The 72089-nt window shown below is 36.1% G+C and overlaps 3 protein-coding genes, 1 long non-coding RNA gene and 1 pseudogene across 4 annotated transcripts; 2 read left to right on the plus strand and 3 right to left on the minus strand.

The window, feature by feature from the left end:
* Window positions 1–3755: 3755 nt before the first annotated feature.
* Window positions 3756–6193, minus strand: LOC136812956 (uncharacterized; annotated as a pseudogene).
* Window positions 6194–12479: 6286 nt separating this feature from the next.
* On the plus strand, window positions 12480–19100 carry LOC136813040 (beta-1,4-galactosyltransferase 4-like). The gene is made up of 2 exons (XM_067069552.1): window positions 12480–12628; window positions 17400–19100. Exon 2 carries the CDS (start codon window positions 17451–17453, stop codon window positions 18882–18884), a length of 1434 nt encoding a protein of 477 aa, XP_066925653.1. The 5' UTR covers window positions 12480–12628; window positions 17400–17450; the 3' UTR covers window positions 18885–19100.
* An 11396-nt stretch (window positions 19101–30496) lies between these two features.
* Window positions 30497–41972, plus strand: LOC136812957 (beta-1,4-N-acetylgalactosaminyltransferase bre-4-like). The gene is made up of 3 exons (XM_067069464.1): window positions 30497–30541; window positions 41289–41476; window positions 41672–41972. The coding sequence occupies exons 1-3, from the start codon at window positions 30497–30499 to the stop codon at window positions 41970–41972; spliced, it is 534 nt and encodes a 177-aa protein (XP_066925565.1).
* A 9642-nt stretch (window positions 41973–51614) lies between these two features.
* LOC136812960 (uncharacterized) lies at window positions 51615–54228 on the minus strand. Its single transcript, XM_067069465.1, has 6 exons — window positions 53957–54228; window positions 53302–53460; window positions 53045–53191; window positions 52637–52894; window positions 52090–52522; window positions 51615–51846 (listed from the first exon to the last, which is right to left on the minus strand). Exons 1-6 carry the CDS (start codon window positions 54048–54050, stop codon window positions 51615–51617), a joined length of 1323 nt encoding a protein of 440 aa, XP_066925566.1. The 5' UTR covers window positions 54051–54228.
* Window positions 54229–55211: 983 nt separating this feature from the next.
* LOC136812907 (uncharacterized) lies at window positions 55212–56003 on the minus strand. Its single transcript, XR_010847414.1, has 3 exons — window positions 55911–56003; window positions 55530–55655; window positions 55212–55324 (listed from the first exon to the last, which is right to left on the minus strand). It is a non-coding gene; the product is annotated as an uncharacterized lncRNA (long non-coding RNA).
* Window positions 56004–72089: the final 16086 nt, after the last annotated feature.

Below are 72089 nucleotides of genomic sequence, written 5' to 3' on the forward strand. Positions count from 1 at the left end.
TTCCAGACAATTATTTCAATAGAGTTTTTACGACTGGAATATTATTAGGTATATTGAAAATTTTTCACTTTTTTTCTTGCAAAACACTTCTTTCACATTCTCTTTCATTTTTGAAATTTCCATTCAATTTTATGTAATCTCAAGCTCTTCTTTTTTGCCAATATTTTTCTTTTCAGGTAAGGATCTCTGCGGCATAAATTTAGTTTACAGCTCAAACGACTTTCATAGAGTACAACAAAAAGTAAATTGCTTTTTGGAAATTATTCAAAAAATCTGCTTTTGTAATAATTTCAATTTTAAGGGGGTACAGGTATCTTTGTCACGTGATAGTATGTTGGATTGATTGAATATTGGGGTCGAGGATATAACATTTTTGGAAATTTATCCCCCGAATATTGTGACTTTTGACCCCCGGGCGCAGGTCTAACCTCCTGAACAAGCATCAGTTTACTCCCAGGATATTCAAAATTACCTAAAACAGAGTAAGTTTATTCCCCTCCCGGACAAGGAAAATTTTGTAGATCTTTTATTACCCCTGGGACCAAATATCCTACACCCCAATGTACGAATATTTTATAGAAGAGCCCATTAGGCCATTTGCTGGAAACTAAATTTTACTAATGGTGTATACCGTAGGTTATTGAAAAATTTAAAATTACTGCATAGTACCCATACATGGCGCTCTATTTTACACTGACACCCTCTGGACATCTTGCTCCTGACATGGATCTTTGAATTCGTAAGCAATTAGGTTAATTAAGTGGAGCCACGGCAGAGTAATGAATGGGCTAAATAACTGGGATGAAATTTCACGGCTGTTAAATTTGTCGATGATTTCCATGTCGTCCGTAAAATTAAAGTCCCTTGTGAGCTTAAGGGAAGAAATTTTGGTGGGAATCTAATTTGGCGAATGGTCGAAAAGTTTTTTCAGAGGGAATTTAATTTGGTGGATGAAGAACATTTTTGGTTAAAAAACCCTTATTAAATAAAAAAACTCTTTGTTTTAAGGCCTAAAATAGCACACATTTTGGGAATGAATGCAAGAATTAAATTTGGTGGGGAATTTGATTTTGCGGAAAGCGGGAGAACATATTTTTTTTCTGTTAAGTAAAGCCTGCACTTATTCGTGAAATATTTTTAAACAAAAACATTTTAAGGCTTTGCGGACTCGAAAACACTCGATTTTTTAAAGAAGGTCACAAAATGGAGAAAATAGGAACATTTTAAGAACATTTTCAGGCTTAAAACCCAAAAAGTTAAGAACATGCGAAGGCTTCAAAATTTTCGATGTTCTTATGAAAAAAAAACGTTGAAGTATTTAATATGATGGAGAATAATTTGGTAGTACTTGTATCTTTATTTATTTCTACCCTTGAAAAAGTAAGTCGACTTAATTCTTCCAGGAAAATGGAAAGAAGAAAATCTCTGCTTATCTATTGTTCTCTATTTAGATTGATAAATGTTCCATAATATATTTGTACCTGATATTTTTCATTGTTGTATACTACAATACTACAGGGTTAGAGACCAAAAACCTAAAGCAATATTTTTGTGAAAAATGTTATCGTTTCTCTTTTCATGAATTGAAGAAGTTTTAGCGGAAATTTAATGTGTTATTTTTCGAGTATTTTCAAACATTATGAGAGTAAATTTGAGAAGAAAAATCATTTTGTTCTTTGGTAATTTTTGAAATAAGAAATTCTTATAGGGATAGTTGCAGTTGTTCCTATTACTGTCTTTTCATCAGACAAGCCGGGTAGATGGGTGGTGGCAGGGGGGCGAGCCAAGCTATTTCAGGGGGCGCAAAAAAGGAAAATCGTTATAATTTTGTATACACTTTAGGCAGCGCGCTCATTTATAACTTATTTTTTACGAAAATTGCTCTTTTTTTACATGTATCTTACATTGTGTTTGGGGGAAATATTTATTTTTTCTTTTCTTGGCACCCCTGGCCGGTTCTTTATTCGTGATTTAGCTTAAGCTTAAAAGCATATGTTCGCAGATTTTTCTTCTTTTTTTAATCTTTGAATAGCTTGGGGTCTTAACACTGACTGGAAGCAAAACAAGTGAATTTTCTTTCACTTTAAAGATTGATGGAACTCTTCGCTTTCATTTTGTTTTTCGAGCTTCCTGTGTATTGAATCGATCTCTTTGGGAGGTGCTCACCAGCAAGCCAATAATTCATCTCAATAATTATTTTTTTTAGAAATTAAAACATTCAATTCTAAATTGTTACTGTGTGGACGGACTTAAGATTTTTAAGATATAAAGCAAAGATTCTGAGATTCTGATGACATCAACACTCAACAAAATACCAAGGTGTACCTAAACTTTTTGAAGCCTTCAGATATTCTTAACTTTTTGATTTTGAGTGGGGGGGGGGGGGTTTTCAGGGGTCTTAAATACCGTCATACCGACAAAAATTTGGGTCAAATACCGTAATACCGTCGATAAAAGAAGCCTAATTACCTAAATACCGATACCGGTAGAAAACGAAATACCGTAATCCCGTCGTTTTTTTCTGGTAATACCGATTTACTGGGGAAAAAAAGGCCCAATACCGTCGTACCGTAAAAGTGAAAACCCCCCCTTTGAGTTTTAAACCTAAAAATGTTCATAACATGTTATCGGCGATCCAAAAAATATCTGCAATCTGATTGGTTAAAAAGAGTACAATATATCTTGTATTTTACATGTAAAAATGTAAATTGACGAAAAGATGTTGTTGCATTGTAGCGGTAGCAGCAATCTAACGTCACTTTGCTACAAATAGTCCCGCTGCTGAGGTCGAAAAAAGTGGCTAGAAAGTGATTTTCGTGACACATCTCTTAGAACTAACTTTTTTTTTGTGGAAACTCGCGAATTACTATGTCCTGATTGCAAAATCGAAAAGTTTCCGCGATTTTAGCGTGCAAGCGTCGAGAAAATCGGCTTAAAAGTTGACTTTTATCGATTTAATCGATTTTAATCGATTTTCATGAATTTAACAGTTTCTAGGTCATGAATTTTCACTTTTATGATGCATTTTGCTTGTAAATACTAATAGCCATCAAATTATTACACTAACAATAAATTTAAGCGATGAAAATGTAGGAAAAACGGCTAAAATCGATAAAATCATCGATAAAACATCGAATGTCAACTGAAAAACTTCGAATGAGTCTTTAGACTTCAAAAATTGTCTGATTTGCCTGAAATTTTGCACACTTGGCCCTTGGATGAATATCTGAAGATCTAAGTTTTCATTTTTTTGAAAATTTGGATTTTTGGGGTCTGGGGAGGAGTGTTTTGTCAAAACGAGGCTGAAACTTAGGGGCAGCCTGTAGACTTCAACAATGGTCAAATTTTGCTGAAATTTTGCACACTTGGCCCTTGGGTGAATATCTACAGATATAATTTTTCATTTTTTGAAGATTTGGACTTTGGGGTCGAGAAAATCGACCTAGAAAATCATATTATCGATTTTATCGGTCAATGTCGATTTTTACGTATAAAAGGTACTCCAGGTCATCAAAATACATTATAACAGCTTATTTTTCTTCAACACTACATCAATGTATAAACAAGTAATAATATAATAAAAATCCTAGATCAGATTCTAGATCGAAAAAAATCGAAAATCGATAATTTATTTATTAATTAATTTACCTATTATTTCACGAATAAAGCTCTTTTTATGATTAAAATGCATTCCAAATTGCTCAAACCTTAATTGGGTCGTAGAAAGGAGTTAATTTTAAGCTTTTTCGAGCCTTCTAAGTACTTATTTCTATATGTAGAGTCAAATATTTAAAAGACGTTTCCCACTCTGAAACTGGTGCATCATCATTGTCACTGTCAGATTTTATTTCAGTATTACTATCATTTGAATCATCACCACTATCACACATTTCTAGATTGTAATCTACTTCCTCTGTCTCATCTTCCACGGTAGTCTTGCCATTACCATTTTCACAACCCTCACATTTGCATAAATCACTACATTTAAGAGAGGCTTTTTTGCAAGAACAGCGATTTGTGGAACAACCTGATTTGTATCCACAGCTGATGAAGGATAAGATGCTATCGGGGGCGATGGGTGACGATATCCATTTGATTTCCAGCCCACCATTTCTCACCTCCCATCCGTGGAAGTGACCAGAAGGTATATCAAGATTGGAGTGACAGCGTTCCTTCGTATGTATGTTTGATAATTAGCACTTCGAGTATGCAACAAGAGAGAATTGTCAGTAAGTGGGAGCGATTCCTCGGAAAATTTTTCACTTTTGAAAATTATAAAACGAACCTGATTCACGTCGTCTGTTTCTTTGTTACCGTACAATTAACAAACAAAATGATCGAGAGAAGGCAAATCCTCTGACAGCGAGGTACCAAGTAATGAAAACGTTTCCAAGTGATTCTAGTCGTCTTCAATTGCTCGAAATGTCTTGCTTTTCCATTTGCCGTAGAAAGAGCTTGTTGAATCACAGCCTAAATAAGTAAAAAATAAGTTTAAACCCAAAACAGTCTTATACTTCAGTATTTACTCACTCCCCCTAATTGCTTTGCCTGCCGGAAAGAAGTGAAGTGGTGCTTGTGAGGGTTAATTGTGAAGCCAAACATTTTCTTAATTTTTGTGGGAATGTTATAAGATTGATACCAAAAGACATACCTGTGAATGGGCTCTTCCAGAAAAAATTTGTTCATGGGGGGTGGAGGATGAATTTTCCAGGGGTATTGAAAAAATAACAAAAAATTGCAATGTCCAGGGGGTAAATTCCAATGTCCAGGGGTAATTTTTTGTGTCCACAGGGTTGATTTGATGTTTGTCCAGGGGTATAACCCGTGTCCAGGGGGTTAAAAATCAAAATGTCCAGGGGTAATTCATGAAAAAAATAATATATCCTCCACCCCCCATGAACTGATTTTTTCTGGAAGAGCCCAATGCATGGTATCCAATGAGTGCTCCGCATAGCCCTGGACCAAGCTTGCAAGCTTGCTTTGGAAGCATGCATTGCATGGACTGCCATTCTGGTGTCTGCTTCTTCATGATTACACGTAAGCTAAACAATATTTTCAACAACTACATCATCGTTGATGACTTTGAAGCGGTCACATTTATCTTTGTGGCATAGATAGATTTCTTTACCGGCAAAGGCTTGACTAGGAATATCACGCCAGGTCTTGAAAAAATACTCCATTATATTCTCCTTGTTATTGCCGGACTTTAAAAACTTTTTCCATATGACGTGGAGTTTTTTTGCGAACCACCATATATATTGATAACAGCTGCATCAGCACTGCCCCTTTTGACACGCTCAGCTCCTTTGAACTCTCGAAGGGCGCTGCCCCGACCCACGACGACTTTCAAAGGGCGCAGCCCCAACCTACGACAACCTTCGAAAGTCGGCGACCCGACCCACGACGACTAGTCTAGACCGGCATTATGAGCCGAAACCCCCTTCATACTTTCATTAGGATATCTGTCACAAACTACATCGACTCGAATACAGCGAAACTTTGATGACGGTTTTAAAGATGGTTGTAGCAAGATTTTCGAAGGTATCTGGTACATTTTTCAGCACTTGCAGCATGGCCATTGCGTCGATGACCAAACAACTTTTTTCAGGAATGGATACAATGCAATCAACTTTTGACTTTGTCTCGATGATTTCGAGTAACTTTGATTTCTGAGTTTTGACCATGCTCCCGTCTTACAATGACAACCCGGGGGGGCACTGGGTTTGCGGACTGACGGTATGTGCGGGCCAAAAATTGGCTTTTAAAATTGCACCCTTACAGTGCAGCAAAAATCAGTGAAAATCATACCCTTAGAGTGCATTTTCCCCCAAATTTTCGATCCCTTTCGTGCAAAAAATGGTCAAAATTCTAGCATTTTTGGTCAAAATATCTAGATTTTTCAAGAATTTTCTGAAATTTCTACCCTTACAGTGCATCTCTAGTTTTTCCGACCCTTACAGTGCATTTTAAACATATTGGAAAAGGTACCCTTAGGACCCGCACATACCCGTCGGTCCTTTTGCCCAGCTGCCCCCCCCGGGAATGACAATGGTGAAGGGAAGGGCCGTAGAGTATATTTCAGCACTTCTTGCATATCAATATCCCGACTTTTGGCAAGTAGGACAAGTTCTGCAAAAAGATCTTTGGTCGATTTGATTGCAACAATTTCGTTTTTTGTTTTCTTCACGTTCATTGTTTGGGACTGAGTACCAAATGTTTTCAATTAGGTTTTCTTCATCGTTCGGTAAACGTCAGCATCCTCACTTAGCAAATTGTCTAAATAGTCTTTGACTTCAGCCTCGCCGATTTCCCACATGTTAAGAGCAATTGAACACGACGAGAATCACTTGGAAACGTTTTCATTACTTGGTACCTCGCTATCAGAGGATTTGCCTTCTCTCAATCATTTTGTTTGTTAATTGTACGGTAACAAAGAAACAGACGAAGTGAATCGGGTTCGTTTTACCATTTTCAAAAGTGAAAAATTTTCCGAGGAATCGCTCCCACTTACTGACAATTCTCTCTTGTTGCATACTCGAAGTGCTAATTATCAAACATACATATGAAGGAACGCTGTCACTCCAATCTTGATATACCTTCTGCAAGTGACCACGGATGGGAGGTGAGAAATGGTGGGCTGGAAATCAAATGGATATCGTTACCCATCGCCCCTGATAGCATCTTATCCTTCATCAGCTGTGGATGCAAATCAGGTTGTTCCACAAATCGCTGTTCTTGCAAAAAAGCCTCTCTTAAATGTAGTGATTTATGCAAATGTGAGGGTTGTGAAAATGGTAATGGCAAGACTACCGTGAAAGATGAGGCAGAGGAAGTAGATTACAATCTAGAAATGCGTGATAGTGGTGATGATTCAAATGATAGTGATACTGAAATAGAATCTGACAGTGACAATGATGATGCACCAGTTTCAGAGTGGGAAACGTCTTTTAAATATTTGACTCTGCATATAGAAATAAGTACTTAGAAGGCTCGAAAAAGCTTAAAATTAACTCCTTTCTACGACCCAATCAAGGTTTGAGCAATTTGGAATGCATTTTAATCATAAAAAGAGCTTTATTCGTGAAATAATAGGTAAATTAATTAATAAATAAATTATCGATAAATTAACGATATTTCGATTTTTTTCGATCTAGAATCTGATCTAGGATTTTTATTATATTATTACTTGTTTATACATTGATGTAGTGTTGAAGAAAAATAAGCTGTTATAATGTATTTTGATGACCTGGAGTACCTTTTATACGTAAAAATCGACATTGACCGATAAAATCGATAATATGATTTTCTAGGTCGATTTTCTCGACCCCAAAGCCCAAATCTTCAAAAAATGAAAAATTATATCTGTAGATATTCACCCAAGGGCCAAGTGTGCAAAATTTCAGCAAAATTTGACCATTGTTGAAGTCTACAGGCTGCCCCTAAGTTTCAGCCTCGTTTTGACAAAACACTCCTCCCCAGACCCCAAAAATCCAAATTTTCAAAAAAATAAAAACTTAGATCTTCAGATATTCACCCAAGGGCCAAGTGTGCAAAATTTCAGGCAAATCAGACAATTTTTGAAGTCTAAAGACTCATTCGAAGTTTTTATCGATTTTAGCCGTTTTTCCTACATTTTCATCGCTTAAATTTATTGTTAGTGTAATAATTTGATGGCTATTAGTATTTACAAGCAAAATGCATCATAAAAGTGAAAATTCATGACCTTTTTTTAAGCCTTTGACCTGCTCTTAGCATTTTGACCATCGAAGCCTTATGTTATTATATAGTTTGTTTTTACAAAAAAACATGTTCTAATGATTAATCTGCAATTTTTGCAAGGAAATCGATTTTTTTTTGTAGATTTCAACAAAAATTGATGATATCACTTTAAAACTTTTCACTGACGCTACAGATGGAGGCAACAAACCAGATCTGGTCTGTAAAATATACAAATTCTACCCAATGAGTCTACGAATAACATAACCAAATAACCAATCAAATTTGGTCTGTAAAACATACACTTAGTTTATCCACCGACACCCCAAGATAGAATCAATCGACCTGGTCTGTAAAATAGTCATCCAGTATGGCAGATTTGACGACGTTGGTTCGAGATATATTTATCAACGGTATACCATTTATAATGCATTGCATTGGGTTGTACTTCTTGGTTCAAGTCCGGCACGTCGCCTCCAATACAAACGCTATACAATACATTTATTTTGTTGTTATAAGTATCAATAATGTTTTATCAAACGGACTTATTATCACATTAAATGTTTTAACCAATACAAATCCGCAATCTAAAGCTCGAGTTTTTCTTATGATTCTGGCTAACGGTGGACTATTTGTATCATATGCCTTAGTAATGACACTACTAACTATTGATCGTTTCTTAGAGATTTACTTTAATATTGAATATCCAGTTGTATGGTCAAAACTGAAGACTGAATTCTGTATTTTTACTTGCTATATTATTGCGTTCTTGTTGAGTGCTTTTCTAGCGGTCACGCGTGCCACAGTACAGGAGGTGATGACCGTTTTACCGTATTACGTATGGCCGACATGTGAAATGATTTTCATAATACCTGCGTTCATTACATACGGATATGTTCTTCATAAGATTCACATGAATCGGAAACGCTTTGCAGGGACAGTTGTTATCGCAATGAACCGTGAAACGATAACAGTAGATGGTGAATCGCAAGCAGGCTCTCACACAAGTCATCATGCTTCACGCCGGAACTTTATACGAATATTACGTGGATTTTTTATACCAACACTATTTGTATCGACTTTTCTTCTTTTCTGGGTTTTGCCAGATATGATTTACCTTGGTTTTGCATTAGCAGGAAAACAAGCAGAAATCAGTGAGGCCATCAACACATCTTGTGCTGTACTATATGCATTAGCTCCCGTCTCGGATGCACTTATATACACATTTGCGTTCCAACCTGTAAGACAAAGAATGTTGAAAGTTTCAAGAGATACATATCATAAAATTTTAAAAGTTTTTCGCTGTGGTAGCAAGAATTAATAAAGACTAGCTGTTCCGGCGTCTTACGAGACACGGTGTTAATCCTCTCTGTACTTGCTGTTTTTATTTTTATAAAATTTCAAAAAGTGAAATTATTTTCTCAATACTGACAGTTTTATGTTTTATTCAAACAATCTTAATACACCTTTTCGACCGTAGTCGCGTCAGGTCAGGCACGTGCCACTTATATCCCACTAAACTCGATCCAATCCTTTTTTGACACATTTTTCTATTGTCTATAGGTGCGAAAAAAGGACTGGGACGGTTTAGTGGGATAAAGCAGTCAAAAAAATGCCCGCGCGGCATTTGGCGGCTACGGTTGAAAAGATCTATTTGAAATTTGAATCTAAGTATGTTTTGTCAAATCGAACCCATTCTCATTCTTTTACAGCCCTGTCTCACATCCCTGGAGGAACTTTTTTCCTCAGTGGGGATAAAAACTCCTATCGAAATCCCAATGGGGATAGAAATTCTATTGTTCCAAGGTTAAAAAATCCAGTGAGGATGATTTTGGAGTGCAATTGTTAAACTTGGAATTTCTAATGGGGATGAAATCAAAATCAATATTCCAATGGGGCTAAAATTTTAGGGTATTTCCCACTGGGACGAAATTTCGGCCAAATTTTCCAGTAGGGCTGGGGTCCCCGTGGGTCTGTGACACAGGGGTGTTCTCGTATAGCTATAATATACTATGACAATAGTAGTTCATTCCCAGAAACATTATTGTCAAATGATTGCACCTGTGATGATGAGTCTGTGATGATATACCACTCGCTCTAAAAACGGCTGATGATTGACGTCAATGAATTTTGTAAAACTCATATAGTAGCTCGATTTCTAAACAACGGCATGTGCCACCAAAAAATTGGCTTCCAAAATCGGACCCTTATAGTGCAGCCCTTGAGCAGTGAAAAGAAATACCCTTACAGTTCATTTACCGAACGTTTCTGACCCTTACAGTGCAATTTGATTTGATATCTTTTTTTGTTTCAGGCACTTAAAAATGAGTCAGAGACGTCAGCACAATGCAAAAAACAAATCAAAATAGGTGCGAGTCAAAATTATAAAGACACTCAGATTTTTACTGTCAGACTTTCAATTCAATAGTCCCCAAACTCACCCTTACAGTGTATTAAGCTAAAAGAGGACCCTGGTAGTGCGCTCTATCAAAAGTACACCCTTACAGTGCATTTCGAGGGTCTCGAAAAACCTTTAGAATACGGTTAGACCGTATGACTGCCCCCTCCCGGAAAAAACCTCGGTCGGGAAGCCTTTTGTTTCTTTACATTGTTTCAAATTTGAACTTGCGTTGAGAAATTAGTTTGTTTTGCTCACTTTTTAATCATGTCCTCCAACTTGCTAACGTGATCAAAAACTGAGCAAAGCGATTTTTATCTTTTTAACAAAGTAAAAAGCTAATGAAAATTTAAAACAATAAGCTTCCAGACCAGGATTTGTTATACGAAATATGATTGCAGATGTAGAAAGATAAATTCAGATAAATGCAGAATTAAATACGATCGAGTAACATATCAACCTAGAGTCTAATTTCATCATTTCCATTGAGTTTAAAGCCCCTAAAGGGCTATAATAAAAACTTTTGGATGGGAAATGAACCTACTTAATTTCCCATCCAAAACGGCTGCGCGTGGATTGAAAGTAAAATCTATCCGTATATTTAAAAAATGCAGTCTTACTGAGGAACCACTAGATAAAATCTGTCGTCATGATAACGTCGCGTTCTAGGCGCTTTGGATGGGAAATAAGTGGCTTCACTTGTTCTTGCCTGGGAAAGTTTAGAGATTTTACTCTAGCCCTTCGGGATTTAAACTCAATGATCATTCCCACTCTACTTCATCTCATTGTCGTCATCTTGAATGACACTTACTAACTCTGAAAAAACCGTCACCTTTTCCCCGTAAAGGTGTTTTTTGACCATAAAAACTTTTACCGGGCTTAATTCGCGGGTCCCCTCTACAAAGGTTTCAAAATCCTATTACTTTCGTGGGCGCCTTCTACTATGTTGGGTGAAGGAAACATGATAAGAATAGAAATCTTTTAGGAGGGAGATTCGGGAAATCTTTCATAAAATGAGTAGTAGTTATAATCTCCTCAAATCTTCGATTCCGCAATTTGTCATGTCCGATGTCCATGTATTACCATTCCCTATGATAGTTAAAGATTGTAGTAAAAAAAATGATTTTAATTACTTTTCATTTGGCCAAGACATTGTTTAGCAAAGCAGGGAGCTTTTGACATATCCCAGCTAGCACACAGCTCTCTTTAACCGTTTATTAACCGCTGACCCTGTTACATAGTTGCTTTGTGCCAAATAGGGAGAATAGGAATCGAGGACGATCAAGTGCGACTTTTTTTTGTTTGCTAAAAATCGATCTTTAAAAAATCTATTTACAAAAAATGAGTAATTTTTTTTTAGTTAATCTCTTTTGGTACACGCTTTTTTTTAAATAAGAATACACTTTATAAGAATATCCATGATAAAAATGGCCAAAAAAATAAGAATATGCTAAGAATATCACCATCATGGAATTTTGCTATTAAAGCTAAGAATGCCTAAGAGCATTTTCAATTATAAATTATCAATTATCCCCAAGTTAGGCCCAAGTTAGGCTCACTGCTTTTACAAAAGTGCCATTTTATGCTTGAGACGTATGTACTAAATGTTAAATCTATTATGAATTAGGATCCTAACCTAAGAATGTGCTGAAAGAATATTTTTGGATGATTTTCCCAAAAACGTTAAGAATATCCATGATAAAAGGATATACACCATTCTTATAAAAAAAAAGCGTGTACTGTATTAAAGAAAACTTTAGAGAAAGGTAACCTGCCATAATTTTTTTACGAGCACAGTAAACCTCCGAAGGTCCTTGAAAATTAATCATCTTGTTTTGGAATTTTGATACCGACACTTATCATTAATAGGGTTAATATGATTAAAAGATAAAGTCAAAATATATTACACGTTTTTTTTATAAAAACATTCAAATTTTTTGGAGTCTTTGGATGTTCTTAACTTTTTATTTTTCAAGTCTAAAAATGTTCTTAAAATGTTCTTATTTTCACCAGTGTGTGACCATTTTTCCCAATTTTCCTAATAAGACGGGTGTTTTTGAGTCCATAAAGACTTAAAATATTCTTAACTTGTTCTTGACATTTTTAGCGACACAACATAATTTTGTTGCTACCTGTATTTTTATTTTACGCTAGATTTACAGAATTACAGCATTGACGATTGTAGAACTTTTTTACAAGAATTCGTATAAATGGCTTGAAAAATATGGTAATACTGTAAATGTATGTATCAATACAGGAGAAAGAAAATCTGTTCTTTTATCACCATGTCCATTATATATATTTTTTTTATTACTATTTTACTCAAAATCTATGCGGTTTTCATCTTACCTTAGCAATCTTTTCTAGTTTCACTGCATGTACGAACTATTGTTTATTTATTAAGACTGTTAGGTTTAGTGGGTGCAGTTTAATCTCTGTCGTGTCAAGTTGTTTGAAGGCTTTGAGTAAAGAAAAAGGTTTTTTTGCGTGTTACTTCAAAAATATAAATCGAAGGTAAGTCTTTTTGCCAGTAAAACAGCGAACATTGGATATTTAATATTATTCGATTTTAACCATGGTGTTCTAACTTGCATCTATGTTTTCGAGACCACGGTATATTGATGTTGGCCATGAATTTAGAACGCCATGATTTTAATACTATAAAGAAAGGCGTACATATTTGTAGGCACTTTTAGCGTCGGTAAGTAATTCAAGTAATACTGTTATTACACCGATTCTTATGGTTGAATCTCTGACTCCGGAAAACTGGGGTCCTAAGAATAGTACACGTTGTTTTTTGTTTTTAAGAAACACACTTTTAAGAAAGCGCCTAGAAAATGCCTAAAATGCTCAGAATACCTAACAACTAAGAAACATCTAAGAAACATGCTGAGGCTGAGAATGAGAAAATAATATTTTTTCATTCGTATTTTTTTAAGAACCTCCCTGATTCATCCTTCCATGAGGCTGAGTATGTGAAAAAGTTTAGAAACATGTAAGAAACATTTAAGTGCCGAAATGGCCGAAAAATTGATTTTATTATTTGAGAATAAAAGTAATGTTTTAAGTTCTTTGGGTGGGTTTACATCTGTAAGAGAGAATCGATTAACACTCCCTTTGTCGATAACAATTCAGAACATAAACGAAACAAAAGCTCAAAATCACTTTTACGAATTCTTTTATAAACATAATCGATCTTCCCCTTGTTATTACCATTGTTACAAGAGGTAGGTTGGGGTACCTCTTAAGATGTAGGACGTAACGAGGAGAATATCCATTAAGACTTGAAAAGAAATCGTTTAAACGATTTTTCCAATTCATTTCAAATGCGTAAAAAATTGGAAAATGATTTCGATGATGATGATAACTACGCAAATGATATTTTTAAACAAGCTTTACTATACAGCGTGAACTTGTATGGTGTAGATATGTATCAACGGTTGAATATAGAAAAACCATATTTGCATTCCGTGATAAAATTTTAACCAATGAGAAAGCTTAGGGAAAATCAATTAAGACTCAAAAGAGGAATCGTGATGGAATCAAAAGAAATCGTGCCATTACTATTGTACTTCTTAATCGATTCTCTCCTAGATGTGAAGGGGGGGGGGGGGGGGCGTACGAGGTTTGCGATTTCCGAAATATCAAATAAATTTGCCAACACTTCTGAAATTCCATAAAAAGATAGTTGCAATTCCGATACTGATTTTTTGGGGTATTTTTCTTCGTTTTGACTAAGTTTTCATCAAATTTGATTTTTCATATATGAATTCCGAAAAAGGGGGATAAAAACTTTATAATACCGAAGAAATTTCGAAGCAAAAATTCATGGATTTCCGATACCAAAACAATTTCAGAATTCCGAAATACCGAAGGAATTTTTCCCGACTTCCGAAATTCCGAAGAAAAAAGGGTCGATTTCCGCAATTCCGAAATACCGTACGTCACCCACTGTAAGCCCACCCTTTAGCACTTTTAACAAAGAATTGCCATTATGAATTGATTTTTAATCAAATCCCTAAAGAGTAATCAAGAATTTAATTGCAGAAATGATGCTTTGAACTTTAAAAAGACGTTAATAGTATTTGGCATCACCTTCTTTTATAAAAAGTGCTAAGTTTTAATGGTTAATTAACCTTTTGTTTCGAAAATTCTTAATGAATCCATCAAAAGCTATGGTTGTTTTTCTATGAAAAATTGGAATGAAAAATTGGTCAGAAAGCACTATTTTCAAGATTTTGAGACAGAAAATTTTCCGAAAATTTATTTTTAGTTGGGTAAAAGATACACCATCTACTGCAACAAAATGCTCAAAATGTTTTTTTCTTCGCAGAAACTAAGCTCTTCAAAGTTTAAATACTCTTCTTCGTAAAAGTCTTCATTTTCTTCTCCATCAAATTTTTTCATTGTGAATCAGAAAATGTATACAACATGTCACAGTTTTGTGTGCTACATCAAGAAGAAATTTATATATTTTGTTTGGCAAATATTAAAAGTTCACTATGGTCAGAGCCCTTAAGGCTCGATAGGCCGATTTCTTAAAAGAAACATTGAGGCTGCTTGGTAAAACTAGTTTCTTAAAAAGAAACGTGTAGTCAGTATACATGATAGTCAGTATATATCGTCATGATAAAACATAACACATTTTCCTCAACGATTGATTTTATTAAAAACAGATCCCGGGGGAACGGGGCAAAAAGAGCTACGGGGATCCTTTTTTCACCTCCACGAGTCCCAGACAGGATTGCAGAAACATCAAAGTTGAAAAACCCTATACATGGTATTTTTTTCGCATTTTGGGAAGATTTTCAAAAAAACCGAGTCCCACGGTCCATTTTTTGAACCTCAGTGGTGCATCCCTGTCTGGCAGTAAGGGTAGTATCCCCGGGAATAAATTACTACTTAAACCTTAAAACCAAACCTTCGAGCCAGAACCAAATCTTCATTATTCACACCTCGAAAGTACAATGCAATAGAGGATCTTTCCTTTTTACCCGAGGGGCAAATCACTAAAATAAATCTCCTACACAATTTTATAAATCAAAAATAAATCAAAAATAAATCATAAATAAAAAATAAATCAAAAATAAATCATAAATAAAAAATAAATCAGAAATAAATCATAAATAAAAAATAAATCAGAAATAAATCAATAAATGAAAAATAAATCAGAAATAAATAAAAATAAATAAAAAATCTTTCGAAAAAAAAGTGACTTTTCAACTTTTTTTATTTTTTTGACAAAGATTTTGAGTATCAGTTCGTTATAATTTGAAAAATTTTTTCCATAACATTACTCCTATTCATAAATTAGAAATAAATCAAAAATAATTAAAAAATAAATCAAAAATAAATCATAAATCAAAAATAAATCAAAAATAAATCATAAATAAATCATAAATCAAAAATAAATCAGAAATAAATCAGAAATAAATCATAAATAAAAAATAAATCAAAAATAAATCATAAATCAAAAATAAATCAGAAATAAATCAGAAATAAATCATAAATAAAAAATAAATCAAAAATAAATCATAAATCAAAAATAAATCAAAAATAAATCAAAAATAAATCAAAAATAAATCAAAAATAAATCATAAATCAAAAATAAATCATAAATCAAAAATAAATCATAAATCTCGTACACCATTTTCGAGTGATTTGCCCCTCGTTTTTATCCTCTAACATCAGCAGTTTGGGCCAAAAATGCAATTATCCAAATAGTTTTCCATACATATTCCAACAATATTTTGCTTAATACGAGGCGAGGGGGGAGGAAAAAATACCGATTTTGGAAAATTGCTTCCCCACGTTGTTCTAATTATAGAGGACCCACCTGCTGTGGGGTTTTGACTCGAAGAAAACTAAAATTGAGGTGTTTTTTGGTTGACATTTTTAGGATTCTTAACTTTTCCATCCCTTAAATCTTATAAAGTTTATCCTAACAAGAAACGTTTACAATATTTCTAGCCAAGATTTAGCTTTTGCTTTTTCTGTGACTTCTGTGTTTTTATCTCACGAAAATGTGTTTTTTCGTTGCAATTTTCTTCCCTTAATTTATTCCATCTTGATTCTTAAAATTCTATGCAAAAGAATTTTGATTTGTGCATCAATAAACTGAGTAGTACCATGAATTTATTATAGACACTGGATAAACAACGTATAAAACGGTGGAGAGCGAAGCATTGTCTTTCTTTTGTTTAAGAAAACAATCGAGGATCTAGCTTTGTCTGCAAAGGACAACTGTCATGGCGGCTCGAAGTTCTCTGATTTTGAAAATTGATTAATAATCTCATTTCTAAAAAGTTCTCTATCTTTATCTTTTTGTACTTTTACTCGCTAAAAATTTGGAAATAAATGCTAAAATACTTAACGGATACATGTATTAAATCTGTTGTGACAAAAACATCATCAGACAAGAAAAATCAAACAAAAGGCCTAAAATGACACAGAATTTTAAGTTGGCGATATCTTTCTAACATCTTTCTGAGAAGAGCAAAGATCGACATATATTAGACTTGAGTGTCACGGCTTCACTGTGGTATGGAAATATTTTGGAGGCTCGTGGTGGATCGGTGGTTTTATTGAGGTTAAATTTTGAAAATTTCTGGTGGCAGCATTCAATTTTTTATACATAGCATGTTTTTCGCATCTTTCTTGCAACTTGAAACGTCGTAACGACACGTAATTAGCAATTATTTTGATGTGTTTGCCTCTCTAAGGAAAACCTAATTTTCATTTGGGAAATGAAATGACTGTGTTAAGATGAAAAAAATGATTAAAATGTTACGAAAATTCGTTTAACGAAGGAAGGAGAGTGAACAATAATGTCATTACTGCGGACAAGGCTAGAACATGAGAAATCAATGAAAATATAGCTCGTTGGTTATCCAGTGTTTATAATAAATTCTTGGTAGTACCCCCTAACCTCGATTCCTACACGATGATTTGCGATCTAACTTTGAAATGAAATGTACCTTCGCTCGGCTATGTAAAATAAACGCAAATCATCAGACAGAAAATTAAGGAGCCTTTCGGTGACTGATAGCCAAAATACATTCTGGGTAAGAGTGGAAAACGCATACTTTGTCCCATAGAGTGGTTCACCCCAGGGTAATACACTCGCTCAGCCATATGTCAGTATCTCGCAAGCTGTAGGGCAATATAAACAACAAATCTAACGAGACGACCTCCTAAAACACTAAATAAAGGACTGTTCATTCTTTATCAAGCGAGGTCAGTCATAATAAAATCAATAAGACATTTTTTCCTTTTTTTTTTTTAGATACCAGAAAAAGTATAATTCCAATAATTGGAGGTTGTGCATATCACCAACATGTTACACCTACTCCGTCGAAGAAGTTCAATCTTAATTTGCATTTGTCTTTTTGGTGCGCTCGCCTTCCGTAGTTTGTTTGCGTCAATCAAAATACAAAGCTCGAAATTATCAGTAACTGAAGATCCAAACAAGCTTAACTTAAACAACCTTCTTCATCCCAACGGTAAACATGTAAAACTGGACAGCATAAAAACTGTCATCAATTCGGACATAAAAAACGAGAACCTAAAACTCGAACGAATTGGGAAGAGCACTAACAGCCCTAAACTGAAGATCTCTGCTAAGACCATCAACAAACTAAATGAGGAAATATCAATTGTTCAAGGGCAAGAAATCGGCGAGAAAACACCCGAGGAAGAAGATCCTAGATTTAAGATAGTTCATCCAACGGTAAATACAACTACAGTAACATCTAGGAAACCTAAAATTGAACCAGTAAAGACACCGGTGAAACCTGTAAGTAAGGCACAAATTCTAATGGAAGTTGGAAACCTTGTTGGGGACAAAACCTTACATTTCTGTCCGTTATTTTTCATCAATTTCATGCGAAATAATGACCCAAAACTGAATGAACCAGAGCTTTCGAGCTATAAAAAAGTCATGTGCAAAATACAAAAAGGAAAGCAATGCAAAACCAAAAATCTTCAAGGTCCCTTAAAAGTTAATAAGACAATTTTAAGTATGGAATGGATTCAAAAAAATGAACTTTCATTTGTTAACAGAGGTGGATGGTACATGCCCACAGGATGCAATAGTGGTACTCGTACGGCTATTATAATTCCGTTTCGTAACCGCGAACAACATCTCCCCGTAATGTTACGTCAGTTACACGCCGTGTTACGCCGTCAACAAATTCATTACCGTATTTTTGTGATCGAACAATCGGACGAACATCCATTCAACCGTGGTAAAATACGTAATATTGGTTTCAAAGAAGCATTACGATATTTCCCGTATACATGCTTTGTTTTCCATGACGTAGATCTTGTTCCAGAGAATGATCGTATCTTTTACGACTGTCGTCAATCTCCTATACATATGTCGGTAGCGGTGGACACGTTAGGTTATATGCCTCTTCAATATGAACATTTTGGAGGAGTTGTATCAACAACAAAAGCACACTTTGAACTTGCAAATGGTTACTCGAATATATTTTGGCAATGGGGTGGTGAAGACGATAATGTATCTCATCGGTTACGTAAAAACGGTTTGAAAATACATAGACAACTAAAAAATGTTGCTAGATACAAAATGTTAAGTCATGCACCAGCTAAACGTGAAGTGAAATTAGCACGTACTATTTTCTGGACAGAAGCGAATAAATATGGTGATATCGATGGTTTGAATTCGTTAAATTATCGACTTTTAAATCGAACCGATGAATTGCTATTTACTAGAATTCAAGTAGATGTTTTGAAAAAAGTTTTTTAGGTATGTATTATTACAAGGTTCTCTTATACGAGCAATCTTGCTAAAAACGCGTTCATAAATGCTGTATTGCGTATTCTAACTTTTTCAGATTTTAATGCTAAGACTTCCCCTCTTTTTCAAAACCTTAAAATTCCAACTTTACCAAATACTGTATTCAATATTCAACTTGTACATTAAACTCTATCTAATCTTTCTCCTGAAGCCGTTACAAACATGCTAAACTACAAAACCCTGACACATATTTTTCACGCATAAAAAATAGTTACCTGAAACTTTTAAATTGGAACCTACTATTATAACATGCAAAGACTGATCTTCGATCATTGTCTGAATATACGATCAAAAACAAGGTTAGAGACTTCCTTCACATCTAATCCTCCTCACATACTATAAAAATGAAAGTTCATCTTTACAAAACCTTGAAATTCACATACAATGACAGTTAAGATTTGTCAGGTCTATGTCATAATTTTTTTTTTTTTGCATTCTTGTTATCATTTTTTCCTTTTATTATGTGTTACTGTTTATTTATGGTTAGGTATGTAAACATTGTTTTTATTCTGATTGTTAAAGTTTAATTAGTTTTTATAACCCTTAAGATACCTCCTATAATGAAATTTGACATGACCAGCTCACGCGATCAGGTGTTCAGTCCAATTGATTAGACGGTACGTCTATTGGATGGACTCCTGGCCTGCATTCCCTCCCCTAATTTATAGAAACTTAAAATATGTAAATCTTCAATGATATGCAGGCGAATAAATTACTTTGAATTGAATTAAATTGAATTGAGCTGCGTTCAGTATAAAGGGTCTGGCCAAAGGAGGGGGTAGTAGGTTACGGGTATGTCCGAGCCAAAAATGGAAAGTCAACCCCTTAAAATTGTAACCCTTTAAGAGGAAGATTCTTGGTTTTAGTGATTTTGGAACTCTTTGAGAGACAAACCTATGAGTTTGTACCCTTTTCTACTCTGGCAGAAATAAAAATAGGGTTTATTAACTTAGAAAAGAATTCCGCTTAAGTTTGCTAGGTGCCGTTAAAAGAAGAATTTTATAACGATTAACATACTCAGAGCATGACGTTAAGGCCTTTAGGACATAATTTTGGTGAAATCAAAAGCACCTAGAAAAGTGCAATCTTTGCCATTAAAGGCGTCTATTAAGTCAGTACATTAAGACCCCCTGTCTCTAAAACTCACTTTCAAAAACGAAGGAATTTCACAAAAACCATTTCTTAAAACCACAATCATTTAGACAGTGACATCCTACAAAATAATTTTATTAGGATGTAGATTTCAGAACTGCCTTCTAATAAAATTAATTTTTTGTCTTTTTTGCTGAGATGTTAAGGAAAAAGTTTGAGTATCTCATAAAAACAATAAAAGTACTACTAAAGAGATAAAATTTTGCCAAACGACAGGTATTGGTAATCTCCAACTTTTTAAACTCTTTTGAGGACGTTAACAGAAATTTGCAAAAATCTATTTTGGCTGTAAAAATGATGACGTCCTCATTTTTTAAAGAAACATTTTTCTTAATTACTTTCTCTCTATGAGTGGAGGACGAATATGTTTTGAATAATTTGACTGGTTAAAATATCTCAGCTTTAATGGACAAAATGGAACCTAAGTTAAGGAAACCAAAAAGAAAACAGAGAGCAGAAAATGTAAAAGGAAATACCAATTCTTGAACTTAAACAAACTTAAAATGCTTCAAAACCATAGAGAACCGAAACAAGACGACAACGCATATAGTAAATTAAACTTTAGTAGTAAAACGCACCTCTCGCACACAAGACACTCACTCACGCCTGCCAGTGTTGAACGGATTTCTATGTACAAAATTACAGTTAATATTCATATCCTAATTTCCCTAGAGGAATTACAAATAACATATATAACGCAATTTGGGAATACAAAAGACACTCAAAACAAAGAGGACACTGAACAAAAGAGGACTCAAAGACACATATGAACTTAAAGACTTTACAGCGAATACTAATCAAAACAGAGGCTGCGTTTAAATCAGCCTTGCATTTGTAATTGCTTGCAGTATTCTTTTGAATTCTATTATTGTTCCGCACAATTGTTCGGTTTGTCAAATGCCTAATGATGCCAGCGCGTTGGCATTTCGTTGGCATTTGAAATGCCATTTTGAGCAAAGGAATCCCCTTTTCTGGCATTTCAAATCAAACAAATGGAACCAAAACAAAGAGAAAAAATGACATTTTTGATTTTTTAAAGTATTTGCACTTTTTTTATTCAGTTCTTTCTATAGATTGTAAAATTTGCAAGATTTGCCATAGCCTAGCCCTCCGGTAAAAAGTTTCAGTCTTAATGGCTGCAGTTTTTGAGAAATTCCATGCTTATTTCATTGTTTTATCTGTCAATTTTGAACTTGAGGGATTCACCATTTCAGTAATGACTCTAAAAAGACGGATTCCTTAAGGTGGTAGTCTACCCAAAATTAAAAAATCATCGAAAAAATTGTCGAATTCTGGTTTTTGGGTGTTTTGAGATCCTTAGGTCTTTCTGAACATCTCCTGAAAATTTCAGAGCTATATCTTTATCATTCAGGCCGCAGTGAGCATTTTTATCCTGTTGGGTGCTTGAAAAATCGCCCTAGCAACAGAAAAAATTCCGTTGCTAAGGACTTATTTCTTCAATCTCGGCCGAAACATAGCAATGTGATACGCCAAAAGAAAGCTCTTTTTACGCCCTTTTCGAGCGCCAAAATATTATTTTCCGTGGCATTACGTAATCCTTGAAATTAAAGATGGTAGCTGCAGTAGTGTAACACATCAAAACCAGCTGACTAGCCGTATTGTATATAAGGGTTGCGAAGCGATCCAGACTCCACCTCAATTCGCAAGTTGCTAGCAAAATAAGAGACTCTCTAAAAATCCCTCTTCTAATAAAGCCGCTATAGAGACAGGGTCGTAAGAGCCTTGATGCCCCAAACACATTACATAATCCACGGCGGCACAACACCCGCCGCCTGCCCGCGCATCGAACTTTTGTTTTCCTTCTAGTTATTCTAGTGTAAATGGTGTCTTAATAAAATCGAACGATATTCGTCGAACGATCGAACATTTTTATTCGAATCACGAATCGCCCTTCGAAATCATCACAAACAAAAACATAAAAATAAAACAAAAACAAAAATGTACAAAGATGGCTTGTTGGTTCTTCGGCAGTTTTGATTTATTTCTTGACAAATTCGACAAATTTGATTACCTCCGTACTTCTTTATCATAGAATATCCACTTGGTTTTGCAAGGTAAGTTTCGTTCACTAAAAGAGCACTCCTCCCATCCGCGCGACTTGCAAAAACCTCTCATTGATTGGCCTTATTTTTTGATACTTGATACTTGCTGTTAAAAGTCAAGGGATGATCCTTTCTGTCACCCTTCAAACTAATTTTTTTTTCATTTAACAGCAAAATAAACATTAAAAACCGAAGAACCACTGCTTAGATTGCTTAGATGCGTGCCGCCCGCGCGGCAATTTGATCAACTTCAGATTCTAAGTCCGTGTTTCGGCTTCCGGTAATTTTGTTGCTGTTCACTGCTAGGGTACACCATTTTAAAACAGCATTTTTCGCAGTCCTAGCTACCAAACCGAGAAAGTTTCGTGGCTTCAAGCCAAACCATTCAAGGTCATTTTGATAAAATCATCGGTTTGAAGATTGATTTATATAGCAAATTTTATAGCAAATTTTCGCTTGGGATAGAAGTTAAAGGTACGTGCACAATATAGCAAAACTGCTTCGCTCATAAATTCGCTTCGCAATAAGAGACACTCTAAAAATCAAGCCGCTATTATAGAGACAGGGTCGTAAAGAGCCTTAATGCCCCAAACACACCACATAATCCACGGCGGCACAACACCCGTCGCCGCCCGCGCATCATCGCTCTTTTTTTCCTTCTAGTTATTCTAGTGTAAATGGTGCCTTAATAAAATCGAACGATATTCGTCGAACGATCGAACATTTTTATTCGAATCACGAATCGTCTGTCGATGAAATCATCAAAACATAAAAATAAAACAAAAACAAAAATGTTCAAAGATAGCTTGTTGGTTCTTGGGCAGTTTTGATTTATTTCTTGACAAATTCGACAAATTTGATTACCTCCGTACTTCTTTATCATAGAATATCCACTTGGTTTTGCAAGGTAAGTTTCGTTCTCTAAAAGAGCACTCCTCCCGCCCGCGCGACTTGCAGAAACTTTAGATTCTAAGTCCGTGTTTCGGCTTCCGGTAATTTTGTTGCTGTTCACTGCTAGGGTACACCATTTTAAAACGGTATTTTTCGCAGTCCTAGCTACCAAATCGAGAAAGTTTTCGTGGCTTCAAGCCAAACCATTCAAGGTCATTTTGATAAAATCATCGGTTTGAAGATGTGATCTATATAGCAAATTTTATAGCAAATTTTCGCTTGGGATAGAAGTTAATAAAGGTACGTGCACAATATAGCAAAACTGCTTCGCTCATAAATTCGCTTCGCAAAAAGCAAGCTGTAAGCATGATTCTGCAGATTTCTTGGCAAGTTTTAGATCAAAACTTAATCTCTTTGATTGAAATGATTTATTTAAATGAAGAATGGACTCTATAGAATCTATAAAGTTGCTCTACATTGGTTGTGTTGCTGGATTTCTGCGAAAAACATTTAAGTTGTCGGCATTTTGTTTTGAGAGCATAGACAGTGTGCTTTTGGTGGCTCACATAATGTTTTGTAGTGGATTTAAATGTAACTGAGATATTTCCAAGCACAACATGATGTAACAGAGATAGAAATGTGCATTATTTTGAACTGGACCTAAATTCTGGAGACACAAATTCTCATCTGACACTAGCGCCATTCATAACCGCCTAGGCGGTAACCGAAGCGAAGGCGCCGCCTTCGATCAAGCCAGCTCATTGTCAATTCAAGTCTATGTGAATAAAAATATGCACTAGAAAAGTTTCCATGTCTACAGAGAGTCATGCTGGAATTTCAATGAACATTTTGTCACACTTATGTGGCTGTTTTCACCCAAATTTGATGTTATCGCAAGATTACCGCAAAGTTTGCTATATTTACGTAACTTTAGCGCAACATGTTTTTGTTGATTTTTGGATAATTTATCAATTTTTGTGAAATGTTTTACCTTATCTTATGAAACCTGACTGGTTTGATGAGTATTCAGTGAAGAAATTTTTTGAAAAGAGCTTTCCAGCTTAAAATGATACCCATTTTTGTCTTTTTCTTTGATTTTCTCAAAAACGCGTTTCTGGGGGTTCGCAAACACCTTGTCAGAAATATCTTAGGATTGAGAGTAGCTACAGACTTGAAATTTTCAGGGAAGTTTCCTTACATGATTGTGCATTGAATGAATGGATTAAAAAGTTTTAAAATTGGTTTCCTGATTTTTAATCTCAAAAAAGCGTTTTTTTCAGTTTCTTACCCCCTGGAAAAAAATTTTAATTTTTTTTTTCACTCATTCCAGACCTTTTCTAAATATTAGTCATTTAAAAAAAAAACTAACTTCATAGGTCAAGCTGACTATTCAGAAAAGCTGACACAAGCAAAATAAAGTATTTTACCCCCTGGCTGATTTTACCCCCGTCTTTGGTTATTTTTAGAATTTTTTTTTATTTTTAGAAATGTTAATAGTTGATATACATTTCCTGAAAATTTCATTACGAAATGTAAAGAAGTTCTTGAGTTATTGCAAAAAATGTGATTTTTTGACTTTTGAAATCTGGCGGTAGACTACCACCTTAAATGCAATGACAGAAAATACAATGGAAAAGCTATTAAAATCGAATCTCTCATTAGCAAATGCCAAATTACAAATGCCAGTTGGTCTAAACGCAGCCAGAAACATAAACAGCACGGGCAATCAAATGTTCATTACGATGGAACAGTTTTCTTCACCAACATATGGCTCCCCTCAAAATTTTCCAAATCTTGATATCTAAAATTTCGTTGGCTCTTAGGTGCAGAATCTATACCATTCTCAATTGATCATCCACCAGTGTTGATAGTGAACATTCGAACGTTTGTTTACATTAGTTTGTCAAGGCGGGTCTCTTTGCCAGGGTGGTAGAACGTTAAGGTCAGGATCTGGTGAAATGTCTTTAAAATGTCGCTCTGTTTCATTGAACCAACTTTGTTTCTTGTACGGAGATATTATACGCGTAGAACAAATCACCTTTTTACATGGTGTAACTGCATTTAAATGTTCACTTTCCATAGGCAATTGACAATTAAAACCAGACGACCAAACGAAAGATTCACTTTTAACAAGATCAACATAGCTCTCAGATTCATCTTCAATCGACTTCTTAGCCTTCAAAGATCTTTTGACATATAATTCATGAAGTGAAATTGGATGCCTCAAATAACAAGCATCACAAACTTTCACGTTCATACAATAAATGATTAAATAACCCTTCTGTAAACAACCGAAACATAACCTTTCTTTCATGATGAAATTGTATTATTGCCTCAAAGTTTTGTTTTTTATCAAAAAAGAATTTTCAAAATTAGAAACCGAAAAACCAATATAAACTCTACCAGGACTTCGGCTTCGGTGCAGATGGTGGCTTTGGAACATAATCGCACGATGGGTTATTTTTTCTTATTTGGCGCGCCCTCAAAGAGAGCAATTAATCATTAATTGCATCCTGTAGAGAGCAATTAATCGTTAATCACACTCTTCGATGCAGCGCCAATGTTTACAAAATTGATTTTAATGTTTTTTCTCAAATTTTTTTTTCATCGAACGTTTTAACTGCATTCGAAATTCATTTTGTGAGAAAGAAAATCTATAAACAACAATAAAAGAAAAACATAGAGAGAAGAGAAAAATATAAAACTTTCAGTGTAATTTATGTAATTGGTCCAGTGCGCTGCAGAATGGACCTTTAAAAAGCAACTGATTAAAAAGATTTTGTCTTTTTCGGGGCCTGAGCGCGCAATAAATTAACAAGTCCAGGCTAAACCAACCGCCGATCTAGAACTTTTGCCCCGCTTACCCGCGCGATGTTTGACCTATGTTTTGGATTGAATTGGTAGTAGAGTCAAATTTCCCGGTTAGTTTAAAGGGTTGTTTCAGGTAGGGTCAGGTAGGGTTAGGGTTTTAGCCCCCGGGTAGAGTTTGGAGTAAATACCATGTTTATAACCAACTTTGAACTCCTTAATGCAGTTGTGACTCGATGGCTGAGTAGTTAAGGTGCTGGTGTTCTAATCATAGGTGCTTTGTATATAGTGGGTTCGAATACCCTAAGCGGCAAAAGTTTCGAAATTTCGGGAAATGCATCAAAAAAATTCAAAACTTAGTAATACAAAGAAAGTGTCAAAGAATAGAAGCTCTACCCTGAGTATCAGAGGTTAAGTTTTCAAAGAAATTAGTAACCTCTGAAGACAAATAATAAAAATTTTATCGCGCATGTGTCAATCTAATCACTGTAGAAAAAATCAAAGATGAAGAGCAAATATTACCATATTAATGTCTAGCAGACTGTATCAGTATGCAGTTTACTATTTACGAATTCCCCAGAAACCTCCAAGTGTAGTTGAAATGAGTTTATTTCGAAAGAAATCTTTTACATGATCCCCAAATGTATAACAGTAATTACTAAACTTTTAATTATGGAAATGTCACTTTAATTGAATCGAAATAATAGACAGACTTATGTTATGATTCTCTATCACTGACTCTTTTTATAAAGCATTGATGACTTTTTGTAAGTTGTGTTTTCAACGACGGGAATAAAAATATCGACTATGACGCTCATCCAAGATCTTGGATGGTCGTCATGGTTACTTTTGTCTTCGCTGATTGCGCGATGAATAGAATCTCGATTCGTCGGCACAGCGTAAATATATGATTTTGAGCTGTGCTTTTCACGGTATAGAAGCTCAGAGTGGAGGATGGGAAGGAAATTCTTTTGCATCACTTAAGGAACCCGGTACAAACGACATTCGGTTATTGCCACTTCAGCTGGACCTTCACGCCGCTCCGGCTTCTTGTTTACTTTCATAACAGGGAAAAAGTAGTGAAAGCCATTGTGCGATTACACGAGGGGCAAATTACTCGAAAAATGGTGTACGAGATTTGATTTATGATTTATTTCTGATTTATTTTTGATTTCTGATTTATTTTTGATTTATTTTAGATTTATAAAATTGTTTACGAGATTTTTTTTAGTGATTTGCCCCTCGCGATTACAGATACAAAGCAAAGCTGAGCTATGAGCAAAAATATTTTTGAAATCTTACAACTTAGATAACACATTATGCAAAAACCCTTCAAGAATTTTAATTCTTTCAAAAACTTCATCAAGAGATTGTCCAGAAAAAGGCATGGTCACAAAGAAAACTTGGGGGACAAAGATGATAAAATGTTCTTATAACCGATGACAAAATTCAGGTGAAAATCTAACCTAGCTGGATTTTCAGCACTTAAGTGATTAACATCCAGAAACCAATTATTATATATGATGTTTAATATAAATTCTAAATGGATTTATTTTGAGCGTTCCACAAAATAGCTTTAGATAGATTGTTCCGCAATATATGTGTATTTTGAGCGTTCCGCAAAATAGTCGTCAGCGTTCCGCTGAATAGCCTCTTACACGTGTTACTTATTCGGCTGTCTGAATTCAGTCTTCACAAGTCGTTAGTTGGCCCCCCTCCCGCCCAGAGTACACTTTCTTTCACAATTGTAAATTTAACACGTATGAGTTTCTAATATGGGCCAAACATAGAGTTTAATTATTTGATTATGAATAACTTATGTCTAGGACGTAAATATTTATTATTAATTATTTGGTATTTTCACCTTGCTCATGTAACTAGACGGCTGCTACTATTGAGAAAGATATATAAAGATGTTGTGTTGAACGAAAAATAAATGAAGTTATTTTCGATTGAGTTTTCGAATTAACGAATTAGAAAATAAGTAGATTTTCACACTGAAGTGATTAACATCCAAAATTCTATAAAAATTAAATTACGATTATCAAAACCTCAACGCACGTAAATCGCACCTCTCACACACAAGACACTCACTCCCGTCTCGCAGTGTTGAACTGATTTCTATGTACAATCTTAACTTTTTCTCCTCATCTGTACACAAAATTCCAAATGTTACACATGACTACTTTTTCTTGGAGACAATTGGATTATTTTTACCAAACCCTAAATTGTGAAAAAGACAATGTTTATAGCACAGCAGGGAACTTTAGACGTATCCCAGCTAGCACGGAGCGCTCTTTTACCGTTTATTAACCGCTAACCCCATTACATAGTGCCAAATAAGGGGAATAGGATTATACCTTTTTTTAATTATTTTTTTTACTCAAAATCTATGCAGTTTTTATTTTAGCAATTTTTTTTAGTTTCACTGCACATACGAACTACTGTTTTTGACTTTTAGTTTAGTGGGTGCAGTTTAATCTCTATCGTGTCAAGTTGTTTGAAGGAGATTAAAGAAAAAGGTTTTTTGCGTGTTACTTCAAAAATATAAATCGAGGGTAAGTCTTTTTGCCAGTAAAACAGCGAACATTGGATATTTAATATTTTTCGATTATTTTTTCAGTTTCAATTATTTGTCTCTAAGAATGTTAGGGGTCTCTTCAAGTTTTTACTAGTCTAAGAATGTTAATACTTTACTCTCTGTACCAACACACACTGTTTATTCATTGTCCTAGCGCTTAGTTTTTAACAACCCCTTCTCACAGACCCAGTAGGATTTTTCCAGCCATTGGGGGCAAAAATAACGGACCAAAAGTCAACGGGATTGATATTCCGATGTCTTTTATGGCTGGGGATTTGAATTCCATTGTTTTTGAACCAGAATATTTAGCGGGGATAGGAAAAATAGCCCAATATTTTGCAGTGAGGATTTACTTAGCAGATTATTTTCAGCGGGGACAAAAATTAGAGCATAATTTTCTACTGGAGACGATATTTTGGCTAAATTTTTCAGCGGGTCTGTGGAGAAGGGGTGTCTTTTATATGGCACGTCTTAAGCTTCCTCGTGGGGGAGGGGGCGTACGGTTTTTCGGAATTGCGGAAATCGACCCTTTTTTCTTCGGAATTTCGGAAATCAGGTAAAATTTCTTCTGTAATTTGGAATTCTGAAATTGTTTCGGTATCGGAAATCCATGAACTCTTGCTTCGAATTTCGGTATTATAAAGTTTTTATCCCCTTTTTTCGTGGAAATGTTCTCAAAATTATTCGATATTTCGGAAATCGCAAACCCTGTACGCCCTACCCTGAGTATCAGAGGTTAAGTTTTCAAAGAATATATTAACCTCTGAAAACCAATAATAGAAATTTTATCGCGCGTGTGTCAATCTAATCACTGTAGAAAAAATCAAAGATGAGGAGCAAATATTACCTTATAAATGGTCGTGTTCACACTGCAGACCTTCCTTAATTAAATCCATTATCAACAAACAAAGAGATTTATGATAAATGAATACACTGGTTTATCACAGTTCTTTGTAGCTTCACGAAATCTTTTTGTAACAGAAAACTGATTTTGCTTAAGTTTTGAGATTAATCGTCCTCAAGCATTAACAACACTGATTCATGATTCAATTTTTACATTTTTTCTCTCTTTTTTTTTAGCTTTTCTGTTTTGCTGAAATATACTTTATTGCACGAAACGCTCCCTTTGTTCATGTTAATGTATCCTCCTTAAATAAATCTTTTGTTTTAAGGAAAGCCTCTACCCCATTGAGTTTAAAGCCCGAAGGGCTAGAGTTCAATCTCTAACCTTTCTCAGGCAAGAAAAAGTGAAGTCTTAAAAATGCGCCGCATTTTTGACGACAGATTGAATCTAGCAATTCCTTTGTTTACGATTGATATTGTTTTCGAGATTCAGCAGTGAATTTTAGTTTCAATCTGTCATTTGTGTAAAAACCAGGCGAGCCGCTCAAGGCCGCGTAACTTTGGTAGGATTTGTTGGCTTCAGATCCTACCAAGGAGATTGACTTTTAGCCCTTCGGGCTTATACTTCATTGCTCTACCCTACCTTTAAGACAATATAGCTTATGACTTTTAATTAAGGAAGATCGATTAAAAGGAGAGAACCGGTTGTGTAGTAGCCCGGATTCCACTTAAAGCTTTTTTTATAGACTGGGTGGCGCGATTAAGTGGCCCGGTAGTATATGGTTATATGCTTTTGCTTAGGCGGACTGTAAAACAGTACACTAGATTTTGGTTGTTTTTGGAAGGTAAAAACAGTACGAAACAATGTTTTTATTTGAGAATAAGGGATTGCAAATCTGTTATTGCTGTTTGTTTCTCATTTTTGATTACATCTTTCAACTCCAAGAATTTTTTTGTTATTTGGATTTTAGACATTCTTTTTCAAAATGGCGACCTCGCCAAAAAAATTATCAAAAAGCAAAGTTCAGCCGAAAGTAGACTCACAGTGGGGATTAAAACTCTTAATGAAACCTCATGGGGGTAGTAATTCTATTGTTCTTAGGTAAAAAAGTCCAGTGGGGATAGTTTCAAATAAAGATGTAAACAAGGTTAGCTTTTTGGTGGGGCTGAAGATTTAGAGTATTTTTTACACCGGAGACAAAACTTTGGCCAAACTTTCCAATATGGCGTTTTGTGAAACAGGCGTGTTGAAAGGGCAAGTTCGCAATGTATGTAGACCTGAAATCGTCGGGTTTTCACTACCGTCAAATTCGAAATTGACGGACTTTCACGTCCAACATTTCCGAAGCGTCTGACGTGCATGCATTGTTAGATCTAAACAATTCGTCAAAGTCTTCACTGTGGTAAATTTCGTAAATTGACTGGCTTTCAAGTCTTACTTTTCCGAAACGTCAGATGTGCATATGCTTTATTTCTATGCGCTCTCATTACACTTGTAATCTAACAATTCAAAATAGGTCTCCTTGGTCGTGCAAGATAACGCAAGTCTCCAAGCAAAGTCACTTAATAAGTTAAGGCCTGTAAAGATAGACACTCTCAGAGACAGTGAAATATCGGTCTCCTGGGTCGCACAAGATAACGCAAGTCTCCAAGCAAAGTCACTTAATAAGTTAAGGCCTGTAAAAGATAGACACTCTCATTGATAGTGAAATATCGGTCTCCTTGGTCGCGCAAGGTAACACAAGTCTCCAAACAAAGTCACTTAATAAGTTAAGGCCTGTAAAGATAGACACTCTCAGAGATAGTGAAATATCGGTCTCCTGGGTCGCACAAGGTAACGCAAGTCTCCAAGCAAAGTCACTTAATAAGTTAAGGCCTGTAAAAGATAGACACTCTCAGAGACAGTGAAATATCGGTCTCCTGGGTCGCGCAAGGTAACACAAGTCTCCAAACAAAGTCACTTGATAAGTTAAGGCCTGTAAAAGATAGACACTCTCATGGATAGTGAAATATCGGTCTCCTGGGTCGTGCAAGGTAACGCAAGTCTCCAAGCAAAGTCACTTAATAAGTTAAGGCCTGTAAAAGATAGACACTCTCAGAGACAGTGAAATATCGGTCTCCTGGGTCGCACAAGGTAACGCAAGACTCCAAGCAAAGTCACTTAATAAGTTAAGGCCTGTAAAGATAGACACTCTCAGGGATAGTGAAATATCGGTCTCCTGGGTCGCGCAAGGTAACACAAGTCTCCAAGCAAAGTCACTTAATAAGTTAAGGCCTGTAAAAGATAGACACTCTCAGAGACAGTGAAATATCGGTCTCCTGGGTCGCACAAGGTAACGCAAGTCTCCAAGCAAAGTCACTTAATAAGTTAAGGCCTGTAAAGATAGACACTCTCAGGGATAGTGAAATATCGGTCTCCTGGGTCGTGCAAGGTAACACAAGTCTCCAAACAAAGTCACTTAATAAGTTAAGGCCTGTAAAAGATAGACACTCTCATGGATAGTGAAATATCGGTCTCCTGGGTCGCGCAAGGTAACGCAAGTCTCCAAACAAAGTCACTTAATAAGTTAAGGCCTGTAAAAGATAGACACTCTCATGGATAGTGAAATATCGGTCTCCTTGGTCGCGCAAGGTAACACAAGTCTCCAAACAAAGTCACTTAATAAGTTAAGGCCTGTAAAGATAGACACTCTCAGGGATAGTGAAATATCGGTCTCCTGGGTCGTGCAAGGTAACACAAGTCTCCAAACAAAGTCACTTAATAAGTTAAGGCCTGTAAAAGATAGACACTCTCATGGATAGTGAAATATCGGTCTCCTGGGTCGCGCAAGGTAACACAAGTCTCCAAACAAAGTCACTTGATAAGTTAAGGCCTGTAAAAGATAGACACTCTCATGGATAGTGAAATATCGGTCTCCTGGGTCGCGCAAGGTAACGCAAGTCTCCAAGCAAAGTCACTTAATAAGTTAAGGCCTGTAAAAGATAGACACTCTCAGAGACAGTGAAATATCGGTCTCCTGGGTCGCACAAGGTAACGCAAGTCTCCAAGCAAAGTCACTTAATAAGTTAAGGCCTGTAAAGATAGACACTCTCATGGATAGTGAAATATCGGTCTCCTGGGTCGCGCAAGGTAACACAAGTCCAAACAAAGTCACTTAATATGTTAAGGCCTGTAAAGATAGACACTCTCATGGATAGTGAAATATCGGTCTCCTGGGTCGCGCAAGGTAACACAAGTCTCCAAGCAAAGTCACTTAATATGTTAAGGCCTGTAAAAATAGACACTCTCATGGATAGTGAAATATCGGTCTCCTGGGTCGCGCAAGGTAACACAAGTCTCCAAGCAAAGTCACTTAATAAGTTAAGGCCTGTAAAAGATAGACACTCTCATGGATAGTGAAATATCGGTCTCCTTGGTCGCGCAAGGTAACACAAGTCTCCAAACAAAGTCACTTAATAAGCTAAGGCCTGTAAAGATAGACACTCTCATGGATAGTGAAAGTCGGTCTCCTGGGTCGCACAAGGTAACACAAGTCTCCAAGCAACGTCACTTAATATATTAAGGCCTATTTATAAAGACACCCAGCAATAGTGAAAGAAATATTGGTCTCCTTGGTCGCGAAAACCTAATTTCAAAGTCAGTATTTTAATGGCTGACAGACACAAAAGACACTTCCATTTTTTTAAGTTTTTTTTTTAATTTTCAAATAGAAAAACTAACTACTTCAAAATAAGAAAAAAAAAACATTATTGAAAGCTAAACTTCCACGATAAAATACACATAAAGCCTTGCATCTCGTATACGTAAAACTTACAGGTTATCTCATTTTTAAATCATGTGAAAATGCCCTACTTCAAAAGAAAATAAGAAGACTAAAGGAAGAATATACATAAAGCCTTGTATCTCGTATACGGGGCCATCCATATAGTACGTAATGCAAAGATTTTCCAAAAATTTGATACCCCCTCCCCCTTGTACGCAGAGAACAATAGAAATGATGTCATTTAAACAATAGATGTACGCTTTTGCTAAACCCCCTCCCCCCTTCACTGCGTACGTATACTCCCTACGTAAAATATTTACAAGTTTTCTCATTTTTAAATCAGGTGAAAATGCCCTACTTCAAAATAAAATAAATAGACTGAAAGAAGATTTTAAGCTAAACTTCCACGATAAAATATATATCCTTGCATCTCGTATACGTAAAATATTTACAGGTTTTCTCATTTTTAAATCATGTGAAAATGCCCTACTTCAAAAGAAAATAAATAGACTAAAGGAAGATTTTAAGTAACTTCCACTATAAAATATATATCCTTGCATCTCGTATACGTAAAATATTTACAGGTTTTCTCATTTTTAAATCATGTGAAAATGCCCTACTTCAAAAGAAAATAAATAGACTAAAGGAAGATTTTAAGCTAAACTTCCACGATAAAATATATATCCTTACATCTCGTAAAATACGTAAAATATTTACAGGTTTTCTCATTTTTAAATGTTTACATTATACCAACCAATAGAAATAAAGATGGAATAATCAGAGTCCAATCAAAATGCAAATCGTCCGGAGGAAAACCAAAGGGGAAGTCCCAAGCATCTCGGAGACTTGTATTATACTGCGCGACCAAGGAGACCAATATTTCCTTCTCTCTCTATCCTGGTAAATCCATATAATATCTTATTATATGTATTCTATCTATTATATTATTAATTGTACGTTTGTATGTTATATCTTATTTTATATAGTAGCTTTATATTATATTACAAACCGTAATTTTATAGCGCCTAATATCTTCCGCAGGAAAACCAAATGGGAAATCCCAATCCGGCTTAGAAGGGGCCGGCGTAAAAAGGGGCCGATAAAGTAAGTGACTTTTCTTGGAGACTTGTGTTACCTTGCGCGACCCAGGAGACCGATATTTCACTATCCATGAGAGTGTCTATTTTTACAGGCCTTAACATATTAAGTGACTTTGCTTGGAGACTTGTGTTACCTTGCGCGACCCAGGAGACCGATATTTCACTATCCATGAGAGTATCTATTTTTACAGGCCTTAACATATTAAGTGACTTTGCTTGGAGACTTGTGTTACCTTGCGCGACCCAGGAGACCGATATTTCACTATCCATGAGAGTGTCTATCTTTACAGGCCTTAACTTATTAAGTGACTTTGCTTGGAGACTTGTGTTACCTTGCGCGACCCAGGAGACCGATATTTCACTATCCCTGAGAGTGTCTATCTATACAGGCCTTAACATATTAAGTGTGGTTGTTTGGAGACTTGTGTTACCTTGCGCGACCCAGGAGACCGATATTTCACTATCCATGAGAGTGTCTATCTTTTACAGGCCTTAACTTATTAAGTGACTTTGTTTGGAGACTTGCGTTACCTTGCGCGACCCAGAGACCGATATTTCACTATCATGAGAGTGTCTATCTTTACAGCCTTAACTTATTAAGTGACTTTGCTTGGAGACTTGCGTTATCTTGTGCGACCCAGGAGACCGATATTTCACTATCCATGAGAGTGTCTATCTTTACAGGCCTTAACTTATTAAGTGACTTTGCTTGGAGACTTGCGTTACCTTGTGCGACCCAGGGGACCGATATTTCACTATCCATGAGATGTCTATCTTTTACAGCCTTAACTTATTAAGTGACTTTGTTTGGAGACTTGCGTTACCTTGCGCGACAAGGAACCGATATTTCACTATCCATGAGAGTGTCTATCTTTTACAGGCCTTAACTTATTAAGTGACTTGCTTGGAGACTTGCGTTACCTTGTGCGACCAGGAGACCGATATTTTCACTATCCATGAGAGTGTCTATCTTTACAGGCCTTAACTTATTAAGTGACTTTGCTTGGAGACTTGCGTTACCTTGTGCGACCCAGGAGACCGATATTTCACTATCCATGAGAGTGTCTATCTTTTACAGGCCTTAACTTATTAAGTGACTTTGTTTGGAGACTTGCGTTACCTTGCGCGACCAAGGAGACCGATATTTCACTATCCATGAGAGTGTCTATCTTTTACAGGCCTTAAACTTATTAAGTGACTTTGCTTGGAGACTTGCGTTACCTTGTGCGACCCAGGAGACCGATATTTCACTATCCATGAGAGTGTCTATCTTTTACAGGCCTTAACTTATTAAGTGACTTTGTTTGGAGACTTGCGTTACCTTGCGCGACCAAGGAGACCGATATTTCACTGTCTCTGAGAGTGTCTATCTTTTACAGGCCTTAACTTATTAAGTGACTTTGCTTGGAGACTTGTGTTACCTTGTGCGACCCAGGAGACCGATATTTCACTATCCATGAGAGTGTCTATCTTTACAGGCCTTAACTTATTAAGTGACTTTGATTGGAGACTTGCCTTATCTTGCACGACCAAGGAGACCTATTTTGAATTGTTAGATTACAAGTGTAATGAGAGCGCATATAAATAAAGCATATGCACGTCTGACGTTTCGGAAAAGTAAGACTTAAAAGCCAGTCAATTTACGAAATTTACCACAGTGAAGACTTTGACGAATTGTTTAGATCTAACAATGCATGCACGTCAGACGCTTCGGAAATGTTGGACGTGAAAGTCCGTCAATTTCGAATTTGACGGTAGTGAAAACCCGACGATTTCAGGTCTACATACATTGCGAACTTGCCGTTGAAAGTTATTATTGATTTTCACAAAGGATTTTTTCCTGAATCAGCACATTTTCAAACATTTTGCGGTCAGCAAAAATTTAACCCCATTATCAAAGATTCTCTACTTCGGACGCAAACTATCCCCATGCTTCAAGTAGGTTCTAAACAATTTCTGTCAGGCTTTCAAAAATCACGCTTTCAACAAGCTCATTTTTGATCACATCTATCGTTGCCCCCCCCCTCCCCACAAAAGATAGGATTGGAAATCCGCTTGTTGTATGACAAAAGGACATTTCCTGAGACGGTTATTCAGTGACACAAATTTTAGTACAAACAGATCCCGGGGGAACTGGGCAAAAAGAGCTACGGGGATCCTTTTTTCATCTCCAGGAGTCCCAGGCAGGATTGCAGAAAGATCAAAGTTGATGGTATTTTTTTCGTATTTTAGCAAAACTTTCAAAAAAACCGAGTCCCACGGTCCATTTTTTGAACCTAAGCGGTGCAACCCTGTCGGTCGGTAAGGGTACTATCTGCGGGAATAAATTACTACTTAAAGGGGGGGTTTTCAGGGGTCTTAAATACCGTCATACCGACAAAATTTTGGGTCAAATACCGTAATACCGTCGGTGAAGGAAGCCTAATACCGATACCGATATTATTTTTATGTTTTTTTTCGAACCTTTTCAGTTATCAAATCTATTGTGTAGTAACAAATTAGAAACTGTACAAACAAGTCTTATACTTTATGAGGCCCCCAGTCAAACCTCAATTCAGGTATCCACGCACAAATTTTTTCCAATTCACGTATTCACGCGCGAAAAAAACCATTTTCACTTTCACGCACCAATTTTGCTTTTACATCTTTGGTTAGAGATTGTGACCTTATTGCGCTAAATTTAACTTTTTTTATGGTCTCTTTTAAACAGATTGACCTATTCTTATACCAAACATTTTCGCCAATATATAAAGTTTTTTGCTAGTTTTGTGACCTTATTCTCGCGTTTCGTCGACTTTATAAGGCCTCTTTTACAGCTATTTGAGCTTTCATAAAGTTACTTGCTTGTTACGGGAGGCAAATGCAAAATTAAGCCTTTCCCCCAATAACTTCTTCCTAGCAGACCCGTAAGATGTCTTTTATATTGAGAATTACTTTAAAATCGAGGTCTGGGCCAATCATGGTGTGAGAAGCCGTAGACTTCAATACAGGCTTCATAGAGGTGGTGCTGTGGTGCAAATAGAGGACGCGAATTCTAAAGTTAAACCCCCCTATCGGAGGAATGAAAATAAATGGAACACAAGAACGCGAGCGAAGCGAGCGCGAAAATTTTTCGACAATTTTCGCTCTCCTTTGTTATTGAAAAACGGCCTTAATACGCTATTGTTAGCCAAGTGAAGTATGCCTTGTTTGGTCACACAATTTTTGATTTTATTTAACACTGACCATTTGTTGGCAAAAATATGGTACGGCGAGCGCCGTACCTGCCGTACCCGGTGCGGCGTTCCAAGAGTCTCGCCCAAGAAAAAATTTAAAATTTAGAATGCCTAGATTGCCTGAAAACGCATCATGCGAGATCATGTGCATCATGATGTGAATTATTTTTTAATCGTTCGATGCTGCACAAGATGTTTTTAGAACTACCTACTTTTACTAATCATTGAAGGATTAAATACCGCCTTTACTGTCTCTAAGTTACTGCAGTATCAGTGTATTGTATTGTAGTAGCAATATAAGTGAATACAGAGAGACGACCATATCATTTAGTGCTGACGGAGAAAGTTTTATCTAGACTCTTTCGTTGGATGCAGTATTTTCATCACAAAAGTTGTCATTAAAAAATGCGCCCGCAGAAAAATAACGAAAATATTTGTCTAGATATCGTAAAGTTTTGCTTATCATCCAAGATTGTGCGAACGAAGCGAGCAAGAAAATTTTACCGGTTAAAATAGCGGAATAGACTTATCTTTTTTGAAATTTTTTCTGCATAAAACTCATGAAGGAACTAAAAGGTAAATAGTTATATACCGAAATACCGTTTTTTATTGATAAAAATATCGAAATACCGACAAAAAAACAGGCAATTTACCGATACCGGTAGAAAATGCAATACCGTAATCCCGTCGTTTTTTTCTCGTAATACCGATTTACCGGGGGTAAAAAGACCCAATACCGTCATACCGTAAAAGTGAAAACGCCCCCCCCCCCTTAAAGCTTAAAATTAAACCTTCGAGCAAGAACCAAAATTTCATTATTCACACCTCGAAAGTACAATACAATAGAGGATCTTTCCTTTTTACCCACTAAGATCAGCAGTTTGGGCGAAAAAGGCAAAATATGCAAATAGTTTTCCATAATTATTCCAACAATATTTTGCTTAGTACGAGGCGAGGGGGGAGGAAAAAATACCGATTTTGGAAAATTGCTTCCCCACGTTGTTCTAATTATAGAGGACCCACCTGCTGTGGGGTTTTGACTCGAAGAAAGCTAAAATTGAGGTGTTTGATGGTTAACATTCTTAGGATTTCTTAACTTTTCGATCCCTTAAATCTTATAAAGTTTATCCTAACAAGAAACGTTTACAATATTTCTAGCTAAGATTTAACTTTCGCTTTTTTTGTGACTTCTGTGTTTTTTTTTCTCACAAAAATGTGTTTTTTCGTTGCAATTTCTTTCCTTAATTTATTCCATCTTGATTCTTAAAATTATATGCCAAAGAATTTTGATTTGTGCATCAACAAACAGAGGAGGATTCCTACACGATGATTTGCGATTAACTTTGAAATGAAATGTACCTTCGCTCGGCTATGTAAAAGCAAATCATCAGTCAGAAAATTAAGAAGCCTGTCGGTGACTGATAGCCAAAATACATTCCCAGGTGGCACACAACATTGTTTCAACGTTTATTTAACGTTCACAACGTCCATTTAACGTTAGGTGAACGTTGAAACAACGTTGTGTGCCAGCTGGGTTCTGGGTAAGAGTGGAAAACGCATGCTTTGTTCCATAGTGGTTCACCCCAGGGTAATACACTCGCTCAGCCATATGTCAGTATCTCGCAAGCTGTAGGGCAATATAAACTACAGATCTAACGAGGCGACTCCTAGAACACTAAATAAAGGACTGTTCTTTCTTTATTAAGGGCTCTGACCATAGTGAATTTTTCATAATTGTCATGTTTACAATGTGCTTTCTGACTGATGTAACCAACATAACTATAGCATGTTATACATTTTCTGTAAGGCCACCTATTCTTAAATCTGAAAATTCAAAAATTGCATTGAAAAAATTTGATTAAGAAGAAAATGAAGACATTTGCGAAGACAAGTATTTCAACTTTGAGGAGCTTATTTTCGGCGAAGAAAAAAGATTTTGAAAAGATTTTTGTACTAGATAGTGTATCTTTAACCAATCTAAAAATAGATTTTTGGAAAAATTTTGTAAACGCTTTTTTGTCTCAAAATCTTGAAAGTAGTGGCTTTTGACCAATTTTCCATCCCAACTTTTTGCACAAAAAGAGTCATAACTTTTGAAACATCGATTGAGAAAAATTTTCTGAAAAACTTTAGATAGTTCAATCTTTTGCAGACAATTAAAAAAAAAATCGAAGCAAAAAGGTTCATTACCCATTAAAACTTTTAGCACTTTTTGTAAAAGAGGGTAAAATAACATTTTATTAACGTACTTTTAAGGTTCATAACGTCATTTTTGTAATTTAATTGCTAATTACTCAGTGCCGTAGACGTGACGCATTTTTTCAAAAATGGTTATTTTGCAAAATGCAAATTTTTTCTCGTTTTTTCTTGAAAGCATTTTATTTTGAGTGCATTTTCAAGCAATCTAGAGCTTAATTTTCCAAAATTCCCCCCTCGGGCGAAACCATGGTTGGCCCTCGTGGTGTCACTAAACTTCAGCCCTCCCAATAAGAAAATACTTCCTACGGCACTGTTACTAATGATAGAATAATTTCAGAAACAACTTATAAAGAGAATTTTTGTTAAAAGTGTTAAGGAACTCAATACAAAAATTTATCTCCAAATCTGCGTATTCTATCTTTTGACTATGGTCAGAGCCCTTAAGGGCCCTGACCATGGCCGGAAAACTGATTTTAGTATTTTAACATAAAAGTTATGTTTTAGTTTCTTTAACACTTTTAACAAAGAATTGCCTTTATAAATTGCTTTTTAATCAAATCTCTTAAGAGTAATCAAGAATTTAATTACAAAAATAACGTTCTGAACTTTGAAAAGTTAATAATATGTTGTACCACCTTCTTTTATAACAAATGCTAAGTTTTTTCAAACTGTCCGCAAAGAAGTGAACTGTTTTAAATTTTTCGGAAAAATTTTCTAAATTAATGGTTCAAAAGTTATGGCTGTTTTTCTATGAAAAATTGGTATGGGAAATTGGTCAAAAAGCACTATATTCAAGATTTTGAGACAAATAAGCTTTTAGAAAGATTTTCCGAAAAATTTATTTTAGTTTGATAAAAGATACATTATCTACCCAACCGCAAAAAACTTTTCAAAATGTTTTTTCTCCGCCGAAACTAAGCTCTTCAAAGTTGAAATACTCTTCTTCGCAAAAGTCTTCATTTTCTTTTTCATCAAATTCTTTCATTGCAATTCTTGAATTTTCATACTCAAGGATGATTGGCCTAACAGAAAATGTATAACATGCCACAGTTTTGTGGGCTACATCAAGTAGAACTTTACATTTTATAAGTGGCAAATATTAAAAATTCACTATGGTCATAGCCCTTAAGCGATACCCTGAGTATCAGAGGTGAAGTTTTCAAAGAAAATAGTAACCTCTGAAGACAAATAATAGAAATTTTATCGCGCATGTGTCAATTTAATCACTGTAGAAAAAATCAAAGATGAAGAGCAAATATTACCATATTAATGTCTAGCAGACTGTATCAGTATGCAGTTTACTATTTACGAATTCCCCAGAAATCTCCAAGTGTAGTTAAAATGAGTTTATTTCGAAAGAAATCTTTTACATGATCCCCAAATGTATAACAGTAATTACTAAACTTTTAATTATGGAAATGTCACTTTAATTGAATCGAAATAATAGACAGACTTCATGTTATGATTCTCTATCACTGACTCTTTTTACAAAGCATTGATGACTTTTTGTAAGTTGTGTTTTCAACGAAGGGAATAAAAATATCGACTATGACGCTCATCCAAGATCTTGGATGGTCGTCATGGTTACTTTTGTCTTCGCTGATTGCACGATGAATAGAATCTCGATTCGTCGGCACAGCGTAAATATATGATTTTGAGCTGTGCTTTTCACGGTACTTAAGCGAGGTCAGTCATGATAAAATTAATAAGATATTTTTTCCTTTTTTTTTTTTTTAGATACCAGAAAAAGTTCAAGGGAAAGATATTGGTGAGAAAACAGCCGAGGAAGAAGATCCTAGATTTAAGATAGTTCATCCAACGGTAAATACAACTACAGCAACATCTGTGAAACCTGTAAGTAAAGCACAAATCTTAATGGAAGTTTGGAACCTTGTTGGTGATAAAACCTTGCATTTCTGTCCGTTGTTTTTCATCAATTTCATGCAGAATAATGACCAAAAAGTGAATGAACCAGAGCTTTTGAGCTATAAAAAAGTCATGTGCAAAATACAAAGAGGACAAAGATGCGAAGCTAAAAATCTTCAAGGTCCTTTAAAAGTTAATAAGACAATTTTAAGTATGGAATGTATTCAAAAAAATTAACTTTCATTTGTTAACAGAGGTGGGTGGTACATGCCTACAGGGTGCATAGGTGGCACTCGTACGGCTATCATAATTCCATTCCGTAACCGCGAACAACATCTCCCCGTAATGTTACGTCAGTTACACGCCGTGTTGCGCCATCAGCAAATTCATTACCGTATTTTTGTGATTGAACAATCGGACGAACATCCGTTCAACCGTGGTAAAATACGTAATATTGGTTTCAAAGAAGCGTTACGTTATTTCCCGTATACATGCTTCGTTTTCCATGACGTAGATCTTGTTCCAGAAAACGATCGTATTTTACGACTGTCGTAAATCTCCTGCACATATGTCAGTAGCGGTGGACACGTTAAGTTATATGCCTCTCCAGTATGAACATTTTGGAGGAGTTGTGTCAACAACGAAAGCACACTTTGAACTTGCAAACGGTTACTCGAATATATTTTGGCAATGGGGTGGTGAAGACGATAATGTATCTCATCGGTTACGTAAAAACGGTTTGAAAATACATAGACAACTAAAAAATGTTGCTAGATACAAAATGTTAAGTCATGCACCAGCTAAACGTGAAGTGAAATTAGCACGTACTATTTTTTGGACAGAAACGAAAAAATATGGTGATATCGATGATTTGAATTCGTTAAATTATCGACTTTTAAATCGAACCGATGAATTGCTATTTACTAGAATTAAAGTAGATGTTTTGAAAAAAGTTTTTTAGGTATGTATTATTACAAGGTTCACTTATACGAGCAATCTGGCTAAAAACGCGTTCATAAATGCTGTATTGCGTATTCTAACTTTTTCAAATTTTAACTTTTAAAAATTTCAACTTTACCAAATACTGTATTCAATATTCAACTTGTACATCAAACTCTACCTAATCTTTCTTCTGAAGCCGTTACAAATGTGCTAGACTATAAAACCCTAACACACATTTTTCACACAAGAAATGGTTACCTGAAACTTTTAAATTGGAACCAACTATTATTACATACAAAGACTGATCGTAGACCATTATCTGAATATACGATCAAAAAGAAGGTTAGAGACTCCCTTCACATCTAATCCTCCTCACATACTTTGAAAATGAAATCATAATTTTTTTCGTTTGTATTATTGTTATTAATTTTTCCTTTTATTATGTGTCATTGTTTATTTATGGTTAGGTATGTAAACATTGTTTTTATTCTGATTGTTAAAGTTTAATTAGTTTTTATAACCCTTAAGATACCTCCTATAATAAAATTCGACATGACCAGCTCACGCGACCAGGTGTTCATTCAAATTGATTAGACGGTACGTCTATTGGATGGACTCCTGGCCTGCATTCCCTCCCCTAATTTATAGAAACTTAAAATATGTAAATCTTCAATGATATGCAGGCGAATAAATTACTTTGAATTGAATTAAATTGAATTGAGCTGCGTTCAGTATAAAGGGTCTGGCCAAAGGAGGGGGTAGTAGGTTACGGGTATGTCCGAGCCAAAAATGGAAAGTCAACCCCTTAAAATTGTAACCCTTTAAGAGGAAGATTCTTGGTTTTAGTGATTTTGGAACTCTTTGAGAGACAAACCTATGAGTTTGTACCCTTTTCTACTCTGGCAGAAATAGAAATAGGGTTTAACTTAGAAAAGAATTCCGCTATAAGTTTGCTAGGTGCTGTTAAAAGAAGAATTTTATAACGATTAACATACTCAGAGCATAACGATGAGGCCTTTAGGAGATAATTTTGGTGAAATCAAAAGCACCTAGCAAAGTGCAATCTTTGCAATGAAAGGCGTCTATTAAGTCAGTACATTAAGACCCCCTGTCTCAAAAACTCACTTTCAAAAAGGAAGGAATTTCACAAAAACCATTTCTTAAAACCACAATCATTTAGACAGTGACATCCTACAAAAGAATTTTATTAGGATGTAGATTTCAGGACTGCCTTCTAATAAAATAATTTTTTTGTCTTTTTTGAGATGTTAAGGAAAAAGTTTGAGTATCTCATAAAAACAATAAAAGTACTACTAAAGAGATAAAATTTTGCCAAACAGCAGGTACATCTACAACTTTTTAAACTCTTTTGAGGACGTTAACAGAAATTAGCAAAAATCTATTTTGGCTGTAAAAATGATGACGTCCTCATTTTTTTAAAGAAACATTTTTGTTAATTACTTTCTCTCTGTGAGTGGAGGACGAATATGTTTTGAATAATTTGACTGGTCAAAATATCTCAGCTTTAATGGACAAAAAGGAACCAAACTTAAGGAAACCAAACAGAAAACAAAAAATGTAAAAGGAAACACCAATTCTTGAACTTAAACAAACCTAAAATACTACAAAACCATAGAGAGCCGAGATAAGACGACAACGCATATAGTAAATTAATTTTTAGTAAAACGCACCTCTCGCACACAAGCACAAGACACTCACTCACGCCTGTCAGTGTTGAACTGATTTCTATGTACAAAATTACAGCTAATATTCATATCCTAATTTCCCTAGAGGAATTACAAATAACATATATAACGCAATTTGGGAATAGAAAAGACACTCAAAACAATAAGAGGACACTAAACAAAAGAGGACTCAACAGACACATGTTAACTAAAAGACTCTACAGGGAATACCAATAGGGGTGCTTTTTCACTACGCTAGATAGATAAGTGGTTCTCATCAACGGTCCTTTTCATAAATTTCTAAGGGTTGTAAAAAATATAAAATGAAGATTCGTGCTTAACATCAGATTTTCATCGCTTCATATCAGCATTCCAGATTTAACGTCGAAAATTGGTCATTAAACTTTTTGTCCTCCAAGAGAGGGGGAGGTTGTACTTTTACGGTGTGACGAGATTGCCCCTTTTTTAGTACGGTATTACGGGATTTGACGAAAAAGACGGGAAAACGGTATTTTAAAATCAGACGGTGACGGTATTTAGGTAAATTCTTGCCCTGTAAAAGCCGATGTGACGATGTTATTATTTTTTCAATTTTCGGGATTCCGGGATTCAGCAAAAATTTTGATGGGAAGACGGTATTTCGAACCCCTACAAACCCCCCCCCCCCCAAGAGAGGGGTAGACCTCTCTTGGCTTAATGCCCAATTAAGAGAAAAAGGCAGCATAAATAAATTGGTTGCCATAAAAGTAGCAGAATGTGCAGAGGGATTCTTTTGTAAAAAATTGGTCATATGGGAAAAGTGTTTTCTTTCCCGATAGAGTTGAAGAGCAAACTTTCATCTGTATTGATTTGATACAAAAGACGAGGAATCTTGTCACAGAAAATGTTCATTAGAAGGCTGTAATTCTAAATCCCTTGATATGCAAGTTGATGATTTTTAATAAAATTTTCTTCAAATTCAAAGAGTTGTAAACGTTTTGACAACTGTTTTGGGAGTCAGTAATGTTTTCCTACCAATTTTCTTTGTTTCAGCTAATCGATTTTCGCCAGACAGTCCCAGTGAAAAAGCACCCATAAACAACACGGACAATTAAATGTTCATTACGATTGAGCAGTTTTCTCTATCAACACTCTCATTAATATGCATCTAAATTCTAATGTGAAAATTTCATCTTATTTCTTATAAAAGAAATGGAGAGAATAAAACTTACTGATACTTTTCAAGTTGACGATAAACCAGTTAGCACACTTTTACTCGTGCAATATAAGATGTATTTTTCTCGTAGTGGTGTAGTGGTTATCATCTTTGGCTCCCGCCTGGGAAGCCTGAGTTCGATATCCACCGTGTCACTACGATTCGCTTGGCAAGTCAACCCATGCAATTGTGAGGAGAATTGGGTACCATTACTCTGATACAAGAGTGCCTCGCGTGAGCTTCGCTCTCCCAGTGTCGTTTAAGTGTGATGGTATGCTCCATGGATTGGCACCTCATGTGTGTCAAGTCACAGTGTCTGTCAGCGTTTTTATTCCTACTGGAGAGCGATCATTGTATTTCCTTTGTTTCCGAAAACAATTGATGTTCTAGCTTTGTCCGCAAAGGACAACTGTCATGGCGGCTCGAAGATGTCTGATTTAAAAAAAAAATGTTTATCAGTCTTATTTTTAAAAAGTTCTCTAATTCTTTCTTTTTGTACATTTGGAGAAAAAAAAGTTTGAAAGTAAGGCTAGTATTCCAAGCCGGATACATTTGTGAAATCTAATGTGAGAAAAACATCATTAGACAAGAAATCCGGTCAAAATGCTTATAGTGACACAAAATTTTCAATTGGAAATATCTTTCCAAGACTGTTCCCAGAAGAGCTGAAATTAACATACATACATAAGACTTGATTGGTTGAGTGTCTTGGCTCCACTGTGGTATGAAAATCCTTTGGAGGCACGTGTTGGCAAGGTGGTTTTTTGAGGTTGAAGTTTGAAAATTTCCGGTGTTAACACTAAATTTTTTATACACAACACGACTTTTGCATCTTTCTCACAGCTTGAAACGTCATAACGACTTATGTGGAAGAATCCGACTCTCACAGGAAAGTTTGAAGTCTCTTTTGGGAATTGGATGAGTGATTTTCGAAAAATCATTTAACGAGGGAAGGAGAGTGAACAATACTATCACTACTGCAGACATAGCTAGTACACGAGAAATCAGCAAAAATCTGTTACTTGTGTATCCAGTGTATACCTTATTGGTATATATTTTCGCGTGTTACAAATTTTCGCGGGTACTTAATTTCGCGAGTTTTTCGGTCAATTTTCGCGAAATTTGATACTGTTTAAATTTTTCAAATTTACAAAATCGCGAAATTAAATACACGCGAAAAAATTTTTCTTAGTATTTTGTTAGTATTTTTACATCAAAAACGTTGTTTTTCAAGCAAAATCAGTCTTTTTCTTGCTTTATATTCCCACTTTCTGAAGATACCTAGTTTAGTGAATCGCGAAATTTAATACACGCGAAAATTTTCCAGAAGTCGGCAATCGCAAAATTTAATACACGCGAATTACGTTTTTTCGAAAAAATTTCCCGATTCGCGAAAATTTGTAACACGCGAAAATATATACCAATAAGGCATATGAACGAGGAGTGTTCACTTCGCGTTTAGTGAAGTAGTTCGCGAGCGCAATGTCTCTCAAGAAAACATCGAATAGTGGCGTCTTCAAGAAGCGATCGGGAATCAACCAGTTTTTGAGTGAGAAATCTCTATTTCAAAGCCTTCAAACAAACGAAACCAAGTCTTTCAGCGAAATCGAATTGAAAAAAGAGAATAAAAGGAAATGCAGATACAAACAGCTGGAGTTTTCTCAAACTGGCTCTTCAAAGGGATCAAAGTTGTATCAAGATCGAAAGCAGAAATCTAGTAACCAAGAGAACGTTATAACTATCATACCAGAAACAGATACAGAGGGTGAAGCAGAGGCGAGCAAAATGACTTTGATGGCTGAACGTTTTCAACCAAAAGTGGTATTGAAAGACATTATTAACATATGCAGTGATTCTGATAGTAATGCTTGAACTTGTAAATTGTATGGGATGGGACATGCGAAAAAGTTGAAAAATATTATAAGTCCAAATTTGAGTCTTGTTACCCGTTGTCACCCGTTGTCACCCGTTGTTACCCTTGTCACACTTTTTACAAAACTTTCGAAAAAGTTGAAAAATATTCTAAGTCCAAATTTGAGTCTTGTCACCTGTTGTCACCTGTTGTCACCCGTTGTTACCCTTGTCACACTTTTTACAAAACTTTCGAAAAAGTTGAAAAATATTCTAAGTCCAAATTTGAGTCTTGTTACCCGTTGTCACCCGTTGTTACCCTTGTCACACTTTTTACAAAACTTTCGAAAAAGTTGAAAAATATTCTAAGTCCAAATTTGAGTCTTGTTACCCGTTGTCACCCGTTGTCACCCGTTGTTACCCTTGTCACACTTTTTACAAAACTTTCGAAAAAGTTGAAAAATATTCTAAGTCCAAATTTGAGTCTTGTCACCTGTTGTCACCTGTTGTCACCCGTTGTCACCAACTTTTTCGAAAGTTTTGTAAAAAGTGTGACAAGGGTAACAACGGGTGACAACAGGTGACAACGGGTGACAAGACTCAAATTTGGACATAGAATATTTTTCAACTTTTTTGAAAGTTTTGTAAAAAGTGTGACAAGGGTAACAACGGGTGACAACGGGTGACAACGGGTAACAAGACTCAAATTTGGACTTAGAATATTTTTCAACTTTTTCGAAAGTTTTGTAAAAAGTGTGACAAGGGTAACAACGGGTGACAACGGGTGACAACGGTTAACAAGACTCAAATTTGGACTTAGAACATTTTTCAACTTTTTCGAAAGTTTTGTAAAAAGTGTGACAAGGGTAACAACGGGTGACAACGGGTGACAACGGGTAACAAGACTCAAATTTGGACTTAGAATATTTTTCAACTTTTTCGAAAGTTTTGTAAAAAGTGTGACAAGGGTAACAACGGGTGACAACAGGTGACAACGGGTGACAAGACTCAAATTTGGACTTAGAATATTTTCAACTTTTTTCGAAGTTTTGTAAAAAGTGTGACAAGGGTAACAACGGGTGACAACGGGTGACAACAGGTGACAAGACTCAAATTTGGACTTAGAATATTTTTCAACTTTTTCGAAAGTTTTGTAAAAAGTGTGACAAGGGTAACAACGGGTGACAACAGGTGACAACGGGTGACAAGACTCAAATTTGGACTTAGAATATTTTTCAACTTTTTCGAAAGTTTTGTAAAAAGTGTGACAAGGGTAACAACGGGTGACAACGGGTGACAACGGGTAACAAGACTCAAATTTGGACTTATAATATTTTTCAACTTTTTCGAAAGTTTTGTAAAAAGTGTGACAAGGGTAACAACGGGTGACAACAGGTGACAAGACTCAAATTTGGACTTAGAATATTTTTCAACTTTTTCGAAAGTTTTGTAAAAAGTGTGACAAGGGTAACAACGGGTGACAACGGGTGACAACGGATGACAAGACTCAAATTTGGACTTAGAATATTTTTCAACTTTTTTGAAAGTTTTGTAAAAAGTGTGACAAGGGTAACAACGGGTGACAACGGGTGACAACGGGTAACAAGACTCAAATTTGGACTTAGAATATTTTTCAACATTTCGAAAGTTTTGTAAAAAGTGTGACAAGGGTAACAACGGGTGACAACGGGTGACAACGGGTAACAAGACTCAAATTTGGACTTAGAATATTTTTCAACTTTTTCGAAAGTTTTGTAAAAAGTGTGACAAGGGTAACAACGGGTGACAACGGGTGACAACGGTGACAAGACTCAAATTTGGACTTAGAATATTTTCACTTTTTCGAAAGTTTTGTAAAAAGTGTTGACAAGGGTAACAACGGGTGACAACAGGTGACAACGGGTGACAAGACTCAAATTTGGACTTAGAATATTTTTCAACTTTTTCGAAAGTTTTGTAAAAAGTGTGACAAGGGTAACAACGGGTGACAACGGGTGACAACAGGTGACAAGACTCAAATTTGGACTTAGAATATTTTTCAACTTTTTCGAAAGTTTTGTAAAAAGTGTGACAAGGGTAACAACGGGTGACAACAGGTGACAACGGGTGACAAGACTCAAATTTGGACTTAGAATATTTTTCAACTTTTTCGAAAGTTTTGTAAAAAGTGTGACAAGGGTAACAACGGGTGACAACGGGTGACAACGGGTAACAAGACTCAAATTTGGACTTATAATATTTTTCAACTTTTTCGAAAGTTTTGTAAAAAGTGTGACAAGGGTAACAACGGGTGACAACGGGTGACAAGACTCAAATTTGGACTTAGAATATTTTTCAACTTTTTCGAAAGTTTTGTAAAAAGTGTGACAAGGGTAACAACGGGTGACAACGGGTGACAACGGATGACAAGACTCAAATTTGGACTTAGAATATTTTTTCAACTTTTTTGAAAGTTTTGTAAAAAGTGTGACAAGGGTAACAACGGGTGACAACGGGTGACAACGGGTAACAAGACTCAAATTTGGACTTAGAATATTTTTCAACATTTCGAAAGTTTTGTAAAAAGTGTGACAAGGGTAACAACGGGTGACAACGGGTGACAACGGGTAACAAGACTCAAATTTGGACTTAGAATATTTTTCAACTTTTTCGAAAGTTTTGTAAAAAGTGTGACAAGGGTAACAACGGGTGACAACGGGTGACAACAGGTGACAAGACTCAAATTTGGACTTAGAATATTTTTCAACTTTTTCGAAAGTTTTGTAAAAAGTGTGACAAGGGTAACAACGGGTGACAACAGGTGACAACGGGTGACAAGACTCAAATTTGGACTTAGAATATTTTTCAACTTTTTCGAAAGTTTTGTAAAAAGTGTGACAAGGGTAACAACGGGTGACAACGGGTGACAACGGGTGACAACGGGTAACAAGACTCAAATTTGGACTTAGAATATTTTTCAACTTTTTCGAAAGTTTTGTAAAAAGTGTGACAAGGGTAACAACGGGTGACAACGGGTGACAACGGGTGACAAGACTCAAATTTGGACTTAGAATATTTTTAACTTTTTCGAAAGTTTTGTAAAAAGTGTGACAAGGGTAACAACGGGTGACAACGGGTGACAACGGGTGACAAGACTCAAATTTGGACTTAGAATATTTTTCAACTTTTTCGAAAGTTTTGTAAAAAGTGTGACAAGGGTAACAACGGGTGACAACGGGTGACAACGGGTGACAAGACTCAAATTTGGACTTAGAATATTTTTCAACTTTTTCGAAAGTTTTGTAAAAAGTGTGACAAGGGTAACAACGGGTGACAACGGGTGACAACGGGTGACAAGACTCAAATTTGGACTTAGAATATTTTTCAACTTTTTCGAAAGTTTTGTAAAAAGTGTGACAAGGGTAACAACGGTGACAACGGGTGACAACGGGTGACAAGACTCAAATTTGGACTTAGAATATTTTTGACTTTTTCGAAAGTTTTGTAAAAAGTGTGACAAGGGTAACAACGGGTGACAACGGGTGACAACGGGTGACAAGACTCAAATTTGGACTTAGAATATTTTTTGACTTTTTCGAAAGTTTTGTAAAAAGTGTGACAAGGGTAACAACGGGTGACAACGGTGACAAGACTCAAATTTGGACTTAGAATATTTTTTGACTTTTTCGAAAGTTTTGTAAAAAGTGTGACAAGGGTAACAACGGGTGACAACGGGTGACAACGGGTGACAAGACTCAAATTTGGACTTAGAATATTTTTGACTTTTTCGAAAGTTTTGTAAAAAGTGTGACAAGGGTAACAACGGGTGACAACGGGTGACAACGAGTGACAAGACTCAAATTTGGACTTAGAATATATTTTGACTTTTTCGAAAGTTTTGTAAAAAGTGTGACAAGGGTAACAACGGGTGACAACGGGTGACAACAGGTGACAAGCCTCAAATTTGGACTTTAAATATTTTTTCACTTTTTCGAAAGTTTGTGTCGAGAAGGTGTGTCGAGGGTTTTATTAGTTTACGGAGCATAGACAAATTAAGATCATTTAGAAAAAAATTTAAGTGGCTTCTTTTGTATTCGTTCAAAAGAAGTACGGAGTAAAAGAGCAAGGGGTATATGAGATAGATAAATGACGACATATATTTTTTCAAACGTGTTCTTCATCAGAGGAGGATATAATTAGTGCTTCTTCGTATGGTACACATGTGTTTGTTTTGAATAAACTTTTCTGTAATGCAGCCTTATCATCTTCCTCGTCCGTAGAAATTTGTATTGTAGTGGTCGAGTTGAATGTAGGTTGGAAAAGAATTTCAGGTTTTATATCTCCTGTTTCACGACTATCTAGAGTTTTTGATTTTTTCGGGGCTGAGACCGTTAAGCTTGCTCTAGTTCACTCTCAGTATCGCTTGAGCTAACGATTCTCGACAAACGCCTTTTAACTGATTTCGAAGTTGAATTTTCTTGATTGTTATTTCTCAGTTTAAGGAATTGAGTTATGTGATTGCCCGAATCACTTTTCGAGCTGCTGTTACCAGTGACTTCTTTTGAAGGGGTGGATGTGCTCGTTGAAGATCTCTGAACGGGTGGTGTCAATAACGTCTAAATCACATTCGCTTTCATTTGCATCACAAATGTTGGAGATACGCTGAGTTAGGGTTGTTGATTGTGATTCTTGGGATTCCTGTGATCCTTTTCTTTTGAGCCATGCCTCGTAGAAGCTGTCCACACCAGTCCAACTGTTTGCTTTTCTAATGTTGTAACTAAAAAGTAAAGGTTGTAACGGTTACATTTTGACAGGAATAAAAACTTTGATTAATCATTGAGTTCTAGTTTGAGTTCTGAAAAGATATTCATTTCTAGAAAGAATGAATTCATAGCTTCTTGATTCTTTAAAGGATATGCGTGCACAAGTGCAAAACGTTTTTCTTTACAGTTGAGCCTGTTGATCTGAATCACTTGTCAAACAGTTTACTAGATAAAAAATGGATTATAGAGGCACTAACCGTTTCAAATCTTCTTTGTTGATGGGTAGTTTGGACCAATCTTCATCCGTTAGCATTGTTAGCTTTCTCACAAGGGGGTCGACTCGTTTTATATCAGTTGTGAAGTACTCGTGGTCCTTCTTCCATCTCTTTGGGTCACTCTCATCCGCACCGAGAAAATACAAATCCATGTCTTCTGAAGTAAAGTTTAATGCTTCCTCTTCTGATTCAGACGATGTTTCTTCTGCGTCCTCTGAAGAATCTGTTTCGAAATCTGAATCGGCAAGCAGGCTTTCAGCTAAACCATCATAATCATTGTATGCAGCGCCCATCCTTTCTTCATCCCTCTTTAATTTAAAAACATCTTGGTTCGAGCAACTGTCAAATAAAGGCGTGGTCTTTAACACCTCCGAACAATAATGAAATACCTCCATGCAGTGGTTACGAAGCCAATCTACAGAGGAAAAAAATATATTTTCTGACTAAAGATGTTGGTACTCAAGGAATAACTTTGTAAAAATGGCTTAATACATCTTAAAATTTACCCAATAAGATTTAATTTATTTACCTCCAACACTGGAATCTTCATTTGGAAGAGATTTTGTCCTGAAACACCTCAGTCGTTTATATACAGCCCTGTTGTCTTTGTCTCCTGGAATATTTTCGTCGTCTTCGCTGTCCATATCATTTGATTCCCATTCGGATTCGCTGGACTCTTCCGTCTTTTTACCAAATCTAGGTTTCTTGTTTGTGGTAATGAAAAAACCAGACTTGTACTTGATTTTCTTGGCCGACTTGTGTTTTTGTGAGAGCATTATTAAGCCACCTTAAAAAGTGTAGTAATAATATAATTTAAGATATATAAATCAATTTCAGTGAACATTTCAAGCCAGCCTCAGACCAGATGTGCAGTGTTTTATAACTATAACGAATTTGAAAAAAACTCCCAAAAAGTTAGACATTAGTATTTTTATACCTTGAAGGACACGTTTAGCTTCTTCACAGCTCAAGCTATTTGATGACCATTCGTCCATAAAAACTATTTCTGTGGATTCGTTGATCATGTGACCAGCAAATTGACTCTCCTGTGTCACACCAGCAATGTGGTCTGTTCCAATGATTCCTATAAAAAATATAACGTCAGCTTTAAATCATATTGCACTCTTCATGTTTGATTACCAGCCGAGCCTAATTTGAATGAGGACAACGAGTAAAGCAGATAAAAATAGTTACCTTGAAAGACGTAAAACCAGCTGGTTTTACCGGAATTTGAATCTCCATAGACAAGAAGTTTTCGTTCTTTTATTGGAAACATTTGATGGAGCAGCAGTTGGTAAAACTTTTGTAGAAATTTCAATCTTTTTCGCTTTCCCGGAAAACTGTTGAAAATTCCTATGAATTAAAATAAAAGATAAATCGTTTTAAGAACATCCAACATTTTTGAAGCCTTACCCAGTTGGCACACAACGTTGCTTCAACGTTTATCTAACGTTAATAACGTCCATCTAACGTTAGATGAACGTTAAAACAACGTTATGTACCGGTAGGGTAGGATGTTGTTAGCATTTTGAGCTTCAAGTCTAACAATGTTCTTAATGTGTTCTCATTTTCACTATTTTTGAATAGTTCTCTTCATTTTCCTAAAAGAAATTCGGTACTTTCGAGTCCGCAAAGCCTTGAAATGTTCTTAACTTATTTTACATTTTGACAATTACAGCCTCGTGTTCTTATATAGTTTGTTCTTATGAAAACGTGTGATAGACTTCCGAAATGTTTTTATTTAGTCCATAAATTTGATGAGCAAAGCTTTATTCATTATTAAATTTCTAATCCTAGAGAGGGGAGAACAAATTTGATGTGATTCTTACAAAAAATATTCATAAACAACCTTGGACGAACGGTAAGGGGTATGGAACACGGTCTGATTTGTAAACATACTTCACGAAGGCTCTTGGAGAGTGATGCTTGTCAAGGGATTTCATCCTAACGAATCTTTTTTCAGCTATCAGAAAAAGGGTTCCTGGTGGTAAAACTTCCACAGCATTGAAAAGGCGAGTGATTGGCCTGATAAGACCACATGCCGGATCCGACAACAACTCATTTACTTTCTCGATACAGGTAGTCAATAATTCGGCTATTTTATGTTTCTTCAAGCACTTCATCAGAAATTTCTTACAGTAGTACACAAAACATATGTGAATTTGGCCTCCGGAGGTTTTTTGTACACCATTCCATCACATAAAGCATAACCTTTTTTGACCATATGCCTCTCCACTTCGTGAATGGCAAGAAGTGTCTTATTTGTGGGCTTCGGTCTGGACACCACAGCAACTGAAATAAGAAGATTATTTTAAAATTACTCAAAATTATATAAGGCATCTAACAATCTACAAAGTATTTTTAAAACCTATAAACTTTATTTACAAGTTCTTTGTGTCACACAATTTCAAAAATAAAACTTTCAATACACACCCTCGTGCCACAGTTGTATTTGAACCAGATAGGACATAACTAAAAACTAGAACAAGGAGGGCATAATTTACCTTTATCTGAAGATTCGTCAATTATGTCGATGGATAGTCTTGTGAACTTTATGTCATGGATGCCCTTTAGTAGTTTTGTTTTAACCGAGATTGGTATTGTTGGTCTAATGCACAACGACGCCGGTATATTTTCGTCACCAACAACATGAACGTCCACTGGCAGGAAACCTAAGAGAAAATTTTGAGTGGTTCGCCATGAGTACCCAGCTGACGCACAACGTTGTTTTAACGTTCATCTAACGTTATATGAACGTTGTGAATATAAGAAACGTTAAAACGACGTTGTGTGCCAACTGGGTAAGTTTTTTTTTTCATTCAAATAAACATAAGCTAAGTAACTTACAATACTACTTAGTACTTTCCAAGCAGTGATTCCAAAGATTTAGATACATTTTTTATATAAGGATAAACTATATACAAGAACATAAAGCTTCGATGGCCAAAATGTGAAGCACAATTTTTAAAAACATTCCAAGGCTTCCACATTTTCTGATGTTTTTATAAAAAACCTTTAATTAGAAAAAAATTCGTAAACTAATTATCGTCTTGGTATGCATTCGAGTGATAAAAAATTACCTTGTGATGCTTCATTGCAGCTTTTGCGAGTTCTTGGTTGTAAAAGGTAATAGCATGCTCAATCATCTCTCTCCTGTTGTGATCTTTTAGTGTCTGTACAAGCAGTGCTGTGTATTGATCGATCGAATTTTTCTTGTCTATGAAATAGTGAATTAATGTGAAAGTTTTTTCCGGGAGGTGACATAACATACCGTCATAACAAATTCTATTTCGCTATTTTACGATTCCATTATGTAATTCATTTTGGCATATATTACTAAAGACTTTATTCTCTATTTTGATCTAATAAATTTTTGAAGAGTGTAAACCATTAGGTTAAAAAAGTGAGAATTTGGCTCTTACTTCTTGGTACAATTGGCTTACAAGTCGTCACGTCTAAACCAGCTTTCATTATTGATTTTCGAAGGGAGTTTTCTATTACGTCCAGCTCGCTCACCGAACACACCAACCCAATCCAGAAAGAAATACCTGAAAAATTAAATTTGGGATGATAAATGTTTCGAAAAAATAATTAAAAATCCTTAATATGCCGTTGAAATGAAGAACAAAAATCTAACAAATACAACGTCAGTTTGAACAAAACTTTTTACAATGACTTATTTTGATATTCTTTCTTGTAAAATTACGTTAGAAATAAAAGAGTACCACTCCTTCAACACGGAGCTAAAAGTAGAAATGTTGTAGAAAATGGAAGACAAAAAAAGTCAGTAAAATGACTCTTACCTGGTATCACGAAAGTTTCATCATCATCTTTGTAATCGTCATCACTGACGTCAGGATTATTCTTAAGAAGCTCTGCTCTTAAAAATGTCGACTTCATGGCACACAAGCAAGAAAAAAAAAAAGTAACATTCTCCATCTCTTTGATCTTCCTCTCGATGGATTGCTTTTTAGAGAGGATGTTCATACTAGCTTTGGGAAGATCATCCCAAATACAGCGAAATGAAATTATATGGCAATATTCTGTTACTGGTTTTACAATGAATTCTCTGAGCGCATCTTTCATAGTCTTACCACGTATAGTTCTCTGATATCCCTTTGAAGCCATGATCTCTCACTCAACGCGTAAAGAACACTATTTGATGATATGCCTTAAGGGAAGAAATTTTCGCGGGAAGAAAATTTCGCGGTTTTCGAAATTTTACAAAATCGTCAATCCGCGAAATTAAATTCCCGCGAAATTTAATTTATTTCACGCATTCCCCCAAATTCGTACTATTTCAAGCCTAGAACAGGTTTTATGCTTATTTAATAACGATTTTGGCCAAAAATATCCTGCAACCGCGAAATTAAATTCCCGCGAATTTTTCAAAAATCGCTGAACCGCGAAATTAAATTCCCGCGAAAAAAAATAATTTGACCAACCGCGAAATTAAGTTCCCGCGAAAATTTCTTCCCTTAAGGTATTAAAATTAGTCGTTTGTTTCTTATAAAAAAACGTTTAGAAACCAAAATTTCATACTCTTGAAATAATCTTTCATATTCAAGACTTCGTGAGCAAAAAAAAACATCTTTCTCATTAAAAAATTGAGTAATTTGGCTAAGAACATTGATGTATGCTTATTAATAGTGATTCTTATAAATAAAGATGCGTTGTTTTAGCTGAAAATTTTTTTTTTACAAAAATCAGCTGGAGCCATCTTTTACCTACTTTCAAGTAAAAAATCAGAAAAAAACAATGATCCAAAAAACCCTTTTTTTAGCCGTTTTTAGGCCCAAATTTGCCCAAAAACATTTTTTTTCAAAAATCGGGCTCCGTCACATTTCAGGGTTTGAAGTTATGCATCTTTGTGCAAAAAATCATAAAGAATGAAAGAGCCAATCTCGAGAAAAGCTAATACCTAAGTAATTGATAATGTGCTTATAAAAAATATCGAATTTGGCCAGTTTTTCTATAAAAACACGGTAAGCAACCAAAATGTTATGTCTAAACACACATACTCTCTAAAAGTAAGCCCTCATAAGCAAAGAAAACATCTATCTCATAAGAAAACTGAGTAATTTGACTAAGAACATTGATGTATGCTTATTAATAGTGATTCTTATTATTATTTTATTTTTCCGATTTATTTAAAGTTGGTCTTACATAGTAATAATGAAACACTAATTTATACCAACTGTAGAAAAAAAAATTATATAAAGTGAAAAATATAGTTTCTAAAATGACATAATTAAAAATTTTTTTAGGTACATATTTTACAAAGGCAAATATTTGATAAGTTTAATTTTTTCAGTGAGGATTTAAAAGATTCAATTGAAGACTCAAGTTTCTTATTTTCAGGAATTTGATTCCAAAGTAAGCTTCCACGGAATAAAAAGGATTGAGTTCCAAAACGTTGAGAAGTTGCCTTGGGTATTGACATCAAGACTTTATTTCGGAAATTATAAGTAATTTTCTTCGATGAATAAACTTGCTGCATGAATTCAGGATTTAATTTGTTCTCGGATTTGAAAACCTCACAGAGTAGAAAGCGAAGATGGATTTCATGGACCGTTTTACATTCGGCGTTCTGTAAGAGGACTTCGTAGATATTTTGAAAATCACAGAGTAAAGCTCTCAAAGCCCGCTTGTGGACTTTTGTGATTTCTTCATATGTGGTCTTTTTACAGAACATCCAAATGATCGGTGCATAGTTAAAAATAGACATGACATAAGCGTTAAAGATTAATTTTCGTTGGTCAAATGTGAGAAGGCTACGAATTCTGTTTAGGCTCCAAATTCTTGATCTAGCTTTAGAGCAAAGTGAATTGATATGTGCGCTAAAAGATAGGTTATTGTCAATGGTGATACCTAAGAGCTCAACAGAATCCGTTGATGAAATTGTCACACGTCCAACAGAAATATTTACAACAGTGTTTTTATTTCCTAATACCAACATTTGAAATTTTCCAGGATTTGCTTCAAGATAGTTATTTGAGAACCACTCTAGGATTATTTCTAAGTCAAACTCAAGGTTTGAGATGACTTCCGCAAGAGTTTCAGCACAAGAGTGTAAAGTATTATTATCCGCAAAATTGCAAATGCTGGCTTTTACGATGAAAAGAAATAAATCATTTATAAAAATATTAAATAAAAGGGGTCCAAGTATTGAGCCCTGAGGAACACCTAGATTAATTTCCAACCATTCGCTATATTGAGAACCTATTTTTGTTCTTTGATAGCGATTACTGAGATAGCATTTCAGAAGGTCAAGACTTTTTGAATCGAGTCCATAGGCCTTGAGCTTGGCTACAAGAAGTTTGTGGTCTATGCAATCAAAAGCCTTGGATAAGTCCATCAAAACTGCCCCAACCTTACCGGACATATCCAAGCTTTGATGCCATTGACCAATCATTTTGATTAAAGCGTGCTGAGTGCTGTGTTTAGCTCTGAACCCGCAGAGTCTTGAATCAAAAATGCTATCAAAGTAAGATGAAAGTTGGTCATGCATAATCCTCTCATAAATTTTAGAAAAAACTGGTAATATGCTAATTGGCCTATAGTTTTTCTTCAGAAATTTGTCTTCTTTTTGAAGACAGGCATAACTCTTGCCTTCTTAAGACTTTGAGGAAATGTGGAAGAAGTGAAGGCAAGATTTATGAGTTTCGACAATGGTTCTGATAATATGTCAGAAACCATTTTTACTAGCTTTGCTGAAAAAGGACCGCTCACCGATTTATCTTGATTTAATTTGAGCATAACACGATGGATATCTTTGGGTGTTACTTCGCTGAATGAAAAAGATTTATCTCCAGATATGGATTCAAAAATGCGAAGTATGCTAGGGTGGTTTTCGAACGGATCGACTTCGGGATTTTCAGAGAGACTAGATTCTGAAGTTTTTAGGCCAACGTAAGAAGCTATATTTACAAAATAATCGTTAAAAGTTTGAGCTATAGTAGTCTCATCATCTATCAATTCATTAGGTTTATTTGAATCTTCAAGCAAGAATATTTTTTCGTGATGTTGGACCTTTTTGGAAAAATATGGTTTTGCGGATTTCCAAAAGTTTTCTGATGTCCCTAAATCACGAAAATACTTTCTTTTTGCTTTCCTATTCAAATTTACAATATAATTTTTTTGTTTACGATATAAATTTTTGTAGAAGGGGTTCCCGGTCTTATTAGCTTTATTTTTGTAGAATGAGCGAACCATGATTGCTTTTTGCAAAGCTTTAGTTATATGGGGCTTTTGGTTCCCCCTGATGGTTCGCTTTTTCATTGGTGCATGAGCATCAAGAATATTTTCAAAGGTGTTGCTAAAGGATTCAAAATCTGGGAAATCGCAATCGAGGTTTTGAGAAAGATCTGACCGGAAACACGCTTCATCAAATTTTCTAAAAGATCTATATCATATAATCTTTGGAGGAGCTTTTTTAAAACTAGCTTTGAACATGCTGTAAATCAGATGGTGGTAGTCACTGACTATTAGTCGCCCGGTATTTTTGAAGCAAAGAGGTCGATTTGTTAGAATCAGATCAATGCATCTACCCTTTCTGACTTAAAGCATGTTGGATTTTTAATCAAATTTTTCAATGAAAATGAGTCTAGAAAATTTGACATATTTTTATCAGATATCTCCTCATTAAAATCACCAAAAATTAAAAAAATTTCATACGAAGCACCGTAATGATTGAAAACTTTGGTTAACTCCTCAAGAAAAGGCTTAAGTTTTTGTAGTCTTGGATTTCGATAGATTGAAAGGATAAGCCATTTGGACTTTCTTAGATTTAATTCCAGTGTTAAGCATTCGATTCCTGGCGAGAGTAATTTATGACTGAGTTGACGAAGTGGGAGGTGGTCTTTGACATAAAGCAAAAGACCTCCACTGTTTTTTGAGAAATCGAGTCTTATTGGCTTTTTAAATCCTTCGACAAGAAGTTTAGATTCCGGAAAAAAGGAGTCAAGCTTTGTCTCTGCGATGCATAGTATGTCTACGTTTGGTAAAATTATATTTTTAACGTCTTTTCTTTTATTTCTTAAAGAGTTAATATTCAAATAGGAGAATAAGATACCACTTTCTTTTTTCAAATGTTCCAAAGGATTGGAGAAGATTTTCTTACCATCGAGGTTTGGTCCTGGGTCATGCAGTTCCCATCAGCAATTTATCATATTCTGAAGGTTCTTTTCTAGTTCATTCGTCCCACTGATGTTTAGGTGAAGACGACTTTTATTTAGATGTTCACGAGGATCAATACCACTATTGTCCATATAACCAATATTGCATTCATTACATTTCCTTTTCAAAATTTCATTTACTTCGACAACCTTTACATTGAGATTATCCCCTCTCGACACAATACCAGATACAACCAGATACAACCATCTTATAGATAAACATGCGTTTTTTGAGCCAACAAAATTTTTTTGCAAAAATCTGCTTGAGCCATCTTTTACCTATGATGGTACCCTACTTTCATACAAAAAATCAGAAAAAATTAATGATCCAATTTTTCAAAAACCCCTTTTTTAGCCGTTTTTTGGCCCAAATTGGCCCAAAAAAATTTTTTTTTCGAAAATCGGGCTCCGTCACATTTTGGCCACCACCATTTTGCACCTTTGTACCAAAAATCAAAAGATTCCTATGATTCAATCCTGAGAAAAGTTGGTAACAGACGAACGAACGAACGAACGAACGGACGAACAAACACAGGTTAATTTATAGGACCTCCACCGGGGTAGGTCCAACAACCGAACTACTCTACGTATGTGAAAACGTAACTGGGACGTACCTTTCCCAATCTGCTTTAAAGAACCTAGAAATTATACAAAGGACGTTTCCAAAGTCCGCAATTGCAGCCACAGAAACAGACACTAGTGACTCACCAACGAATCAGACGTCCGTACAACTCGCCCCATGCGGTTGCCCACTGAGAACCGATTGCCCACCAACCCAAACTAAATTACCATACCCCGCTACCGAAGAACATCGTCAGGACTTAGAACAATGGTTACTACAATACTACTCATCCAGCGCCTTCAATGTCTGCCCACACCAAAATCTACAGATGATGACCGGAGAGAAATTCAACATAACCTTAAACCAGACATCACACCACGCGCGATATACAAACCCAGACCAGTCCCCCATCTTGGGAAGGAGAAAGTTAAGAAGCAACTCGACGCCGACGTCGCTTTGGGCATCATCGAACCCTTACCGCAGGGTGTCCCGACGCACTGGTGTTCCCGCATGGTAGTCGTATCTAAAAAAGACGGCTCGTCGCGCCGAACGGTCGACCTACAAGCCCTCAACAAAGCCACACTTTGAGAAACACACCGCACACCTACACCATTCCACATCGTCAGATTTGACGATATAACTGTCGATTTTCCCCGTACCGTAAGATGTATTGATGATTCACTACTGTATGATAATGACATTTCAAAGTCCTTTTGGTACATCATAGCATACATTGAACTCTACGCACGTAACGGGATCGCATTTAACCCCGAAAAGTTCAAATTTGCACGCGACACCACTGAATTTGCTGGCTTCGATGTCACACCTGAAGGTTTCAGACCTACCGAGAGGATCATGAAAGCGATTCTCGAATTCCCTACGCCAAAGAACATATCCGACATCCGCTCATGGTTCGGTCTAGTTGCACAAATATCCGACATCCGATCATGGTTCAGTCTAGTTGCACAAGTATCCTTCGCATTCGCCCAAGCTCCCGTGATGGCACCATCCCGAGAGCTCCTAAGTAAAAAGACCCCGTTTTACTGGGACGAGACACTTCAATCGCTATTCGACGAAACCAAACACGTGATTATCGATTCGATCAAGGACGGAGTGCAGTCATTCTCTACAAACAAAACAACGTGCCTCGCTACCGATTGGAGTAAGACCGGAATGGTTTTCACGTTAACCCAGAAACACTGCCAATGCATCGGTAAAGACCCGCTGTGCGGACCCGGATACTGGCGTGTGGTTTATGCCGGTTCTAGATTCACCACAGAAGCTGAAAGCAACTACGCCCCAATTGAAGGCGAGGCCCTCACCCTGTTATTCGGCCTTGAAAGCTGTCGTATGTTTGTACTAGGGTGTCCAGACCTCTTAATCGCAGTTTACCACGAACCGCTCGTACCGATTTTTAACGACAAAGACTTCGAGAAAATTAAGATCATCAGACTCTTGAAAATCCGAGAAAAAACACTCCACTACCAATTCGTCTTGAAAGCGATCCCAGGGGTAAAAAACATCGGACCGAATACAGCTCCAAGAATCCCACCTGTTGTCAGCTCAAAAGTAGGCTCAATCGAAGAGTCACTTCCGACTACATCCCCAGACGACACTATAGTGTCATCAATAAACTTTGATACCATTGTCGACCAATGGAGCAAAGATGAAAAGTATAATCAGTTAGTCTCGCTTATCAAAGGAGGCTACCCCGATGATAAAACCGCAACTCCAAAAGCCTTATACGACTTCTGACCGCTCCGTAAAGAACTCTTTACCTTACAGAACATAGTGTTTATTGCAAACGAGCCATTGATTCCAAAATCTCTCAGACGAGACATCCTACACGAACTGCACCTCGGTCATCAAGGTGTATCAATGATGAAGTCCAACGCCCGCCAACGATTCTTTTGGCCACACATGAATGCAGACATCAACAGCACCCGTTTGAACTGTCAACGCTGCAACCATACAGCACCCTCCCAACCAAAAGCACCGCTACAACAAAGCGAATACCCCGAATATCCATTCCAACAAACAGTAACCGACCTCCTTCAAATGGTTGGACACAATTCATCATTTACGCAGACCGTTTTTCTGGCTGGACTGAAGTCGCGGACGCTAAACAATCCAACGCCACCGCCATACGCAACACCTTGCGTCGATACTTTGAGACGTTTGTTGTACCTGAGGAGATTTCATCGGACGGGGGCCCACCATTCAATTCTAACGAATACGCCACTTTTATTAAAGACTGGAACGTAACCAATCGTCTTTCATCCGCCTATTACCCCCAAAGCAACGGGAGAGCTGAATCAGCCGTTAAGACCATTAAGCGTATCCTCACTACCAATGTCAGCAGCACTGGATCGCTGGACACTGATGCCGTTGCCAAGGCTCTACTTCTACACGGAAACACGCCATCACCTGATATCGGTGCATCCCCTGCAGAGCTTCTTTTTGGCAGACCACTCAACGATCACCTACCAAAACCTGCTCCGCCACGGAAAATTTGGTCGGAATTAGCAGGCGCACGCAAAGAAGCCTTTGCAAAACGCCGTGCCCAAGCATTGAAACCGCCAGGAGATCTGTCCCCGCACACACCTTTAGATGTAGGGAACTCCGTTGCCATCCAGAATCAAAATGGTAAACATCCTCTTCGATGGGATCGCACAGGCATCATTTCTGAAAGGCTCCCTCATGATCAATATCGTGTACTGGTCGACGGTAGTAGACGAACAACCCTCAGAAATCGTCGCTTTCTTCGTCCTGTTTCTGAACAAACTCGGAACGTGATAGACGAAGAACCAGAAACTGTTACTGTTACATCAAGGACTGTAATGCCCGCAGATCGGCAAAACGAACAAGCTGATCATGTATTACGGTCTGAGCCTGTTATTATTCAAGACACTGTCGTGCTACCGACCGTCACTGAAACAAACACTGACGATCAAATTGCTTTGAGACGATCTACGAGAACACGGAAGTTACCTTCTAAATTTAAAGACTTTGTCATGTCATGAACACTTAGATGTTCATCATTTTTTTTTTTTTTTCATTTTGTTAGGATTATAAAAAAAAAAAAACCAGGAAAAGGGCGTGTATAGTACCGCATGTATATAGAACCTTATATCTCCATCATAGTTTTTATTTAGGGTGGTGTGACACTGGAAAATGTATCATTAGCATACACTTTATACAGTAATAGATTCCGTACGTAATAGATAGCTTCTTGCTTAACCTCGCTATTATCATAAACCTCATAGAAATTTAAAAAATATGGAAACATTTTGCAACTAGATGAGGAAAACCACACAAACCTTTTAAAATAACAGTCGACTTGATAGGCCAGGTAATCGCAGTCTACTTTTTTTAACGCTTCTTGTATTAAAGCTTCCTGCTTCCTGTCAACAACAATGTCTAACATAAATTGCCACATGTAGCGATGATGGGCTAGTAGTCCTGTAGAATTTGGTCGAAAACAGAGTCAACCTAGAAAAAATTCAGATAAAAGGTTTCTATATACCGTTGGAAAGATAATTTTATCAGCTTTCGAATGAGGGGTAGAGTCACATTTTACACCTTGGGCAAAAAAAGTTATTGACAAAATGGTGACAGGTGGTATTTTTGCTAAATTCCGAAAATGAGCACTTCAGAGGCTTTTGAACAGTTAACTATAAGTCAGGATTGGCTCATGATACAACCTTGAAACTTTGCAAAACTTCTCTGAGAATGGTAAGGAGTATTTAAAGAATTCAAAATTTCAAAAAAAAAATCGAAAAATATGATGACGTCATCAAAAATGACAATTTCTGTTAAAAAAGCATGTTTTTCGACAAAGTTTTAACGCAAACGTAGTTTAGAACCACACATTCTTTCCTACAAAATTGTTTATAGCCCTTATCCAAACAATAGCAATTAGCTTTAGAAAATGATAGGAATTGCTGACATCAGAAAAATTGCTAATGACTTTTTATAACCTTAGATTAAAACGTGCTGCCAATTCCCGAAGCACAGAAAAGCCTTTACGTTTCTTCAATTTTAATTGGGGTTGAGCAAGGATTTGTGAACTTTTAAAAAACGCTCTGTTGAAATGTTCTGTTCAAATGAATGTGAAATAGCAATAGTGCAGTTTGTGTACTATAACTTGTGAATAAGATGGAAAATATTCGAAAGGTTGAGGCAATTTTTTCATATTTTTTCTTTCGTTTAGAATACCTGCATTAAAACTAGAAATAATAATTTGAACATGAAATATAGCAATGGATGTTGAAGGAGAGCTTTTATGTGTGATATGTGGTGAAGCCGAAGCAACCAAGGATGATCTGAACCAAGTAGGCAGATATTGGAACCCTCAGAAAGACAACGAGCATCCTTTAGAGGCACTTATTACGTTGGCTGAAAATTGTTGCTTGGAAAACCTCTCTTCGAAGCTTAAGAAGAACAAAGAAAATAACATCAAAACTTATACGCACAAAAACTGCAGAACGAAATTACGAAACCAGGCTCGGTCAACAAAAAGGAAATCGGCAGATGAACCTGAGTCTAGGTCAAGTAAGCGGCTTCGGGGAGGTGCGTTTGACTTTAAAAAGCTATGCTTTTATTGCGAAAAGCCATGTGAGTTTGATAGCAAGCATCCAGATCGTTTCAAGAAATATTGCGAGGTTCGCACGTTAGAGACAGACATTCACAAAGAAACTCTTGATCTTTGCAAGTTACGAAACGATGAATATGCCATGAACATTCAAAGGAGATTGTTATCCGAAAAAGATCTTGTTGCACCTGAAGCACGTTATCACATATCTTGTAGATCATCATTTGAAAACTCCAGTAAACAGAAATCCATTGGTCGCCCAGCCGCTTCAAGTAAGCTAGAACTGTTTGAAGAAGCCTGCACTAAATTTTTAGAAAACGACATTGAGTTATATACTGTTGCAGAATTTTATGATAAGATGTCTTCTCTCGGAGATGAGGTATATTCAATCAAAGCGACCCAAAATAGACTAGCGGAAAAGTACAAGGGATGTATCAATTTTGTTTCCAGAGAGGGAAAAAGTAACATTATCTTAATGGACAGAGCTGCACGGGTTTTAACCGAGCAGTGGTATTTAGAAAGAAAATCAAAAATTCAAGATGAGACTACACGAATCGTACGAACAGCAGCTGTCTTACTAAAAGAAGCCATCAAAAATCACGAATCTGATGCAAAAACATACCCTACCAGTGAGGATATAAAATCACCAGCAAACAAGACACCAGATCTTTTGGAACAATTTTTGAAGGAACTGTTCACATCTCAAATTAAAATCTCAACAATTTCACAAACGATTTTTTCTGCGACAAGGCCGAGATCACTAATGCCACTTCAGTTTGGACTAGCAATCTCCACTGATAATCAAATTGGGTCAAAATGGTTGAACATTTTGCTTTCAAAGTTGGGTTTTGCAGTTAGTTACGACGAGGTATTGACTTTAGGTCAAAAACGTGGTTTCAAATACCCACTTTTTTCATCAATCCATTGCCCTATTTAGATTTGATAAGAACTCTTAGGCCATTCAACTAGTCGATGAAAAGTTTATCTCACGATGAACTTAGCGTGAATTTTCTTGGATGAGTACGCCCGATCTTTGGTATTATGTGTTCTAATTTTTATTTTATTCAATACAAATATATTATTGATAAAGACATTCTTTATTACAGGTGACACGTTTCAAGCAAAATGTCGTTAAACATGACAAATCTGACCAAATCATGCGTCCTGAAGGAACTTAAATGTCCTTGATTTCTAGCACTAGATACGCTACAATAATTTATTTTGTGATAAGTTTTTATTCTTTACTTTTCTAGGGGAAATTGCCAGTGTTTCAATATATCGATCTACTTTGGACATCGAGTTATCTATTCAAAAGCATGTGTCCTAGTTGGTCCGGTTACATGAGTGCAACTTTCAATGGGCAACCGTTACCAGAATCCCACGTGACTATGCTGCCGATCATTGATTTGAATGCAACTGATCCCAGTGCTTTGTATTCACTACTGTTGTATTTAATCGACCAGAGTACCAAACTCAACATCCAAGTACCGTGTGTAACATTTGACCAGCAACTTTATATCAAGGCATATGAAATCGTCGCATCAAAGAAAATGAAAGTGTTTGTTCGTCTTGGTGGGTTTCACCAGCTTATGAGCTTTTTAGGTTCAGTTGGCAATCTGATGGGAGGATCTGGCCTCGATAAAGCCCTTGAAACTGTCTATGCCCCTGTTACCGTCGGACATATGTTTACTGGAAAGGCTTATTCCCGCTCTGTCCGTGGTCACCTTTTTTGTGCGACTGCACTCCAATCCATTTTGATGGAAGAATTCTGGAATAAACTAACCACGTCAGAAAAAGAAGAATTACAAGGGTTTTATGATTCAGACGACCCCAGTCAACACGAGAGCAAAGATTTGAGTGTAAAGCTGAAAAATTGGATCGAAGCCAAACACAAAGCAGTCTCCACAGATTCAAGAACGGCTGCTTTATGGTCGAGCTATGTTAGATACGTCGGGATCGTTCAAGATTTTATACGAGCCGAAAGGACCAATGATTGGAACATACACATCACGACAACCAATGCAATGTTGAACCTATTTGCAGCAACTGGCCACAACAACTATGCAAAATCATGCAGGCTATATCTCCAGTCGATCGCTAAGCTTGAAATCAACCAACCAGAAGTCTATGCAGAATTTTTGAAAGGCAATCACATTGTTCGAAGAACGCTGAAGAGTTGGGCTGGTATTTGGACCGATTTATCGATCGAACAAATCTTGATGAGATCACTGAAAGGAAGATCAGGGGTTGTAGGCAAAGGCATAACGGAGAATGTCCTACGTGTCTGGACCAAAACGATGCATCGTTGCGCGGAAATTTCAGAAGCTATGGATTCAATGGTCTCCAAATCAACATCAACACAGTCACCAAAACACAAAGAGATGTTTGCTGGCAGAATCAAGCGTGATTACGAAGACTTTCAAAAGATCAAGGTAAAACACTTCTTTCAACTCCACATATTATTTGGATTGTAAGAAGCCTAATGTGAAATCAAATATTGTTATGAGTAAATTATATAACGATTTGAGCTATAGATTGCTGTCCAGGCCGAACAAAACTATAGGAATAGAAACAAATTGTAGGGTAAAGATGACAGTTGGTTATTTTCTTTCTCCTTCTATTTTTATACAGGCTTGGTTCGTGAATCGCAATCCTTTCACCGCTGGGAAGGAACTTGTATCTCTTGAATCAGGACTGGTAGATCACGACAACAGTCTTAACTGTGACAAAGCTGAAGAAGTTGGGGCAGCAATTCATAAAGAAATGGAAGGCAAATCGTACACTGATTTTCATGCGAAAAAAAGCAAACAAATCACCAATCTGCTAAGTCTCTACTCAAATGTGAATATCGACAAAGATAAAGTTACGGTAGACCCATTGACACTCTTCCTCCGACTGATAGTTCTCGTTGAGCGAAAACCCGAGAAGGAAATCGCCGAGTATTTCGATTACGAGTTGGCACCTTATCCTATGGCACTGTTCAAAGATGGTCTGATGCGCACAGCTAAAAAAATCCGCTCTAAAACCATTTCTTCAAAAAGGTATCTCCACGGTTGAACCTAAAACGGGACCCGAAACAGTTAGAATCGTCGATGGTGGAGCTTTGCTGTGGTGTTGCGACTGGAAGAAGAACGAAACCTTCGATACTATCTTTGAGAGATATGCTAGTTTCTTGAAGCAATTAAAGATTGACACGATCGTGTTTGACGGATATGACATGTCAACGAAAGATTCAACACATCAAAAACGGGCCGGTTCTATATCTCAAGATATCGATATCAAAGGAGGCAACCCCTGCCCTGCGAATCGGAAAGACTTTCTTGGGAACTACCAGAACAAGAAGCATTTTGTTGAGCACCTGGCAGCACATCTTAGCTCTACCTTCAAAGTAATCGAATGCCCTAGCGATGCTGACACCTCAATTGTGAAAGAAGCACTGATCATTGCCAAAAATTCAATTGTGACGGTATTTTCCGACGATACCGATGTTCTTTGCTTGCTAGCCCACCATGCTTTCAAAGATCCGTCACTCAAAAATATATATCTTGGCGACATGACCAAAAGGAAAGGCCGCAAAAGGGAGTTTTATAAGATATCTGACATCACAACAAACAACGAGAAGCTTTGCCAATATTTGTTGTTTGCACATGCTTTCACTGGATGTGATACAACTTCAGCCATCCACAATTTTGGTAAGACATCAATATACCAAAAAATTGCTACTTCACTTGAATTACAATCACTCGCCAGCAAATTTTATGAAGAAGAATCTCCTGAAGAAATAGGAAACGCTACAATACGTTTTTTTGAGCTCCTTCATTCTCCATCGGATTCATTATCTGTTATCAGAAAATCAAAATACGAGCAAATGGTTTTATCCAATCGTGCCAGCATCGATCCTTCGACGTTACCTCCATCTCCAAGGGCAGCATATTTCCATGGGCTAAGAGTCTACCATCAGATCAAAGTATGGAGGGATCTAAGAGACTTAGACTTCATGCCACTCAATTGGGGCTGGCAACTCGTTGGAGATTTGTTGTTTCCAATCATGACGGACGAAGAAGCTGGTCCTCCTGACTTGTTGAAAATCATTCGATGTGGGTGCAAAAGTGGATGCGATAGCAATCGTTGTACCTGTCGTAAATCAGGTCTGAAATGTACCACTTTTTGCAAAGAGTGTCTTGGTACATCGTGTAGAAATATCGAAATCGATAATGATAATGAGGACAATGTTCCTATTTATGACGTAGATCTTGAAGATTTATGGATTTATGAAACTTTATGGATATTTTTGTTTAGCTCAGTACAACTTTTTATTAGAAATGTCGTCTTCATAAGTAGGTTTCTTGCAATTATGTTTTTCATGCTTCCAGTCAGTGTTTTTTATTAAGGATTTTACGAATAGTTTAAAATGAATTAATGTCGTATCGAGTCTCACGTTGGAGTTTGCTTTAACTTTTCACATCTACCATCTAATTCACTCGTTATAAGCTAACCTTGCTCAGAATCGATCTTTTGAGAAGCATCGATGATGTTTATGGCTAAATTTTACTAAATTTATGTCAGTTTTATGATTAGCAGATAATGTGTAGAAAATATTAGGTCATTGGCCCAGCGCTAGCAATAGGGCCTTTCATTAGCACTTTTCCGTCCGTGTATCTGTCTGTCCGTTTTGGTAGAAACGGCGCTTAAAACCAGTAACACACTTTTTAATTTTGCCGTCTGGAGAGGGAAAAGCTTGCTAAAGTCGGATACTGGCTATAAAAGATATATTTTCTGATTCCGCGCTCCTTCAAAACAATTTTCAAAACAAAACAAGATGGCAGTCGAAGCGAGGAGGTTGATTCATACTTTCTTGAACATTTTCTTTGCTTTAGTGGTCAAGAGACTTTCAAACCAAAGAAATTTTGTAATTATTTTTCTTTATAAACCTTTTTTCAACATTCTGCCATACCTTATAGTCTTTGCTCAAGTTTTCATAAAGTTTTATGAGTGAAATTTCTACCTTATATCACTTTCATTTTTAGTTTCTTGTTTTCAAAAGGACTTTATAAATTTTTAGGAAATAATGGCTTCTGATATAGAAATAAATAAACTGAAATGCAGCTGATGTGTAAAATTGAATAAGATTGGAACTTTTTTCTTGATGCTACATAAGAAAACAGTCCCTTCTGGATCTGTCGCTGTTCAGGCTGTTATAACAAGAAACAACGCCAACGGTGATCAGCAGTGGTGGGACGTGGTATGATTTTCAAACTCAACACATAATTATTTCAAGTAAACTGATTCTGGAATTTGGTAATGGACACTAAAATGGAGCCCATGTGTAAATTGGAACAATAATGGAACTTTTTCCATGATGCTACGCGTGAAAATGGTTATTTCTGGATCTGTCGCATTAAACGATCGGTGGCTTGATTTTTCAAACTCGACTCACATAATTATTTAAAGTATAAACTGATTCTGGAATCTGTTAATTGACACTAAAATGCAGCTCATGGGTAAATTTGAACTAGATTGAAACATTTTTCATGGTTACAATGCATGAACAGTGAAAATGGTCATTTCTGGATCTATCACTCACATTAACTCACATTAAATCTCATGAATTTTATTAGCCTTGATATGCAGACCGTAAACTATTTTATCGTCTAGTTTTTTAAAGATTATTTTTCTGGTTTACTGTCTGGTCCAACTAACATGCCTGCAGGGATATATCTCCCTGAATATGTGAGTGCACCTAATTGTTTAAAAAGAGCCCACTCACTATATATTCGCGGGTTTTTTAAAATATTAAATATAATATATAATATTAAATGGAAATTTTCCACCTAGGACATTTTTATAGACCTTTTTTCAAAGAGGACGTCCTGTTGAATAATTATGTAGTCCAGCCATAAAAACAATGATAGAGCCATGCATAATTACTGTATCATGCATATTGTAATAATTATGAATGGTTTTATCATTGTTTTTCTGCTGGACTACATAATTATTCAACAGGGTGGCCCGTGGCCTCTTTGAAAAAAGGTCTATTCCACCCCCCCTGAGATTGGGTAACTTGCATCAGTGGAGGCTAACATGCATAGCCCTCAAATGAAAGACCTGGCTGGTCATTAAAATACAAAATTAAATCAAAACAAAAATGGTAGAGTAGAGCTGCGAGCGGAGCTGCATAGTTGTATTTTAGTGACCAGCCAGGTCTTTCATTTGAGGGCTATGCATGTTATGCATGTTATGTTAGCCTCCACTGATGCAAGTTACCCAATCTCACGGTACCTGAGAGTATTCAACCGGGTGAACCTGCGCCGGTTGGTAGGAGACCATTCAATAAAATTTCAAGCGTCTAACCAATGAGAAGTACAGCGGTGATTTTGGAAAAATTTTCCCTGTCTTCACTTTGATCCATGTCAACAGGGTCATTGTAGGGATTCACGGAGTGGGGATGAATAAATTGGAAGCGGTCACAAGTGTTTGTAACATGTGTGATGATAATGTTCAAACTGAAAATTGAAATTGAAAAAATACTAAATATTAATCACAAGGAAAAAGCTTAAGTCTAAAGTAAAACTAAAGTATAAGCCTGTTTGAATGTATAAATTTGAATATTGATTGATGAAATTGATTGAATAGTATTAGTTGAAAATAA

The sequence above is a fragment of the Clytia hemisphaerica genome, unplaced genomic scaffold (assembly GCF_902728285.1).
Source record: "Clytia hemisphaerica strain Z4C2 unplaced genomic scaffold, Clytia hemisphaerica genome assembly, whole genome shotgun sequence".
In the NCBI taxonomy this organism is placed as follows: domain Eukaryota; kingdom Metazoa; phylum Cnidaria; class Hydrozoa; order Leptothecata; family Clytiidae; genus Clytia; species Clytia hemisphaerica.

What these genes read in the sequence shown, in the direction of transcription:
- LOC136813040 (XM_067069552.1), top strand. Translation starts at nt 17,451, where the DNA reads ATGTTACACCTACTCCGTCGAAGAAGTTCAATCTTAATTTGCATTTGT.
- LOC136812957 (XM_067069464.1), top strand. Translation starts at nt 30,497, where the DNA reads ATGGCGTTTTGTGAAACAGGCGTGTTGAAAGGGCAAGTTCGCAAT. An exon ending in TGAAAGGGCAAGTTCGCAAT is followed by an intron (nt 30,542 to 41,288) that starts GTATGTAGACCT and finishes TTTTTTTTTTAG; the next exon opens with ATACCAGAAAAAGTTCAAGG. An exon ending in ACCTTGCATTTCTGTCCGTT is followed by an intron (nt 41,477 to 41,671) that starts GTTTTTCATCAA and finishes ATTTGTTAACAG; the next exon opens with AGGTGGGTGGTACATGCCTA.
- LOC136812960 (XM_067069465.1), bottom strand. Translation starts at nt 54,050, where the DNA reads ATGAAATCCCTTGACAAGCATCACTCTCCAAGAGCCTTCGTGAAGTAT. An exon ending in CCCCTTACCGTTCGTCCAAG is followed by an intron (nt 53,461 to 53,956) that starts GTTGTTTATGAA and finishes TTTAATTCATAG; the next exon opens with GAATTTTCAACAGTTTTCCG. An exon ending in TGAAGATTCCAGTGTTGGAG is followed by an intron (nt 52,523 to 52,636) that starts GTAAATAAATTA and finishes TTTCCTCTGTAG; the next exon opens with ATTGGCTTCGTAACCACTGC.